Source organism: Ricinus communis, chromosome 10 (assembly GCF_019578655.1).
Source record: "Ricinus communis isolate WT05 ecotype wild-type chromosome 10, ASM1957865v1, whole genome shotgun sequence".
Classification (NCBI taxonomy): domain Eukaryota; kingdom Viridiplantae; phylum Streptophyta; class Magnoliopsida; order Malpighiales; family Euphorbiaceae; genus Ricinus; species Ricinus communis.
In genome coordinates, this window is record NC_063265.1 from 15,546,329 (window position 1) to 15,618,417 (window position 72,089).

The following is a 72,089-nucleotide window of genomic DNA, read 5'->3' on the forward strand; positions in this document are numbered from 1 at the left end:
GTAATGGGTCCACGAAGCGAATGAGAGGGAAGAGCAAGTGAAACAACACGGCCTGAAGCAGAGCATTTGACACCTGCCCAGGTGGCGCCACCTGGAGAACAGGCGGACGTGCCAGTCCAGTTGGTAAGAAGAGTGCCGTGAGCGTCAGTTTGGAGGCGGAAGAGAGTGAGGGAATGCGTGTCGTTTGGAGATGAAGAGGAGAAAGAGAAAGGAAGAAGAAGAAGAAGAAACGAGAAGAGAAGAGAAAGTTCTCCTTTCATGGTAGTTTGACAGTATTGGGCGGGAAGAAACTAGAGAGATGGCATAAGAACGAGTTTTCAAAAATGAAGAAATATAGACAGAAATGAAAGTTTGTTTTATTTTGATTCTTGTTTTCTTCTTACACTTCTATTCTGTCCTTGTTTCACTTCCATGTCTAGACTCAGACAGAGAGAGACATTAAAGAAAAAAGATGGCCAGAAAAGTTTAAATACAGAGAGAGGGAGAGGGAATTCTTGAATTTGTTTTCTCATATGGTATTAAATTATTAAAATTTTAATGGTAATGATGGGGTATGATTAAAGGGGAGATTTAATTATAGCAACTTTAACAAGGTAAGAGAGGTGGGGATATGATTAAAGGTAATGTGGTTGCTTGAAATGATGGCTGTTTTCCACTCCTCCCACATGGAATGAGTGAAACCCTTTACCTTTTCTATTTTTCTTTTTTGAACTTCTACATTTTCTTTACCTGTTATGGCTAACCTAATATTGGTTTTCTTAACAATTCTTTTTAATTGGAGCTCTATAAAGAATCATAGCTGGTAAAACAGCAGTGACCAGCTTTAAATTATTCCCAATTTTCATGAATAATAAAATAAGTTAGACAACTCTCTCTAATTACTTGACAATAATTGCAAAATAAATTAATAATTTTCTAGAGCTTCTAAACTAATAATTACATGCTTCGGCTTCTTTTCCTTTTTTTCTTTAACACCTCTTCATTTTTATCAATTCATATATTTATAACTAATTTTATTAATTTAGTGCAATGCTGAATAAAGTTTTTAAAAATACTTTAGTTTTGAATCTGGAATATATTAGAAAAGACGAGTTAATTATGTAATATGAACAAAATCTCCATACTCTTTTGTAGTATTATCATAAATAAAAAATGGATACTTTCTGCCACTTGCTATACAACGATTGGACAATTAAGGTCTTTGGAGGCATTCAATTTTGAATTGGGTGGCCAAAACTATACATCTAACCCATCAAAATTTCTTGAGACCTAAACCCCTCTTACCTAAAACCCAACAAATAATTCAAAAATATTTGACATGGGTTTTAGTACAACCAAGATTTCTTTTGTTGTTTTCACTATTTTGACCACATTTTCCAAGAATGTAACAGACCAGCAGCACTACACAGTGTAGTAATGTATATGAAACTTTGAGCTCTAACCAAAACAATTAACAAAACAAAGTGTGCAGTGAAAGGAGTTTTGCTTTAGAAATGCAGAGATCATTTGTTTCAGATACAATTGTAGACATCTTTTTAGATAGCCCCCACCCAAGATATTTGATTGATTAAACCATATTTCATTGCTTGCATGGACTTTAACTCTCACCCATGTTTTCCAAAGCTCAAATGCCTTGCACTGCCCTTTTTATTTTATTTTATTTTTTCTAATATTTATGAGATAGTTATTAAATTTTATATATCACATTTTCTTATTCAAGTACAAAAAAAGAAAAAACACTGAAAATATGTGTACCAATATAACCATTCCAATATAATACATATAAGATTGACAAATGCTTTTAAAAATTCTTTAGCTATAAAAATAGTTATTGTTACATGATAAAAAAAAATAAAAGATATTTTTTAACTATTTTTAGTCTACGGGACTCGTGAAATGAATAATATATATAAAATAGTTAAAATATTATAAATATGTGTCAATTTTTTTAATATTTAAGTATAAAAATTCAAAATATATATTATTTATTTAACAGTTTAGATACAATATATTATATTAAAAATAGTCAAATGTGTATATATATTACCGGAAATTAGCAATGCTTGTTGATTTTTTCCCAACATTAATCAAATTATTATATATGACTATTATCAATTATATCAAAAAAATGCAAATAAATCATCATATTTTGGTCATCATCTCTTTTTTTTTCTTTTTCAGATTACAAAATAAGAAGAAATAATGGGCTACATCTCTCTTATGGTGGCAGGTGAGAAATCCATGCATTGACTGATTGACTACAAAAAAAATAAAATCTCCTTGTTATTCTAAGGGCAACTTTATGAAGCTTTTTTCATGAAAAGATATAGAAGGTGTGGCCTGTTGGGGGGGCAAAAACATATAATTAGATTGGCCTGCTGGTCCCTTTCTTTTACATAATTAGAAGGAAAAAGCTTGCAACTTTAAGTCATGAGGAAGCAAAGTTGTTGTAACATAGCTAAAAAGAGAAAAAAGAAGAAGATGGACAATGAATACCTTAATAATGTAAGCAAACATGGCTCCAACTCACTTGTCCCCACTTCAGATTTGCATGTTCATCTTGCATTGACCATCTGCATGTTCATGTGCTTGGACAGAAATGTTAATTAACAATTTGATGATTTATTACTGGTTGTTAAGATAATCAATATGATTAAGGCCAATTGCTTAATAAAACTCGGGGCAAAGGATCCTTTGTTTTATTTTTATTTCTTGGGGTTGTTAATTTTATATATTACAATTTAGTTGAGAAAATTTAACGTGAGAGTCCATTGAACTTGAACTGTGAAACCTTCTTGATCTTGTGCTCGCATATTTAATTAATAATACGGAAATGGCTAATGATGGAACTCTAGACTTTTCGACCATAAAACTTTTGAATCATTCTGTTGAAGAAACCAGAATAGGGTCAGGGGACATGGACATGGTCTCAAAGTAGCGTTTGCTTGGCTGGCAGTCATCACGACTAAAGTGAAAGGCAACCTTTCGCAAGAAAGGTCACCTTACTCTATATCCTAGAATGTATACTAGCATCATTGTATATATACTCATCTCACTTGTAAAATGAACTCAGAATTCTTAGTCTTTTGTAATAACCATCATAGTTCAACAATCCAAAAATTCTACATGGTATCAGAGCTGGTATAACCAGTCATCACCTACCAAAATCAAAATTCACAATTCAGCCTTCAAAAACAATGGCTCACAACGAAACCACCAAAATCACCAATATTGTGCTGCAAGGCAGTCACAATTATTTTAAGTGATCAAAATCAATTTTCATTGCCCTCAGTGCTAGAAAAAAAATTGGATTCATCACGGGCAGTAAACAAAAACCAAAACAAGTAATTCCAGAAGCACCAACAAAGGAAGAACTAGAGAAAATAGAAGAGTGGCAATCCTCTGACCATTTGGTCATGTTCATGCTCACCAACGCCATGGAAAGCAAAATTGCTCGACTGTGCATCCTTATGGAGATATCGAAAGCAATATGGGAAAAAATAAAGAACCTCTACGGCCATCAAAATAACTTCGAACACATTTTCAAGCGCAGAGCTCTCAAATCGTTCAAGCGGACCAAAAGTTCCAATATACTAACGGCAAATATACTAACCCGGTGGGAAGAGTTACAAAACTACCTCCCACCATCAAATGATCCAAGGAAAAATTACAAAGAAAGCATTTACACTTGCGATCGCTCACGGGCGATATCACAGGATCCTTCCAACTCAGCCCTCAATCGAGGTGTGAGGCAACAATTCAACGTGAGGAAACAAGAAGGAACTCAGTGAACAATATTCCAGAGAGTATCGATAACCACCTACCGACCACCGACCAAGATCGGGACAATGGGGAGGAGAGAACGCCAGCATAAGTAGCTATAACCAGCGTCACCATCGTGATGATCCGCGACCCTCACTCTCTTACCCAGACCGCGAAGGTGGACTGAGCACCGGAAGAAAGGAGGAAGAAGGATCGATGAAAAGAGGGAAGAAAACCCTAGGAGAAGGGAGTGTGTGTTGTGGTGCTCATATACGAAAAATTATATGATGCCCACGCAAAAACCATTCAACCAACGCATTCATCTTCATCCCAGGCAGTGTTGTTGGCCATATAAATGCGGCATGGCCGTGTTTGCTCAGTGCCCGTCCGTCTCTTTTCACACCAACTTTATAGGCCCATCAGGCAAGGCCAATGAGAGGTAAAAGTATTGTGTGGCCCGGCTCCAAGCCAGTGACACACGTTTAATTTACATTCTCAACCCGATAAGGTTCTACTCAATTTAATTTTCAATCGCTTAAAAATACTATTAGATCTAATCAAAATGCTCGGATTATTGACTTAAAGTACTCACGATCATGACCGGACCACAGAAAAATTATAAATTTTTTGCCATATCAGAGATTCTCAAAGATTAAACGGTATCAAGTTAAAATTCAGGTTATGACACCTCAAATTTATTTAATTTCCCTCCTTAGAATATTTTACTTTTGCACGAATTTAAATCTAATCTTTTATCCGTTGGTAAGATCACCGTGATTTAAATTGTAATGTTATTTTTCTCACCATCCCTAGGTCATTTTTGGATCGAACTTAGGAGGGAAGCGAAGGCGAGAAGGATACCTAGAAAATGGACTATACTATCTTCCGATCCTCCCAAAATGCTTAGTATCCATCAAATCCTCCCAAGACATGCCGTACCTGGAGACTTAGGCATCCCTCGACCATGTTCTCGATAAATTATACTGTTTCAACTTGATTCTAGCCATGTGATGTGCAAATTTTCTTTTCCTTGTGTCCGTGTTGAGAATTAATACATGTGCTGGGGAGGACCTACGTTACTCCTCAAAATAATATTTTGATATTTTGTTATCTTTATTGATGATTATTCTTCTTTCTCTATTTTAAAAAGGAAAAAATGAAGTTTTTAAGCTATTCGATTTTACTATTTTATCAAAATAATGCCCATTTAAAATTTTTTCGACAATAATCCGAGAATGGTATAAGGAAAAATTTAAATATAATGTCAATCAAATATCATCCTCATGCCATCATGCTCTCTATCAATTACATGCCTCATGCCTATTTTTTGATCACGTACCCACCCGACAAAATGAGCATTTACAGCGGACAGTTCACTGAGCCCCTAGAAGTACGAGCCTTTAAGGTTAGGGCTTTAGAAGTGCGACTTGACTTGCTTAAGGTCACCTCTGGTCCTTGGTCGGCTTGCACTGCAACCCATCAACCTAGAAAAACCCTATATTCAAGTTAATGATATTCCGCGGTATGAATTTTCTGTATTCCTCCACCCAAAGGATTTCATAAGTGTATGATCACCTCAGCCTAAAACCTTGCTCTGGGATTCACCTTTAGTGAGCTTCCACATCGGATCACAGTCCTTCACCGGTTCCCTTTTCGCTGATAGATATTTCGCTCTACGCTGCTTTCCCGATTGCTCCCGATCCGTGATGTCACCTTTAAAGAGTGAGCCACCTCCAGCCAGCTCAGGCTAACTCTAATCCTGAGGGACTAACCTACAAGCCATCATAATTCCTCGAACCACATCCTAAGGACTCAGATCGACGTGGAAGAGGGGCAAGACCTTTGTCTCATGATCGGCTACCAAGAATTTTAGAGACCTCTGTCCACATTGACTGAACCTATCCTCGGCTAAGCGCCTATAGATAATGATGAAGGCAACTTATGTCATCTCAAAATATATCTCAAAATACTGGGTGGATCAAAATACAAATCTCGAACCTGTCGGAACTGGCCATAAGGAAACCACCGGTGTGTAAGGGCCAAAAAAGACAGAATGACTGGAGCATGTACAGATAAAAACTAAGTTGGGATGTAAGGGATATACTCTACTCATCAGAAAAAAAGTACAATAGTGATGGAACGTGTTGTCTCAAGATTGACATAGAACTTGGAACTCAAACGGATCCAAGGCGGACTTTATCGAAGACTACTTGGCAACTAATAGGAGTAGGTGACTACGGAACAGTGAGCTCAAGGACTAGATACTGATTAGCGGTCAATCACTCGTATCGGAACTCTCAATAGCGATACGGAATTATTCGTTATCGAGATGCTGGTAAGATGAATACAGTTAGAGAGATCTAAGATCTTGGATGTCATGAACTGGAACTATTCCAAGAACTTAGCGGACCTTCTTCAAACTTAGTTTACGAAGAAGTTTAAGAAGTGACTGACTTCTCCTATTCTCCTATATAAGTCAAACTCGGACACCTCCTCCCCGGTATGTAAGCTCAAGAAGGCAATCATGGCTGGCAATGGCATGGTATGCTAAACTCATTAAGCACATTAATTTTATAAATGTGATTGATTCATCTATTCGTCGATTAGACACAAAAACCATTACTTCTTTTAGTATATGTTGGTGACATCAACAATAATCAACAATAATAAGAAGATAGAGATGTCAAACAAAGTCTAAAAGGAATTTGACATTAAAGACTAGGCAATTGTCATACTTCCTGCAGCATAGAAATGGCAAAATCCGTGAAAGGTTTATTCCTATCTCAAATATTTGGGCGAAAATAGGAGCTAAACATGCCATCACTCCAATGGAAACCAAAGTTAAACTCAATTTGAAGACGGAGAACCTCCGATCAACATAGGACATTATCAGTTTGGTAGGTAAATTGATTTATTTACTTGTCCCCACTAGGCACGACATTTCTGTTTAGCGTAAGTCATATGCCGCCCGTGCACCACCCATCTGTCATGATCGGATCCTCGATATCTTAAGGGAACACACGGGACAAGGAATCGAGAGAGAAATAACTATACTAACGTTTCCGACGCCGACGACGTCAAAAGGATTACTAGATGTATTTGTCGGAGAACTTGGTGACATGGAAAAGTAAGAGAGGTTGGTTCAGCCGGATATGTGGTCAATTGAACTCATTCGGATCAAGCAAGTTTTCAAGGACATAAAAGTTGAAACCAAAGAACCTATGAAGATGTAAATAATAATTCTGCGCTCGGTGTTTCATGAAAAATAAGCACATTGAAGATGTCATTTCATCGAGAGAAAAAGTTCAAAAAAAAAATTGAGCGCTTTATATCAAGAGTCAAGATCAATTAGCATATTTACAAAACAATTCCAATTATTAATTTCAAGATGGGTTCAATAAACCTATGAACCAGGGGAGAGTGTGGAATTGAAGAAACCCAATAGGTCGGTGGACGGACATGGTTCAGGGCCGACAAGCATGTTGTGCTGGCTTGCAGGGCATCCACCTCACTAGGGTGAAAGCAACCTATGGCCAAGGGAAAGGTCACTTCTACCTTACCCATCTCAGAAAGTATCCGTTAGAATGTATACCAGCATCATTGTATATATACTCATCTCACTTGTAAAATGAACTCAGAATTCTTAGTCTTTTGTAATAACCATCATAGTTCAACAATCCAAAAATTCTACACATTTCACTCAAAAACTTAAACAATTATATGGAGCTCTAAGATTAGATTTTATATCTCTAACAATTCCATTACAAATATTAAGAACAAGAAGATTAAATCTGGATGAAAGTTAAATGTTTTATTGGTGGTGAAATGAGAGGCAAAAGTGACCAGTCAAATAGAATCTTTTTTCACCATTTCTCCTTCTATATGTCATGATAGAGAGTTCTGTAAATTAATGTTCAATTCAAGTTCTACTTCCTTTCCATAACTCCCTTTACAAAAGTGAACAATGTTCCTAAGTAATCACAACATTTTCATTGGTTGAAAGGATTAAAAAGAAAAGAAAGACTAACTTAAAAAGAGTTTGAAACAACTAATTTGATAGTAAAATGAATAAAAGAAAAAGAAAAAGAAAGAAACACTATATCTATAAATGTAGATGTTATGTTGTATAAATATATAACGAATTACTAAATTAATAGTTTAATAATAGAGTGTTTGTATATTATGTAAATTTTCAAAGATTTAAATCTTAAGGAACCCTTATTTTTTCTCTTTAAAAATTTTGTGTACGCCAAGAAAAGAAAAGAAAAGAAAAATGTGGGGGAGCATCAAGTGAATGGAACATGTTTGAAATTCGGAGCCTGATTTTGTCGTTCAAAGTGAAGGAAATGCCACAGCTTTACAATTCAATTGAAAAGAAAAAAAAGAAAAAAGCAAAAGAGAGATTGGTGGCGGGATTGGCGTTCTAAATTCTAAATTCTAAATTCTATATATATATATATATATATAAGCTAATTTATGGAAAAGTAAATAGTTTTAATTCTTCAGTAAAACTCTGGGGTCACTGGAAAACTAAATGAAGCAAAGTTGAGGATTACTAAGAAGTTTCTCTAATGAAAACAAAAATGCACATAAAAAACCCAAGCTTCAATTTTGTGCCCTTTTCCCTTTTGGCTGATCAGCCAAATAACAAGAGCAATTGAAAGTGAGATGGTGGTTGTTGCGATTATAGTTATTCAATATTATTTAAGTAATAAGACACTTATAGTTAAATGTAATCATAAATTAGCATAGTAAAACAAAAATATTTAAATATTTAAATTAAATACCAATTAAATCTTGATTTTTTATATTTTTAATAAATTTAAATAATTATAATTTTTATTTTTAAATATATTATTTGGTGAAAAATATGATAACTTTATTAACGTGGCACGAAAGACTATTGAAATAAAAGATAAGAAACATGTATTATAATAATCATATCCACCATCAAGTTATTGAAAAATTAACTATTCTTAGATTAAATTGATTTTTTTTTTTTTTACAATAACACTAATATTGAAAAACACTGCCATTTATAATAATCTGTTTTTTTATTATTATTGATTTGGACGTGCATCTACTTAAGTTAGTGCCTATGGCTTGTTACTAATAAATATCATTAATGAAGATGATCATTGTAAGCCACCATAGAGAATATGTTACTAAGGGTTAAAAACAGAGAAAAAGGGGGAAGAAACATTCAACGGCAGTGCAGTTTTTGTCATGAAGTGCAGTTCTATATATGAACTTTACAGGAATTAAAGTTTATTTACTCTTATCTATCTGTCTTTGATGCTCCAAGAGAAAATTGAAACTGGAGAATTTGCTGAATAAGTTCATAAGAATGTAAAAAGAAGGAATAAAGTGGCTGACTGGATAGTTAAAGTTCCTCATTTCAAATTACTCGGTGGTAACTATGCCTTGTATTCTTTTCTTTTAATCATGGAGAGGGAGAGTTGGAGGTTAGAACTTGAGATCTCCATCCGAGCTCTTTGTATTCTTTTGATCCTATTGAGAAATGATTATTGATGCAATCTCTTAATGGTTTGAAAAAAAAGAAAGAACAAAAAAGTTTCATGGGGAGGTTAGTAGGTAGATCTTGACTTCAGCTTATAACTTTCAAAAGCTTAGCCAAGGAAGAAACAGGAGTAGCATGGTAAAAACTGTCGCGGGAACTGACCCACTATTATAAGAAACGCCATTAAAACAAAGAATTTTAGCAAAAGTCGGCATCCACAGATTCCTTTAAATAAGCTCACTTACTGTCTAATGACAAATTCAAGCACCCTTTTCTCCCTTTTGAAATGCTTAAATTACTAATTGATTACATCACAAACTGAACGAGTTTACTTGTCCAAATAGGTTAAGAATATAATGATCAATCTTCTTCTCCTTTAAAAATAATTATAAATCCACCTTGCGATTTGAACTTTTCACCTCAGATCGGTCGAAAATTACTAAATTTATTGAGTTCAACAGAGGTTAGCTTCATGGTGATGCTGTGAATGCTCTTTGCAATGAAGTATGGAGGTACATTATCGTATTTGGACGCACTTGAGCTGACTTCAGGTTATTTGGACGTAATCATGCCGTAATGCTTTTGCCTGCGACATTATCTTCTAACACTGTTCTTTTTGGCACATTGACATTTATCTGAAAAAGAAAAGGCCATCAAAAGAACTTCCATGTAGTCCCTCTCCATTAATATCTCGCCCTTTAATTCTTGAAAAGAAACAAAGGAAAATCATTGATTCAAAAACTAACATTTCCAGGCATCCACCATTTACCATTCTTCACGGACCAAAAAAAAAAACAGGAGAATGTATCATGCTTTGACAAGAGAGGAAGATCATAATCCTTCTTGTTTCCGAAGGCAAATAAGTTCTATCACTTTTCATCTTAAACATCCAATAATTCCCAAGTTTAAATAATGTGCATGGAACAAACCCTTCTGTTGCAGATACGAATACTGAAACATATCATGTTGAAAAATTATGAACAGATCAGATCTTTCCCATGTCAACTAGCTCAAGCTTATGATGGGCTGCTTTCAACTAATAAGACACAGGAAACCTGAACAAGAAGGGATACCAACCTACGTGTTTATCATCTGTAAAGATAAAACAGCAAGCAAAAGTCAGGCAAATAGTTCAAGGAGAAAAATTGGCAGTGCCGATGGAATTGTAAGCAAAGAATTAATGAACATCCAAGAGACACAAGTGATAAGGAATAATTACAGATAATCACAAATACCGCACGAGGTTTGCTTATTTTATACTTATCTTGCACCTTGTTTTCCCTATATTCTTAAATTTGTACTTTTCTTCTCTTGATTATATACCATTTCATAAAATAGTCATTCCGTGAATTATTATTTACTCAAGATATTCAATATTAGTTAACATACTGAGGTATCATTTCTATGAGGGCAATATTTCACAATACAAATCTTAAAGAATAACTTATTATATAAATTAAAATATTAAAAATCTAACTGTAACATAGTATATAATACTATAATATTAAAATTTAAGTCTTTTCCATCACTTCACACTCCACTAGTAAACATATCAACAACCTACAATAGTTTAGGTACAAAAGTGCAAATATTAGGTAAAGAATAATAGGAAATTAATCATCCCTAATTAGCATCATGTACAATTTTCTGGTTAACTTGATCACAAATGTTACTGCACCACTTTGACTTTTCCAACTCTTTCGGTATTTAGGCCATTGTTGTTCAATCTCTTTACAGAAAGGGGAAGGAGGGGCAAGGCCATGTGCCTAATCTCACATCAAAAGTGATGACACATTTAAGAAAGCCCTCCACCTAAAAGAATGATACTCTAAGCTAGCAGGCTGATGCACCAAAGCTGTGAAAGACACGACAGGTTCAATAACAATGCCCTTATGCCGTATTGAAATTAATTTACCACAGGATATTACAACACAATGGTATAAACAGGCCTAGTCTAATGCATACTGCATAAAATAATCGGAAACTTTTTAGAAATATTTTAAAATTAATAAAAAATATTATTTTTGCTTTGTAAATTATTATTTTCAAATATTATTTATTCTTATTTTTTTTTTAAAATACGGTATGATTATTTTTTGATTGTTTTTTAATTATTTTTTTAATTGTTCTACCAAAAAGAAACCAAAAAAAAAAAAATAAAACCAAAATTGTAATTTAAATAAGAAAAAAATTAAAACCATATTTTTAATACAGTTAAAAAAATTTAAAACTTTAAGAAACAAAAAAATATATGAGTATTTTTATTATTTTTCCAAATTTATTCTCACAGGTCAGGAAACGGAGATAATAGACCCTGCTTACATGGAGAATCCGTTCCACGCCCTGAACCTGATGGAGAATCCCCATAAGGATAGTCTCAAGCTATCTTTCCCTCGACCTTTTTTGAAAAAGAAATTGCATTTTGAATAGTAAAGTATGTGGAATCTTGTCCATTATTAAAAGTATGTCATTTGTAGTCCATTCTATTCCGATGACTATGAATGGCTTCATAAAGTGCAGGCCACCTAACATGGCCATAATTCTAGGCAGTTTACAAGGATTTCCATGTCAGTGAAGTTCATGAACAAACATGTGGGCCGAGGAACTTAGGCTGCAATTAAGTTAATTTGTTCATTATATTCAAGGACAGAGCTTTACTACTTCAAAGAAGAAACCAAGACATGGGAAAGGTAAACAATTGGGCAGAAGACTCTTATGTTTCACAAACCTTGATAGCAATCAGGAAATTCATGTTCGTTATCTGAAAAGGTTGGAACTTACTATTTCACATGGGTGACTCTTACAACTAAAATCATTAATTGTGGAGGACATAACTGGAGAAGATCTCAGGTCCACAAGTACACCCTCATCTTTCTCTTAAGCCATTAACAGCCAACTCCTTGAGAATATCCTCTGGAGCATCACTTCATGATAGCACCTTAAAATCTGCAACATTGTGAAGCTGAATGCGGTGAAAGTTAGCTGGAGGATTTGAGAAGAAACTGCCATAGGATGTCCCTCGTGGTCATATAGCAGGCATAGTAGGTGAAGCCGGCAAAAGATTTGTCATTAGAGCAGATTATTTGAACAATCCAATTCTCAGATTTGTCATTACAGCCACAACAGAAATGGTCTTCTGGCTATACCGTGTCATGAGCTTCTCTTTCAAGACATAATCCATTTGATCAGAGGTGATGCAGATGTATGCCACTTCTCTTGCTCTGAGGAGGATTCATCACCACTTTTTCAAGAGTTTGCAGTGATTTACATGCTAGAGCAACAGCTGGAGTAGTTCTGGTAGAAGTGGCATCAGGAATTGCAATTATCCTTCTCTTTGAAAGGGCATAACAACTTAGCATCAGGCAGTATAGAGGCAGTCGTTTTTCCCGCTGCAACAGTGCAGATGAAAAAAGCATCACTTGCAGCTTCAGCATTTGCTTAGCTATTACTTTAGGCACCAAAGATCTGTTGGTTCAGCTAAATGAAATGCAACAGACACTAAGTGCACATAGCACAAAAGCAAATCACTGCACAGCTCCCTCGACGTAAACAGTCTCATAAGGAAACATTCACTTGTATCTCCAATTAGATCTCTTAAGCAAGAAGCTTAATGTCCTCATGAAATTCATGTAACACTAAAGATGAATTTAGCACCAAATGCATTTTTTATCTATTAATCTGCTATTCAGATATATATAAAATTTAGGATGTAGACTTTTTATGATTTCCACAACCTTGTCAAGTGTCAACTAGCAGCAGAATAAAAAAAAAAGTACATATGACCATACCGAGAGTTGGATGTATCATCTTTAGCTCTTCTGCAATCTCTTTCAAATAACAAGATGTGTTCTTCGAGTTCCAAATCTAAAATTTTTGCAGAACAGTTAAAGAAAGATAGAATCAGGCTCTAGGTATTGGTATAGAATTAGGCTCTAGGTATTGGGGTAGCACCATGCATTCTAAATGGAAAATTTCGTTGCTTGCTAAAGGATTCTATACATGTAACAGCACCCTAAAAATATGTTACAAACTATTGGAGAGAGCCAGAAATAGAGAGAAAAACCAATGCCAGCAAACAATCATTTGAAATATCATCTTCAAAATAGGCAGACAAGCACTGCATTACAAGGTTTTCTGATAAACAGAAAAATAAAGCAACACGCAATATTTAATGAGTAAGCAATAGTTCGTTTGATGAAAGGCAGGATTTATGTAAGATGCTATCCTGCAGAATTTCTGGCAAAAGTGGATTCAATAACTGTATACGCGGGGGAAAGATGCTAAAAGAATAGGATTGTGCTAAAGCTGGCATGACTTAAAACAAGTAACTTGAGCGGCTACATGCATGCATGAAAATGAAATGTGTCACTAACTGGTTCCAGGTAACCCCCGCGCTACTCTTTGAAAAAAGATATCAGGCAGGAACAAACACAAACCTAGTGTCAGAATTCAATTTACTCTGTGCCACTCTTCATCTACTTTCTCGCGACAGTCTCAAGAATATAAAAGTTTAGGTGGTTCCAGACATTGGAAATGATATCAGTGGACAAAGCACAAAATGCTTGCTTTGCAGCCATGCGCCTTGCTTCTAGAACTTTGGGATCACCAAATAGTTTCATAATAGCTCCTTGAAGTTCTAAGGTCCCAGATACCTGCATGAGCAGTGACAATTGAGGATTTAAATCAATCCCTCTCCCCTGCATTATTCAACTATAAACAAAATGCTAATACCACAACATATAAGAAAACAATTTTTTTTTTTGCCTGAGAAAAAGGCATCTTGACACAACTAAAAGCTTAACAAAGCTACACAGTGTTCTATCCATCTTCTATCATTCATAATCGTATATTTTAAATACCATAAACTTTTATCCTTTGGCAAATGCATTTACAAAAGGAGCCTTATTTCTAATGAATATGCCTCATCTGGAAAGTAACAACAAAACAAATATGAAGGGGTTCTTCATACCTGCATAACTGATAAAGGATTTAATGCCTGCATTTCCTTTACCATGTGCAAGAAATGACCGACGTGATAACCTGAAAGTAACCAAATAGTAAGCTCTGATACTACAATGTTGTGAAGCAAATAAGACCTGATAGTAAACATTCACCGGTAAGAACTGCACAGCCAGCTGCTGCAGCTTCTGATATGTTATGACCAGCTAAACCAGGCAAGAAGGAACCTCCAATTACAGCAATCGGGGATAGCCCATACAGATGTCTCAGTTCACCTACAAATGAGTTGAGAAAGATACGATGATACAAATACTCTATATGTGAAAGACAATTAATGAAAAAAGAAAAATAATTTTAGAACTCATACCTATTGTGTCCACCACATAAAACTGTGTTCCTGGCACAATCCTTTGACGCTGAGACCTCAAAGCTACAATATTCCCTTCCTTCTGCAATTCCTGCAATGTTTTTAGGGGTATAATATAAGCCAGTTACAAAGGTATGCAATAGATAATCACAGTATTCTTGACCATCAAGAAAACAAGCTCTTTTATTTTGCTTGAGAATATTCAATCCACCCAAATGGTCATCAATTCCTTATCTGAATACATATAATGCTAATATTGGATGAAACAGAATTGATTTCTCATGAAGCAGTTTATTATGTGAAATTATGGAAGTGACAACCATGATGCTTTCTCCAATAAAAATCTTTTAATACACATTGGGTGTCTTCTTGTGTTTTCGCCTCTTTCACAATAATTTTAATACAAATAGCCAATCTTAAATTATTCCATACAACTGAATATGCATTCACTGAAATCATCACCAAGGACATTGCTTGACCATAAACCATAAATTAGCTAAGTTGCACATCAAACCATTCCTATAAGCTCTATTCTGGATGTTTCCCAGTTCAACAGATATTTGGCTCTAAACACTGCTCAAGGCATGAAGCCTAATCACTGCCAGCAATCTCAACTTCTTGGCTAGACCAAATGCTACCTTTCTGTACATGGCATGGGTAGTGTATTGTAAGCACAGTCACAAGTGAAGAAAAAAGCAAGGACAGCAGTGATGATGCAAATAACTGGATACTAACTACAATAATATATTTTTCCAAAACAAGAATACTACTCAAGCACAAATCTATAGCAATTCTATTAATGGAAAGAAACTGCAACCATATAAAATATCATACTTGAGCAATGTCCTGCCCATGTTGACCATATCGAGGTACAATTATAGTGACCAGATCCGGGTATTTTTGTATGAGTGCTTCATGAGCTTCCAGAACAACTGCAGATAGTATTTGACTATTTGTAAGCACTTCAATCCAATACAAATTGCAGAAAGAATTGCTCATCAGTGCACCAATGAATGGAAAGTGAAAATGTGATATCCAAAGGCTCAGCATGTAGAAAAAGATTCGATTGGGCCAAGAAAAGAAGAGAGAATTTAGGTAACCATGACCAACTAAGCCTCAATTGCATCAAACTAAAAGAGACATGCCAATTCTAGTTTTAATATCATAATAATAAAGCCATAGACTTTAGAAATCACCAAACATTCAAAAATTGATATAACGGCAATGTGATCTAACAAGCTAAGACATTGACATTAAGCTATGATGCATGAGCGACAAGGGAAAAATTGAATTACAACATGTACCGAAGGAAGAAAGAAGTAACAAACCTTGTTCTTCACCTCTATGTATTGAAGCAGCCATCCAAACCTGCCTGTGAGTAAGCTCTCCCTTCAGATCATCTATGCTTCCTGTCTCTCCATTAGAAGCATCATATTCTACAGCTGAAATTAAACAATTTCTAACTTTAGATTGAGGAAAACGGTTATCTCCTTCAATAATTAGCAGATGTACTTCAAGAAATATTAGGTACACGCAATACGGAACTTAATTGGTAGAAATTGACATTTGAAAGCAATCAGGGAAGGCCACAACACTACTAAATGTACAAAGTGTGGGCAGATTATAGATATTTGCCCATCATACACCAATTCTAGTTCAGTGGATCAACATTTTGCTTCAAAAGCTCAACACATGAAGAAATTGTGAGAATTTCTCAAATATAGATAGCATACCATATTTCAGATCTCCAGAAAAATTAATGATAGCAGGTGGGGCCTGCAGAATCTGGAAGTGAATTGCCTGCAACGTACTCTATGGCAGATACAAGATCAGTGCCAATGCAACAGAATGCATAAGCAAGATACAGACATGGTATACATACCAGAGGAATAATCAAGGAAAATTTAGAAAGCATCAGTGAAATCAGTGGAAGGAGGACTGGTTGTGACCATAATCTGAAGGATTTCATAGATACTCGAGCATTTAACAATGCCAGCAAAATCTGTAGAGCATGAACAGAAACAAATTTGATTGTATATTCAAAGTATTCAGTCATATAGGCAAACACAATAGAGTTTATGCATCAAGAAGCATAATGAAAGACATCAAATGCAAAATAAATGCCCACTTGAGGAAGTATTGGCATACACAGCATTCAGATCTTATAAACCAGTAAACAAAATCTTACCTTTTCTAAATTAATCTTCTATCTTGAAAGATAAGTACAATGAACAATGTATCCAACAATCAAAAACAGTATAATCTTTTGATAAGAGAAGTAAATGCAGAATTATCATTGTTACTATTATTTTTCTGCATGAGAATGCCCTAAAATTGTGAAAAGCATATGAAGTGGTTACTCACACCCTTTCTTGATGAACCCATTATAAGATTTGGCCATAGTTCGCTCTCCAGTATCACAATTGCATTTGGCTTCCAGTAGTCAAGGAAATTGTCCACAGCAGCAGGTGTATCAAGAGGGGAAAACTGGTTTGGTTTTAAAATTAAAATACAGCAGAACATAACTAAAAGAAATTTTCAGGTAAATAAACATAACAAAATAGACATGTTTTAGAAGTCAAATGTCAAAGAAATAGATGCCATTTCAATTGATAATAACTTTAGCAGCTGCTCATTATATTAGAGTGGATATATGGAGGCATTTGGTTGGCGGAATGCTCAGAAGTCTAACTTTCTAGTGATTTTTTTTTTTTTAACAAAAATTGAATTCTCAAGAAAGTTGAGTTCCTGAACTTATAGGCTCCACCTCTAGTTCCCCATGAAAATTTACTTCCAATGGGAATGTAACACTAAGAGATATCATATCAACTAAAATAACCCTCTAACTATTATTACTTACAAAATAAAAAATTACATTTTGTGGATTTTTTATTAATTTCTTTTTATTCCAAATTTTCTGTTTCAAATATTAGATAATTAAAATATTTTATTGAACGATATTTATGTTGCTTCAGTACATAATTGTTATATACTTATAATATACTTCTTATGAAAATTTAGCTGAAGTTTAAACTTTTCTAATTGTTAAATGTTCAAAAATATTTATTGTATAAAAGGTAATATGGTCATCTTTTAACTTTAATTGAACATAATAATCAAGATTTGGATAAAAAATTTATGTTTAACCAAACAGGGTAATGCTGATCCCTGGAATTACTTGTATGAGGTTCAACTTTCCTGGTATAGTGATTGTGGATCGGAAAGTTGAATTCCAGCAACCAAACAGCCCCGAAAATCCAAAATTACTAATGTATTACAAATTTCAAATCCAGTTAAAATGAGAAAAGATATTACTACTAGAAAATGAAAGTTAAATGTCAAGGAAGACCAAATACCAACAAACCTCTAGATAAGTACCTGATATAAGACACCATTTGGAAGCTGATTCTTTATAACTTCACTGCACAAATATGAAACAATACATCAAAGTAGAAAACCAAGAAAAGAAAACCCTCAAAGAAAGGCTCAAATCAAACCGTTATTAGATGAAATCATTTTCAGAACCTGATTATATAATAATTAGAAAACAGAGAAGGAACTTTTCTTTACTTTATTTCTTAAAAAGGGTTAGAATATTCAAAAAATAGAAGCATGGTCTGCTTCAGTTTGGTTATTCTTACATCATAAGATTGATCATTACTCTAATTACTTAATGCTATCAGTGTTACTAAACACAATGCGTTAAACTTAAAACATTGAACAATAAGAAGTAGAAAAAAAGAAAATCCAATTTACTTTCCAAAAATAATAAGAATAAGGAATGCTATCTTACAATGCAGACAAAGTCGTAGTTGTCATCAGTATACTTAAGTCAGGCCTGCATTCAACGCACCGTTTAATCACAGGAATGGCCGCCATTCCTTCACCTAATCAAAACATGAATTTAATTTGTTTTGAAACATCAATTTAATTTAATTTTATATTAACCAAAACATATATTTAATTATTTTTTCAAACAAAATAAAAGAGAAATCTATGGAAAATCAGATATCTGAAAGTATAAAACCTAAAGAGACGGCGTGGAACCACAGAAGACGACCGGAAGGCCTAGGGACGGAGGGCCATCCAAAACGCTCCGGCCAACGGTTAGGATGTTCAAGGCCAAGGAGCCGGCGCCATTGCATGTGAAGGCGCACTAGTGGTGTTACAGCATAGGTGAACGCTCTGTATATTTTGTAAAGTAGCATTCCTCTGTTTCTAGCAGCAGTAGCATCCATTTCTCTTCGTCTTTTTCCGCCCTCGCTGGTCGCTTTTGATTTCTAACTAATTTTCGGCTTATCGCCTCCGTAGACGGCAGCGATGAATTTTTGACAATTAGACTATAACTGAATTTTAGGCCCATAAAGCCCAATTTTTAATCAAATTGGACCAAAGTCCACAATGAGTCATTATTTTTTCACAAGGAAAAAAAAATTAATAGTTTAGAAAAATAATGTGAATTTCTTATATAAAAGAAATTGTTAAAAATGAAATCAACTATTTATTCTGTTAATAATATGAATAAAAATAATATAAATTTGAGCTCCAAACCCACCTATGAATTTAGTCAAAATTTAAATCCTCTTGTTTTCTCTTGTTTTTTTTATTGTGTTTGGCTAAAATGAATTTCATTAAATTTTATGAAATTTATTTAAAAATGTAAGAATTACATATTCAGTTGAAAAATATAATTAAATTTTTGAATTAGTTACAACTTAATTAAATTTGAATAAAATAAAAACTAATTCCAAATTAATAAATCAGCTTTAACATTTTTTTCTTATATTTTCTCTCTATACTTTTATAATCTATTTGTAATATAATATTCATTTCATTTTTGAAATAAATTCTGTAGTTATTGTTATATATGAGTAGAAATTTATTTATAAATTAAAATTCCATACAAATTTTCAATGAAAACAATCTTAAAAGAATTCACAATTTTAGATTTTATATTTCAAATATATATCCGAATTAATGTATCCAGACACCCTTAGATTATGGATTAACTTCATAGTACGACATCTAATTTAATTCTGGTTGGTGTTTGGGAAGACAAGAGACTGATACATATGCTTTTTGATATCATATTATCAAATTATAATTTTCTTGTTAATTATAATATACTACTATATAAAAAAAGTATATATTTTGGACGTGCAAATTTGTTGAAGAGTCCTTGCTAATTGTTTGTGTGTAAGAAAATGGATAAACAATGAATCAATTTGGACATAACTAACTATAACCATAATTGATTCAATGTCTTAGACTAATGGCTAATGGTAAGATGAAACTATTTTAGGACAGGGGGTCCATTCCAGATCTCATCAGACTTAAAAAAAAAAAAATTGCAATTATAATGGAATTTATTAAATTTTTTGTATCAATTAAGAACAAAAGATTACTGTTTGATTGAAAAATTTAATTGAGTGAAATCTATTAGAATTAAGAAAAAAAATAGTAAAAGTTAATATCTATCAATTAGTAATCATAATAAATTTAAGCTGCCAGTAACAAATTTGATATATATTCTCTTTATCAAAATAGTAAAAGTTTATCATTTCTTATCATTGTATAAAGAAATATATATATATGAATATATATATATATAACCATCCCCATGGGGGGTAAAGAGAGGGCCCCAATTGGTAGAAAAAAACCTGCAATATCCTCGTCTAATTCTGGTCATTGAAACCTTTCTCTGAATTTTTACTCATTATATTTATTCACATGCTCGTCGACTTCGGAAAGAAAGGAACTTAGCGGTGCCAGCTCCCGTTCGGATCCAAACTTCTTTGTTCTCTCTAAGTCTTTATTTGTATTTTGCATTTTCGGAACTTAAGCTGAACTAATCGAAGACTAAAACCTTTTAAAGAAAATAAAGTTCGCTCCGAGGGTTAGGTTCAAGGGTTGGTAGAGTATATATATATATATAAAGAGAGCCTGCATTGAAGGCTGGACTATTTGTTGAAAATAAAAATACATTGAACCCATATAAAGTTTTACTCTGAGCAAATTGTATCTATTGAGCAAATATATGTTTGATCAAGATTTATTTTTTCAGAGTACCAAAAACAAGTATGACGTCATTATGAACATAAAGTCCCAAAATATGAAATCCCAAAAAGAGGCTGGTCCAACTTAAATGGAATTAATATTATAATATTAAATTATATTAAAATAAAATATTTAATTATATAATTATAATTATTTTTTAAAATTATTTAATTTAATAAACTAGAATTTTTTTTAAAATTATTTACACTGATATTTTTAAAAGGACTGAAATTATCTATCAATTGACTTAGCCTACAGCTGTATCTTAATTCCACGTTGGATAAGATCGAATTGAACTGCCATTCAAAGACCTGAAGTCTTTGGTATTCCATTTGATCTTAGAGAAGGCAGGGACATATCGACCGAAGGGCGTTAATCGTTGACGAGCCGCAATAAACTCTAATTCGAACATCAAAAGAAGGTGCTAGCTCAATTGCTTGTAACATTGAGCATTGAGGGCCTTTATATATATATATATATTTCAATAAGAAGGCATGTCCTTCTGTAAACCCTAAATTTCTTATTCTATATGCTCTCATTCATTTACTTTGACAAACCATTCAACTCTTTCTAACCATTTTTTCTCCGGTCTTTCAAATTCAGCCAAACATTAACCATTATGAAATGATAATCTTGTCAGGGTAGATGTTTTGGAATGATTTTCAATTTTAGGAAAAAAAGTAAAAAAACACATAAAAAGGTTCTCTTTTGTTTGGCAAACAAAAAGGAAAAATAATATACGGGAAAACGGAAGCTTTAAATTATCGACATCGTAAGCTTTATATATATATATTTTAAGAATTAAAAATTAAAAGTACTTGACATAAAATATAACTTCCTAAAAAATAAAAATTTTATTATTTTATCGTATATTTTAAAAGATAATAATATTCATAATAAAATTAGTCTCAACTTTTTTTAAATATTTAAATGAGGTGCATTGATCAATTGAGTTCTATTTAACTAGGAAAGTTCTAATTACCTCCTCCGTATAAAGAAAGTTGAGTTGTCTATTTTTCATCTTTTGATCATATAATTTAAACACACCTAAAAGGTCTATTTTCTAAGAAATATGACTTCCTCTTCTTATTTATTGTATACCAAACGACTCCTTAATATTTTAATATGCTTTAGTTGATTATCTTAAAGAAATTCTTCTTTTTTCTTTATTGGGAGTCCAAATTTAGCTTTTCTTTGTTCAAATCAATTTTATTAGGACTAGACCAATAATTATAACCCTTTCTTTTTTGGGTTGTGTTTGGAGGAGCAGCTTGCTTCCGTCCCTGATAGGTGTATGGTTGTCAATAGTTTTATTTAATTGACAAGTCTATAAATATGAAGAATTAATCTCTAAAGAAACTTAATACTAACATTAAAATATTGAGTAAGTCTTAATTTAGTTGATAGTCATTTTTTGTTTAGTACTAATTTCTTAGAAGAATTTTTAATTTGTACTATAAATACAACAAAAGTATATTACATATTTAAAAGAAATTAGAATTGAAAGAATTCGTATTTTTGGCTCACACAAATCATAAAATACATGCAATGTACACTTTTAAATGTTAGCTTTCTTTTCTTTATTTTACTATATTGGAGATATATGTTTTCTATTAACATTTTTGGTCTATATAAGGACAAAACTCATTTGCACCAACAAATTCAATAACTTTTATAACTAATTTTTTTCATATACTTACAAAATTTGATATCTATTGTAATGGCTATAACAAATTTAAAGTCATTATTTTGGTACAAGCTCATAAATAATAATGAAAGTGAAAATGAGAATATAAATTTTTATATTTTATATTTAATTTATTATACAAGGATATATAAATATAAATAATGAGTTATTATTCACTTTGTTTAGCTATTTATAATTGATTTGATTTTACTATCTTGAGAATAAAAATATTCTCTTTTTAAAGAGAGAGAGGAATGAGTAATTCTTATTGAATAAGGAAATCATATTATAATTAAAAGTGATTTAATAATGGAAATTATACGTTCCCATTCCGATTTCTATCATATTTTTTCACCAATGAAATGACCCATGGATATATTAATATGTTTAGGTTAATGCTAAATCCAACCAAATTAAGAACTCTACAATCTAAATTATAATACGAAATGAAAATAAAATTATAGTTATACATTTATAAAAATAAGTAAGATATGTAAAATTCAATATATATTGAGATTCGATAATTAAATATAAAATTGATAATCAAAAAATTAAATTTGTTTAAAAGAAATCATTGGAGAGACCAATTATACTTTATACAAACTGTTGAAATCACTCTAAACTCTTTCAATATAAATTATGTCAACTGGTTAAATTATTGAACTTTTTCCGGATGGATCAATTGGGTCAGTTGTCCAGCCAGTTCATATGATTTACAATCAATTTTTTTTTAATTAAAAGAAGTTTAAATCTCAGCTCGAATTAAACCACATTAGTCTGATTCTTGGGTTTTTAAATCGAATCGAACAGTCCAATTTGGGTTTGAAAATTATTATAGCTGAAACTAATGTTTCAATTTTGATTCAATTATAGAATGAAATGAACAATAAATTAAAAATTTAAAAATGATATATATATATAAATCGATTATATATTAAAAATGGAATAGGAAAGCAATTGAATTATTACAAAAAAAAAAAAAATCATTGGCAGGGGACCAAATTATAGTTAATACAAACTGTTGAAGTCACCTCCGGCTAACCAGCGAGTAGGGGACCAGACCAAACCAGGGCCTCTAAATTATTGTATGATCCTATATGATGTAATTGTGTCCAAATCTGATCCTTAAAATCTAATAATGATTTATTAATTATGGATTTACAATCAATTAATTTTAGTAATAATCAAACGATCCAATCACAAACTCAAGAGCACCTCTAATTATTGAGAGTTTAAGATAATATATATTACCCTAAAGGAAGTGCCACCCAGTAATTTTATGATTGTTTTAGGAATTAAAAAAAATTAATAAATATATATCGATCATCTATTTATTTTTTATATATAAATAATAATATATATTTGTACTAGATAAGATTTTTTTAATTAATTAATAAATTACTTCAAGCCATTTATAAACTAATAATCATCGATTACAGAATTAATTAAGTTTTTTAATTAATTAATAAACCACATTAAGCCATTTATAAACTAATCATCATCGATTATAAAACTAATTAAGTGGGGGCAACATCATGGATCGCATGTTCTGGTCCTTAAAGAAGCTTTTCAATCATCTGTCAAAGCTAAGACAAAAACGATTTCCTAGATATTAACAAAAACTGACTTAACCCTAATTCCATCAACAAATAATTAACAAAGTTTGGCAGTTTATTTGGATGGCCTCAAATAATACCATTAAGAACGGCATAACATCAGTCCAATTTTATTTATAAATTCCAAATTGAATTAATATATTGGAATTGTAATGTATAGTACGGATGATCTTTGCAAGCAATGGGGGACCAATCAATGGCCCATATCATATGATCATAATTTTAGGTGATGTATTAGGAGACGAAAATATAAGATTTTATATTTATATATAAAAATTTAAAATTTAAAATTGAAAGAAATTGAATTTATCATTTTCTTCCATGTAAATCAAAATAAAAATCAAAGATGAATTATAAGTAAAAGCTTTATATCTTCTCCGGGTGACTCTTTGATAATCCAGGGGCTTAGAATTTCATTAGAGATCTAAATTTAATTCAATTCTGTAATTTATTTGATATTTCTATATTAAAAGAAGGTTTCCTTAGGGATATATTAAAAGAAGGGTATTTATATAATATAGATATGTTTCTTTTATTATTCAATAATATACATATGTTTGATTCCCTTCACCACTTCAAAATGGTCCAACAATTTTCGTACTACAAAGCATATATAGTATAAATATATTGTAAAACTAAGTTTTTCTTTTCTCGTATATAACAAAACTATTATGACAAATTTCAGCTTCATTTTCTGCTTACGTATAATAAAAACAAGACTAATATTTGTAATTTAATTAATTAGTGCGGTATTTATGGTCCCCCTCCCTCCAAAACTTAGCTTTTGTTAGGTTATACAAAATGATTATCCTATATTATTAAGTATGCTATTTCATTTCAATCCCTTCATCAGAAAAAAAAAAAAAAAAAAAAAGAAACTTCAATCCATGCCAGTTACCTGCCAAGAATTTAGTCTGATTTTCGTGGTAATTTCAATTTTTCTTTTCATAATTTCAATATAACTCTTAGTATGATATGTAAAAAATTGGCTTATGAAATATGAATTAAATAAAAAGGCGAAAAAAAATAGAATGAAAACATTTTCTAAAAAACTCAAAGCTCAAATTTCTTTTATATAAGAATTATTTTTTTGGGTAATTGAAAAACATCCCTAAAATAAAACAAATTTATTTTAGCATTTGCATATAGAGATGTGAATCCAGAGAAAGCGGCCAAGGAAAAAAGAGACATTAATAGTTCAAGAAGAGATGCTTCTTTCTTTCCATACATCATTTTCTATTGATTCTAAAACGATTGTCATTGTTTCTGTTTCATATTTAAACCAAATAAAATTAACAAGTCGCTAAAATTAAAATAAAGAATTCTCGAATTTGAATTAACATGTCTAGCATTTACTGATATTTGTAAGAGTTTTTTTTTTTAAATAAATTTTCATAACAATTTAAAAAAGTATAAAAAATTTCAATTCAGTTTTCATAATTCCTAAAAGTGCTGAAAATATTTTAAAATAAGTAATTACAATTAGTCAAAATAACCTAAATGAAAGAAATATAATGTATCACTTATTATGTCTATTTGGGTTGGTTTGCAATTTGGTATGCTAACTTTGTATGGAATTCGATATGCAATTTTCAGTAATAACAATGGATGTATACTTAGTTTACTTTTTATATGTGTAAATTGATATGTTTTTTTTCTTTACACTTGAGGGCTAACTTATGTGGCAAGAGCAATTGCTCTTGGGAGGTGGAGGTTTTCAGTTCAAGCCTTCACTTCTGCCCTAGCTCAAGTGGGTGGAAGTCTTGAGTTCAAGCCCTCATCTTTGCATTAGGTGAAATTTCATCTTTATGACGAATGTAAAAGGATGGGTACTCTTGTTGTATAGTCTAATTTAAATAAAAAAAGATTGATATTTTTTTATATAAAAATTATATTATTCATGGAGTTATGTCTTTTAATTATTATTTTATTTTGTTAGAATGTTAATTATGAGATGCGGTTACATAGTAATCAATTTGAATAATTATTTTCTTATATTCATTAGATGTAGCCAAGGAATTTGAGCAACTCATGATTAGTTTGAAGGATAAATTATGAACTGGTCCATTCACAGACGATCTTGCTCACAATTAAGAGTGAAATGTTTCTGACTTGGTTCATTATGCTTTATGGATGGTTTGATTTTAATTTAAATTGCATAGAAAATTAACCTTAAATTTCAAAAATATTTTTAGAAAATATTTAAATTTATTATGTTATTTAATTATACAAAAAAATATGAACAAAATTTTTGGGATTGGTTTAAATTCAACAAGAAAATTGAATTTTAATTGAACTTTCTCTCTTACGATTTCATACTAATTCAGAAACTGAAATAGCTGACAGAATCAAAAGTGAATTACTTTTAGATTGATTTTCAAATTAGAGAGCAAGAGTATTGATATAATCAAAATGTAAAGGTCTAAAGTAATTTGCTCTTGAGAGGTGGAGGTTTCAAGTGTTTTATATAAACTATATATATACACACACGATGTGAGTTTATAAAATTTTTATATTCTTACATTTTTATTCATTTTACTTCTAAATTTTTATTTATATTTATATTAATAATATTAATAAATCAATAGAAAAAAATCAATATGAATGAAATACTTCGCAAATGATTTATTCAATTTGTAAACATATTCTATGATACATTGAATTTTCATGTACCGGTCCAAGAACATGCCTACTTTGCATGTGGTGACATTACATGACAATATTTAGGTACCTATAAGATTTGTTCTTTTTGAAAGTGTGTAAATATGTTGATACAATTTTTACTTTCAGTATACTATTTTAAACACTATTAATTTTTTATTATTTTAAATTTCATTCTTTAAATTTTAAAAATTATTAGTAATATGTTGAACTCTCTACAATTTTATAATTATTAAATAATTAATATTTCACAAAAAATGATAATTTATTTTATATCCTTTAAAAGTGTTATTCGTTGCGAAAAAAATAAATGATACTATAAAAAAATAATTTTTTTGCAATTCAATTGTTTCTCCATTTGGAAGTTAACGACAAACAAATTTCTTTAGTTATATGTTTTGGTGAGATTTTATTCGAAACAAAATCTTTGCTTGGAAGAGCACGAATGGAACAGGATGCACAATAAATCTATATGATATGATTAATAGACCAACCGAATGAAAAATAGAGAATAAAAGAAATTTTTTTCAAAAAGTTCAAACCAATCATCTTATCCATTATGTTTATCAATTATTTCATCTTCCAAGAAAACACCAAAAATCAGGGTTTTCTTTTTTCCCTTCTTTTAATAATTAAAATATCTTAGATTCCTCTGGAAAGAAGACGACTCTTCCAATTAGCTAAAAGTTTGCATGGTTTTGTCAAGTAATCACTTTAAACTACTATAAAAGGACCTGCCTCCACCGTGAAGATCCCAACACTGATCCAAATAATGGACATTACAATTCCTGGACTAATTTTAGCCATTCTGATCTGGGTTGCATGGGGAATGATAACCAAAGAACGTCGAAACCATGACATGGAAGAGCAAACCCAGCTACCGCCAGGACCGAGATGGTTGCCAATAGTAGGCAACATGTTCCAACTCGGTTGGTCTCCCCACGAGTCGTTTGCTAAACTGGCTCGCATCCATGGTCCAATCATGACCATATGGCTTGGCTCTATGTGCACTGTTGTCATCTCGTCGGACCGGGCAGCTCATGACATGTTCAAGAACCATGATATGGTGCTAGCCGGAAGAAAAATTTACGAGGCAATGAAAGGAGATATTGGAAATGAAGGGTCTATTATCACGTCCCAATATGGAAGCCATTGGCGTATGCTAAGGCGGCTTTGCAGTACAGAATTCTTCGTTACAAGCCGGCTAGATGCCATGCGAGGAGTTCGAAGTAGATGTATAGATGGCATGGTTCAGTTCATAGAAGAAGCTAGTGGAAATGGCACTCAAGCTATAGATGTTGGAAGATTCTTTTTCTTGATGTCTTTTAATTTAATTGGGAACTTATTGTTTTCTAAAGATTTATTAGACCCAAAATCAGAAAAGGGATCTAAGTTCTTTTACCATGCAGGAAAAGTGATGGAATTGGCAGGAAGACCTAACATAGCAGATTTCTTGCCAATTTTTAGATGGTTTGATCCACAAGGTATAAGAAGAAATACCCAATTACATGTTAGAAAAGCATTTGAGATTGCAGGTGGGTTCATCAAAGAAAGAATAGAGGGTATGGAAAATGGAGGAGATGGCGAAACGAAGAAGAAGAAGAAGGATTTCTTGGATGTGCTTTTGGATTTTCGTGGTGATGATGTAAAAGAAAAGAGTTATAGGTTTTCTTCAACAACTATCAATATTATTGTATTTGTAAGTATGCATATCCTTACCTCGTTTTATTTTTACTTATTTTATATGTTATATTTTTGCTTGAGTACCTCTTAACTGATATCATCAGAATTTAATTATATCATATTAATTAATTTTTAATAATAAATTATTTATTAAGTGATTTACCATACAATTAACTATGATAAAACCATAATAAAAAAATTAATACACATATCTTAATTTTATTAGGAATAAGAATACATAATTCTTATTAATACAAATTTTAAGAAAAAGTAATAAATAATTTTTAAAATAAAATGATATTATTTTTAAGAGTATCAAGTACTTAGTTTGATTGTAGATTACTTAGTATAAAATATTTGCTATTGAAAATAAATTATATTAATGTTATATTATAAAAAGTATAATATCAATTAATTAGTTGGAATTTGGGAGGGTATTAACATTAAAAGCATACTTCAGACTTTAAAAAATAATAAAAGAAATTATTAAATTTTAAGTAAAAAGATGTCTAGCCACAAAGTATTTTTTTTATACTTTTCTCATTTTTATATAATTCTAAAAGATTTATAGGATAAGGGGAGAGAAAAAATATGAGAATCCTATGGTAATTAAGCTTGAGATCTGTATATAGAAATTATATGTATACAATATAAGAAGATTATACTAGTAAAATCAGTATCCAAACTGAAATTTATATGTACCTGTCTATCTTGTTTAAAGCCAACGAATTAATAAAGAAAATTTAACTCCGAATTATTGTTTAAATTTTTTATCAAATTTTAATTGTGAAATTTTTGATTTACTTTAGTCATTGTATAGGTCAAATTCCAATAAAATTCTCAAGCTAAGAATGCTAATATGACACCAAAATTTAATAAAATGATGGCGTAATTGTTGGAAAATTAACGTCATGCCAAAATTTCAGACTTTAAAGAGTTTATGATTCGCAGCGAAGAGGCAGACTGCATAATTTGCAGAAAACATGGAATTATTGGATTGTTCTCAGTTAAAATTAGCTTCAAAAGAAAATTAATCTTTGTTAATTGTTGGGACCTGTCAGGAGATGTTTACGGCAGGAACAGATACAACGACAAGCACATTAGAGTGGGCAATGGCAGAACTTCTCCGTAATCCAAAAGAGCTGAAAAAGGTTCAAGCTGAAATAAGAAGCACTATTGGTTCCAACAAGAAGCTTGAAGAGAAGGACATTGACAATCTTCCATACCTAAAAGCAGTCATAAAAGAAACCCTAAGACTTCACCCACCTCTTCCTTTCTTAGTTCCACACATGGCCATGGAATCCTGCAACATGCTAGGCTACAGAATCCCTAAAGGAACACAGATTCTAGTTAATGTTTGGGCAATTGGAAGGGACCCGAAGATCTGGGACGACCCTTTAATTTTTAGGCCAGAAAGGTTCTTGGAGCCAAAGATGGTGGATTACAAAGGGCATCATTTTGAGTTTATACCCTTTGGTTCTGGGCGTAGAATGTGCCCTGCAGTTCCTCTTGCTTCACGCGTGCTTCCTCTAGCTTTAGGATCGCTTTTGAATTCATTTGATTGGGTCTTGGCTGATGGACTTAGAGCAGAAAATATGGACATGTCTGAAAAAATGGGGATTACGCTTCGAAAATCTGTTCCCTTGAGGGCTATTCCAGTCCCTTACAAGGTAAAAGGTTATGGCAATGATGTTTTTCTGGGTCCGGCATAGCCTAATTGGTCTCTTCAGCGAAGGAATTTACAGTCTGTGTGAAAGACAAAGCTATATAACATGTCTCTATGTAATAAAATGTGATATAACAAATTGATGAGCTTGATGATTAAAAAATAAAAAAAAAATTGACACATGATGGACCAACTTAACTTGATTTGTAAGATAATATGTGACATTTCTAATGTCATATTCTTATACTTGAGAGCAATTGAATCTGCTCTATATATAAGACAACCAAGCCGCTCCAAGAGCTACTTAAGCTTGAAGATGAACTAGTCAAGAATTTTTTACCTAAATTAAGTTGTGATCACTCGAATTCTTATATCTTTTTTAAATTGAGTTGTGACATCTCATGTTCATGAAAATATAAGTAAGGTCATTATCATTCGGTTTATCCAAAACTATGTTATTATTATCAAGAGAAATTTCCAAAACTATGTTATTTTAGTAAAAATTAACTTAAAGGAATTTTAATTTTAAACCACACAATATAAAGCATGATAATCCGAACTTGGATATTCATGTTTTACTCATTTAGACTGTTAAAAGGATAGATTATTTTTTTATTTATCTAACAAAAATTATATTGGTCAAGTGTTTGTTTTATTCTCTTTTAATTTGATATTGACTTGAAGTTATAACTAATATTTAACATAAAAATTTTATGTTAGTTTAATGGTATTTATGATAAATGATTAATGATGATGATCAATTTATTGAATGGTCAGTGATTATTGTGGTATATATGTAATTAATTTCGAAGTATTTGATAACTCAACAGGATATTGAAATAAAATGGCAATTGACAATGAATACCAATAAGAACATATAGCTAGAATGTAATTATTACATGTCGTTGAATTTATTTTATTAAGTATAGATGCACATATGAATATGTACCTAATAAAAAATGAATAAATCTTAATTACAAAATTAAAAAATTAATTATAAGATTAAAAAAATGAAAAAAAATATTATAAAATTAATTATAAAACCTTTAAAATTGGGAGCACTATGATTTTTTATCCTTTTATTTTTTAATGTTTATTGAGAGGTTTGGGACCATTATATCTTCCATACTATTATTTTCCTGACCTACCAAAACATAATAATAACTGAATTATTACAAATTAGAATACGCAACAAAGTGCTTAACCCTTCACAAGCACATTAAATATTATTTAGATTCTCCTACTGTGTTAGGAGGGTGTATGGGAATTGGATGTTCCCCCCCACGGGCAAAGCCATATGTTGGTTTTTTCCTTTGTATTTTTAATAAAATTCTGGGTTTTAAAAAGAAATTAAGCTGTTATCTTTCTGAATGTATTTAGTTTTAGTATTTTAGGTTGTTCAGATTATAATTCCTTGTATATAATTAAGAATGGGGTCTTCTCACTTACAGTTCTTATTAGCTTGGGTAGATTAACTCAAATATAATATTTTCTCTATTTTTAAATTAATAAAAAAATTGACTTATTATAAAAAGAATCAAAATTAAATCTAGAATATCTAAAATCAGCAATGCCTAAATATTTTTGGATGCCATTTGTTTTTTTAATATACTTATAGGAGTAACTAAAGCCTATATTAGCATGGAAAAGGTGAGTCAAACTGGAGGATGAGTTCCCCTGGCCCCCCTTATGTTAGCCACTCCTCAAAGTTACTCAACAATATATATCATCACAGCCTAACTCTTCTTAATTGAAACTTGGTCTTGTGATGTCCTAAGATCTTGACAAATTTAGCAGCTGATTTTGTTGAACATTGTTTTAAGTTAGGTTTAACTTTTAGGGAAAAAAATTTCATTTTTAACAGATTTATATGTGAGTCTCTATTTTATATTTTATATAAAAAAATTTCACGATCTCTGTAATTTAAAAGAATATTATGTATTAGAAATTTAATTATTTTATAATTACTTTGAGGCTTAGTTACATATAAACAGAAAAGAAATTAAATATTTGTTATTTTCAAAAATTTAAAATTTACAAAAATAGTTGCCAATAAAAGGAAAAGCAAGCCAGAAAAACATAGTCACTGAATGATTACAAATTATAATACGCAATTAAGTGCCTAAACCCACCACATGCACATCAACTGGAGATAGATGGAGAAAGAAACTGGGTGTTTATTCACACACTTAGCATGCACATGAGATTATTTATACACCCAAAACCCTAACTACAGCCTTCCCTAAATGTCTATGGGCAAGCCCAGCTACCACCAGGGCCAAGATGGTTGCCGATCGTAGGCAACATGTTCCAACTCGGTTTGTCTCCCCAGCAGTCATTTGCCAAACTGGCTGGCATCCATGGTCCAATCATGACAATATGGCTTGGTTCTATGTGCAGCGTGGTCATCTCATCCAACGAGGTGGCTCGGGACATGTTCAAGAACCATGATGCGGTTCTAGCAGGAAGAAAAATCCTGGAGGCAATGAAAGGAGAGGGCAATAATGAAGGGTCTATGATCACAGCTCAATATGGACAACATTGGCGAATGCTAAGACGACTTTCCACTACAGAGTTCTTTGCTGCAAGCCGGCTAGACTCCTTCCAAGGGGTTCGAAGTAGGTGTATAGATAGAATGGTACAATTCGTAGAAGAAGCTGGTAGAAATGGCACTCAAGCCATAGATGTTGGAAGATTCGTTTTCTTGATGGCTTTTAATCTTCTTGGAAACTTGATGTTCTCTAAAGATTTATTGGACCCAAAATCAGAGAAGGGAGCTAAGTTCTTCTACCATGCAGGGAAGGTGATGGAGTTGACAGGAAGGCCTAACATAGCAGATTTCGTACCAATTTTTAAATGGTTTGATCCGCAAGGTATAAGGAGAAATGCCCAATTCCATGTGGAAAGAGCATTTGAGATTGCAAGTGGCTTCATCAGAGAAAGAATGGAGACTATGGAAAACGGAGGAAGTGATGAAGGGAAGAAGAAGGATTTTCTGGATGTGCTTTTGGAGTTTCGTGGTCATAATGAGGAGACTTATAGGTTTTCTTCAAAAACCATAAATATTATAATCTTTGTGAGTATATATATTCATTTTTATTTTTCTCTTTTTTGGTAAAGGGCACCTAAAATTTTACCGAGTTGGTGTTGAATATTAAAAAAAAAAGGGTTAGATCTTTGGAAAAAATATTAACTTACTATTTTTTTGAAGAACAATTTTCAAATTAAGTAAAATAAAAACTGTGGTTTTCCAACTTCAATGCCAAATGCTAAATTTTAAAATAATACTAACAAGTATAAATTAAATTTTAATAACTAATTTAGTACATTACCTTTGTATTCATGCTATCCTATAAAAAATACTTTAATTATCAATTTAACCGTAATTAGAGAGCTAATGGTTGTTCTATTAAATTAAGAACTAGAGTTTGATTATTCTAATGAAGATTAAACAAACTTAAACAATCACGTGGGTGTAATTTACTTGTTTTGTTTTTTGTTTTTCCTTTTAGCAAACTCATTGTGGTAGTTCTTGTGGTTTGCTAGGAAATGTTTATGGCAGGGACTGATACAACCACAAGCATTTTAGAATGGGCAATGGCAGAACTTTTACACAATCCAAAGGAGCTAGAAAACGTCCAAGCTGAGATTAGAAGCACTATTGAGCCCAACAACAAGCTTGAAGAGAAGGACATTGATAATCTTCCGTACCTAAAAGCAGTCATAAAAGAAGCCCTAAGACTTCACCCACCACTCCCTTTCTTAGTTCCACATATGGCCATGGACTCTTGCAAGATGCAAGGTTATTATATCCCTAAAGAAACACAAATTCTAGTAAACGTGTGGGCAATAGGAAGAGACCCAAAGATTTGGGACAAGCCTTTAAATTTTAAGCCAGAGAGGTTCTTGGGGTCAAAGATGGTGGATTATAAAGGGCACCATTTTGAGTTTATACCCTTTGGTTCTGGACGTAGAATGTGCCCTGCAGTTCCTCTTGCTTCCCGCATTCTTCCATTGGCTTTAGGGTCTCTTTTATATGCATTTGATTGGGTTTTGGCTGATGGACTCAAAGTGTCAGACATGGACATGTCTGAAAAAATAGGGATTACACTTAGAAAATCTATTCCCTTGAGGGCTATTCCTCTGCCTCACAAGTTCAAAGGAGCATCACAGTAATGTTGTTAGATTAAGGACAATTAAATATTTGATTTGGTCTCTCTACTATTTAAGACAAAAAAAAGTTTACCAATTGTCTGCTAAATAGTGCTGATATATTATTTGATAGGCGAAAAATGGGGATGAATGAAAAAAAAGAAAAAGAAAAAAGAAATTGATTACATATTAGGTAATTATTTGACGTGTAATAATAAATTCTTAAAGTAAATAATACTTGTATTGATCAATTGAATAATTATTTATTTAGAGAATTTAGTGTCAATATAGCCGCTTTAATTTTATTATACCAATATCAAATTAGTCATTTACTTATTATACATAGTATTTAGGTACATTAAATCTGATAAACAAACTAGTTATGAATGTCATTACAAATTCGTGCAAGTACAGTTTCTTTTTCACTTCAAAATTAAATGAATGAATGTTGATAAAATTTCCACTGGAGGAAGAGATTATATAGTCCTTCCATGAAAAATGATAAAGGTATTTACATATTTATTTCTTAGTTCAGATTTTTCAAATCAATAATAAAGTAGAATTCTTAATTTTTAATTAATTCAAACATATACAGTAGTGTATTTATATATATTGGTATTCTCTATATGAATTATAACATGTAATATATGGAGTTGTACGTGGATTAACTTCTAAATGAAGTAACTAATAGCAAAATAGTTTCTCAAGGGAAGAGTGAAAGGAAGAAAAAGACATTATCCTAGAACGTGCCAAAAATATCCAAGTGATACCATATTGTTAATACTCAAATTTCATTTTTAATTTCAGGCGAAAGGTATCCAAAGAAGTCCCCTTAGCTGGTAATACATTTGTCATTCTCATGGATATTGAGGTTGATGCCTTTGGATCTGCTTGCAAAATGAAATTCTTTTCATGCCTAAAATTAATTTGAGAAAAAAAATAGAAATTTATCACTAGATTAGAGTGGTATATATTGGATCGCCTCTTTCAAAAACAATGAGACCCATAATAATAATAATAATAATAATAAGATGTAGAAATAATGAAATAGAATTGGTACCAGAATAGATGTCTCTGTCTTGCCTAGAACCATCCTAAATGTTGCGTTAATAAATCCATAGAGAAACCCAAATTCTAATACGTTATTTGGGGTCTTAATAATGGGTTCAAGAACTAGGTGATATCACAAAGCTCAAGCCACAGAAAGATTCTTGGAGCCTCAACATATTTGCCTTGGCATTGGCACCATTTGACATGACATGTTCTTGGCCCGTAAACTATTTTCTTTGTTTGATCTACTTCAATTCTTCATTCGTATGCGATTAATGTTTTCATTTGTAAAAACTGTTGGGTTTAGATTTTTTTAATTCATTAATTATAAAAATTGATAAGAAACCAACATTTTTAAATGTAAAAAGTAGCTACTTCGATTATATAATTTACAACTCTTTAAATTCCTAATAAATCAAAAGAAAGAAAAGTCATAATACGAATAGTTTAAACTTAATTGAGACTTTGAAAGTTAAAATTTTAAACTTAACTAATAAGTACCTCTAACAATAAGAGAATTTCTAACCATGTCTTCAATTTTGTCTCTTTTATATTATAAATAGTACGTTTAGAATTATAAACCCAATAAATTCTCTAATTCTTATTTTTTTGAGATGTTTTATGAGTGTTTTATTTTTTAGGAATTTCATTTTCTCATATTTTTATTAATAAAAATAAAATAAATAATATTGTTATTAAATATACATATTTCGAGATAAACTAAAACAAAAAACAAATATATTTTCATAATTTAACAGAGAACATATAAGTAGCATTTTGTTTGTATTCCTTTTTCTTTTATTAATAAATTATTTTAAAAAAAATGTTTAATAATATCTAGTGCTATGATGATGCAAGCCTAACTGAAATGTTCAGGTGCACCTCTCAAAAAATCCTCTAGCTCTATTAAAGAAAAATATTTTTTTCATTTTATACTCAAAATCTCTTCACATAAAAAAATTTAATTATTTATCAACTTCTATATATTTAATATAATTAAATTTTTTATGTTGTTTTTATAATAAAATAAAAATAATAAATTTTATGATATTTTATTTTTTTAATAACTAAATCTATTAAATATTTTTTTAATCTAAATAAATTACTAAAAAGTTGCGGTTATATGAAATAGAGAGTTTTGTACGTTAATACAAGTTAATACTAAAGATTAAGCATACAGCTTGAGAAAAACTGTGTGGCCATAAACGCGACACATTAATTTTCCACGTGCCCGAAGCTGTGTGAGGGTAAATAATAATATTAGGATAAATCTATCCGGATCAAAATAAATAAAAATAAAAATATCTTAAGTTTTTATAGATTCTTACGAAATAATGTAAATATGCAAAATCTTGACCGCCTTTTATGAAATTTGAGTTTGGAGTTAGGGTTGGTTGTAAAATTTGAAATTTTTTAAAAAAATAATAATATTTGTTTTAGTTAATATAACTGTAAAAACTTAGAATCGCACATTCATTCAATAAATCAAATTCCTCTTTTTCTTGCTCTTTTTTTCTTCTTTTTTCGTCATTCTTTTTTTCTGTCTCTTTTATTTTAAAAACAATGATATCAAACTTAACGAAAAAAAGTAAATCAAAAAAATTTATGTTGTTTTTAAAGGTGTAGCAAATAATTAATTATATCAATATCTTCATAGTTTATAGTTCATAAAGTCATTTAGATCTTCAGTAAAATCATTTTCTATTTCATTTTTTTAAGAATCGGAAACATATGCATCTTTTTTTGCATCATTATTACTTTCATCATTTTTTTCTTTCATTGTATTTGGGTTACCATTGGTTTCCATCACCACCTTCTATCAAACCGTTGTCTTCACTAAATTTAAATATTTTTCAGTAATTGATTTTTATGTCAGTTATTATACAAATTCTCCATTGAAGAAATAATATAAGAAATAGATATACCGAAAAAGAGACTAAAATTCTTTTACAGATTTTAGTTTTGTTTGGCATATCCAAAATTTTTTCACCTTAAACTAGTTTTATAGCAACCCATAAATTAAATTGGACTAATTATTTAGTTTTTAAATTAAATTTCTTTAGTTTTCAATTATATTTTTATTAATTAAACCTAGGTTATTATAAAAAAAAAGAAAGAGATTTTAGTGCTGGTAGTTAGATATTAGAGTGAAAAAAAGAGAGGAGATTTTGACAAGATTTTTGGCAGTAATCTGTGCATCTTTTTTGGTGGTAATGCACTATCTTGTAATAAAGCCAAAAAAATTAAAGGTAATTATAGTGATTTAACCTCTTATTTTGCTAGACTGATTCTTTTACAACATCCATAATATTAATGGAAAAAAATTCATTTAATATTGACCATTTATTCTCCACTTTTTTTTTCCGAATAAAAAAATGATACTCCTTTTATTTCTTTTTATTTAACTGTAAATTTATTAATTATTTTTATTTTTAATAGAAATATTAAAATTTAATTGAAATTATGAAATGACAGATTTCTTAAAAAAAACTCCCACAAAACAAATTATATAAAAAAATAAAAGAAATTAATTTGTTCACAAGCCTTATCAATTTTTTATTTTAATTTATTATTAAAAACAAGGCGACTCTAATGTAAACTTTATTTTAAATTAAAAAAAATATTTTTTAGAGAAAATATATCGATCTAAGAATTAATATTTTTTTACTCATAAAATGTAAAATGACAGGGCTATCTCTATCTTTAGTGATTATAAACATATGATAATTTATTTAGTATAACACAAAACTTAAATTTAAGATTTTTATTTTTAATTTCTTTTATTTGAACTAAGTCTCAAATATTAATTCAAAAACTGAAGGTTATTTTATATTTAACAAATAATATTATTTATTAATAGATTATTGTTAGCATTTAGCTTTTCAATTTAAGGAAATATAATTTAATTTTATTAGAAGATGTGTGAATATGGCTGTCCATCTTATTGCTAAGGCTGCATTGCTTCTTCCTCTCAGTTTGATCTTTAATTTATTTTCTTCCTTTGGATTAAAAAGAAAGTAATATAATATTTAAATTTTTATAGACATATCATCATTCTAATTGCCATTTAAAATAATTGAATACCCTATTTTTATAATATAAAATTAAATGGTTAATAAAATTTAATATTTATTTCAAAGAAGGTTGTGTTTACTTCTAGGAGCCACTGCAGGCCACACGTCTCCTTCTCAGGAAAAGAAAATTCTTTCAGGACCACACGGAATCAAGTTGAAAATTTAACACCCTCTTTCTTTGGAATTTAAGACATTTCTATTTTAACTATTTTTTTATTACTAATTATAATATAATTGATTTTAAAAGTAATAATTAATTAACATCCCTATTTTTTTAAGATATAGAATTATTAGATAAATCATTTATTATTTATGAATAATATCTATTACAATAACTAATTTATCTAAAATATATTATTTTATACTTGTTATGAGATCTATTAAAATAGAAATAAAAGAAGCTCCATCACATAATAACAACTAATTAATATAATACTGAAGTACAATATCAATTCGCTATTTTTAGGATAAAATTTTACTTTTAATTAAAAATAACTCATTTACTATTCAAAATTAAATATATATTGTTTTCAATGTAAGTACCAAAATATTTAATATTAAAGATATAAAAATTACTATTATATAAAATAAATATACAATTTTGCGTAAAATAAGAAAATGACAATCCAATTACATAATTTAATAATTATTTTGTCTTGCCAAGTAGTATAATAAAATAATTTTAATTATCTATACTAGTATAAAAATCATTGTAATAATAATAATATATTATTAATATTATTGATTTATTGACTATCCCTCCACTTCAATCGATCAAGAGAAAAAACAAACTCAAAAGTCAGACTGTATTTCTTTCTTGTTTTGTTGTGAAATTAATTAATTTTATTTAAATTGAAAGTATTGACACAATATGACATCAATTATTTTGAAATAAAGTACAATTTAGGTTACTATTTATGACACTGGTTCAATTTAATCCTTTTCTAAATTTATAAACTTTTTAGCTCAAGTCTTTATATATTTGTTTGAAATTAATTCTATTTTGAAAAAAAAGTCACTCTCTCTTGAAGATAAAAAATAATTAAAAAATTATAATATTATTTAAAAACTATTTTATAATTTAGTACAATTAATGTAATTAAATAATAAGTAGTTATTACCATCATCGTTCTAGCTGAAACTACTCTCATCTCTACTGCTCTCGACATTATTGCTATTATAATTATTTCTTCCACTATCATAATTAAGGAAAAAATAAGAACACTAGCAATATTTTGTGTGTGTGTTGTATTAATATTGATATATATATTTTAATTTATAAAAAATTAATACATTTTTTTTTCATTTTATTCACTCTCTTTCTAAGGAGTGTGTAACTTACTCTCTCATTTTTATAAGAGATAAGACTAATTTGAGCTAAAAATATAAAGATTTGGACTAAAATTTTAAAAAATGGCTAAATTAAACCTGAACAATAAAATTAATGGCCAAATTGGACTTTATTCCAATTATTTATGCGTGTTAGGTTTCAGAAGAGAAAATTTCAAGCCTTACTAATTATTCCAAACAACTGGGGGCAAAAACAAGGACAAATTAGCTGTGTACCCATTTTTAAGTAATAAATTGGTCGGTTATGCCAAAGAACAGCTTAATATAGTATTTGCATTTTGCAATTGTAATAGCTAATTGAAGGGTTAGCTCTGATTATCTAGCTAATTAAGTAGTAATTAACTAAATAGATTCTCATGGCTTCAAAATGAAAAAAAAAAAAAAAACTAAGTAGATTCTCATTGCAGGCTATATAGTGATTCCCATTTGTATGCATCCAATTGTAACATAATGTATAAATTTTAAAAGCACAACGTTAAATTAAAAAGTATTTGTTTCATATGGTTCATTTGGTGTCTTAATAAAATTGTAAGATGAGATTATTTTAACCTAAATTAGAAGAAATCACATTTGTACTTGGCACATTAATTATGATGTAACACTCAACTGTTTTTTCTTTCTTTCTATAAATGGTGGTTACTCCAAGGGAAAGAAATAGAAGCAAGAAAACTTTAACCAAGATAGAGTTAGTGTTAGTAATGGAGCATCCTTCAAATTCTTTTATTTCTCTCATCCTCCTTTCATTATCAATCCTGTTCCTCCTCCACCGCCGCAGAAACTCCGTGTTAAACAGCCGGTTTCCTCCAGGACCACCAGGCTGGCCCATTCTCGGCAACCTATTGGATCTTGGTTCAGTGCCACACAGTACCCTGACCGATCTTAGACAAAAATATGGTGACATTTTAGGTCTAAGGTTAGGTGCCATAAACACCGTGGTCATACTCTCAGCAAAGGCTGCTTCTGAGCTGTTCAAGAATCATGATCTCACATTCGCTGAACGGTTCTTAACTATAACCATGCGTGTCCATGGCTATGACCAAGGGTCCTTGGCTCTTGCTCCTTATGGTTCGTATTGGCGAGTCATGAAACGGCTAGTCACAGTAGACATGTTAGTGAGCAAAAAGATCAATGAAACAGCATTTGTACGTAGAAAATGCATGGACGATATGTTGAGATGGATTGAAGGGGAGTCATATAAGGGCTGTGGATCTCAGGTAGCACGTTTTGTGTTCTTGATGTCAACTAACTTGCTAGGGAATCTCATGCTTTCGTGCAATTTGGTTGATCCTGAATCGAGGGAGGGGACACAATTTTTCAGATCAATAACAGGATTAACCGAAGCATCAGGTTATGCAAATGTTGCAGATTATTTACCATGGTTAAAGTGGCTTGATCCTCAAGGATTGAAGAGCAAGATGGAGAGGGAACTGGGGAAAGCTCTAGAGATTGCTTCTCAGTTTGTGAAGGAAAGAATTGAAGAGAAAAAGTTGGGGGAAGATAAGAGGAAAGATTTTCTTGATGTGCTGCTCGAGCATGAAGGTAATGGTAAGGATGAGCCCGATAAAATTTCAGACCGAGATCTCAACATTTTCATCCTGGTAAGTTCCTAAGCTCAGTAATAACTTTCATTTTTCTATTGCCAGTTAAGCTGTTCTGATATTGGATTTGGATGGAATTTTTGTACCTTTAGATTTTAACTTAATTCATGTCATGAAAATGTCTTGTAAATTGGTTAGTTTTTTAAACTGATGTTTCAGCCGAGTGATAAAATTAGGGAGATGCTTGGAGATAGTTTTTTTGTTTCAAAAACCTCTTTATGCAGGTAGAAGCTAAATCTTGGAAGATATGGGCATTCTTATACATAATGATATACAGGACATGCATTTTCAGGAAAATATTGGCCTTTTACTTTGCTATAGTATGTTTAAGAAAATACTTTTTTAACTCGATATGTTTTAGAGATTTTGTTAGGACCGATAATTTTACTGTTTGATATGGAATCCCAATTTGGTCAGCAATTAAATTCACAAAGGAAAATATTGCCAAAATGGCATTGCACATGCGTATCACCATAGTTATACTTATAGTTAATGATCTGAGTATGAAATGGTTCATGTCTAGATGGTTAATACTAATTTCAAATAATGTTGTCCAGGAAATCTTTATCGCGGGTGCAGAAACCACGAGCAGCAGCATTGAATGGGCAATGACTGAGCTCCTATGCAATCCTGAGCCCATGAGAAAGGCCAAAGCTGAACTTGCTTCAGTAATAGGAGCAAACAGAAAGGTTGAGGAAAGCGATATCGACAATCTTCCGTTCTTGCAAGCTGTGGTAAAGGAAACACTCCGATTACACCCTCCAATTCCGTTCCTAGTTCCAAGAAGAGCAACGCAAGATACTAAATTCATGGGATATCATATCCCAGAAAACACACAAGTCCTTGTAAATGCTTGGGCTATTGGAAGAGATAAAGATGTTTGGAATGACCCTCTGAGTTTCAAGCCTGAAAGGTTTATGGGATCAAATGTTGATTACAAAGGGCAGCACTATGAGTTCATTCCTTTTGGAGCTGGAAGAAGAATGTGTGCAGGAGTATCACTTGCTCATCGAATCCTTCATCTTACTTTAGGATCTTTGCTTCACCATTTTGACTGGGAACTTGAAGCTAATGTCACCCCGGACACTTTGGACATGAGAGACAGGTTAGGCGTTACAATGCGCAAGCTGGAGCCATTACTAGCAGTTCCCAAGAAGTGTGTGTGATATGCAAGAATTGAAAAGTTGAAGTCACGTCATAAAACTAGGCCCCAATTCTTGCCTACTTGTATATCAAATACATATCTATTTATTTATTTTTAATAACCAAATACGGATGAATATTAAAATACAAAATATTTATATAAATATATTATTTCTATTTTTTTTTAGTATATACATCTAGCTTTAAAATATTTTATTATATTTCATTCAATGCATAATTGTATCAAACTATTTTATATATTATCTGAACTTTAATATAAAATCTTACAAAATATATATACATTATAAATTAATTACGTCAAAATAATAGTAATATTAATGTGTCTTTTTTATTCTAATAAAAAATTCTTCATTTATTACATCATCAATAAACTAAATTAATTGTATGGTAATTTTTTTATTAATTAGTGTACTTTTATTTATTTAAATTTTAATGATAAATTATTAATAGTAACAAATAAATTTTAATAATTTCTAATAATACAAATGAGTGCATAATATGTATTCAAATTTCAGCTTGAATATTGAATGCCATTGACTGGGTAGAAAATAAGGATGTCAATTGCCCAAAAAAGTGAATTTCTAATCATGTTTAATTAACTAATTAATTAATTAATTGTTAAACGTAGCCAACGGATGCTTCCATTGATATAACCATCCTAAAAGAAATTGCTGTCGTGGGACTCTGGTGCTGCACAAAGCCCAAAAATTTTGATATCATTTACTGCTTCTTCGAACTTGGAAAGTCTACATTAATATACGTTGAAGGAAGGAAAGGGTCTATAGTTCACCTGTCAAGGTTCATTGTTTAAAATGAATAATATTTTTATTGTCAGCTTCTACATTTTTTTTTGCATGAATATCAAGCCTTAATTATTCTTATTCCTGCTGGCCAGACGTTAAGATTCCCAAGTTTGGAAGGTACTCAAATACTAATACCGGCTGACCAAATAATAAAGTAATTAAGCATTGCATTTCTTTTTTTCTTTTGTGATATGCACTTTGCATTATATATTTTTTCCGATATTTATTGAGTAAGAAAATGTTATTTGTGAACAGTATGTACGTAGGTGCCAATTAATCAGTTTTGCAAGCAAAATAATTTCGAGAACATAAAAGCTAATCCAAATTACATTATGCAGTATAAATATAAATTTCTCCTAGTGTTGGTAAAAATTGAAACCAATTCATTTTACCCCCAATACTTTTTTTTTGTAGTATTTTTATCCAAATCTGTCTCACTATTCGGTCAGATCCAAACTGAGTTTAATAGAATTAATATTCTCATAAAATCTAGTTATCTTCTTTTAAAAAAATATATTTTAATAATAGTCTATTTGATTTGTTCTAGTTCTTTACCATCTCTCAAAAGTATATAATATTTTTATAAAATTATTTTTAATATTTTGAAGTAGAGCTTTTAATTCATAAAATAATTTTATAAAAATATTATATTTCATCTTAGATGGATAAGAATTGTGATAAATTGAGGCGGGATGTTTAGCATTTTTAATAATATAATAAGTTTAAGTGATGTCAGAATTTTTTTTATGAATAATATTTTTTTTTGAATTTTATTCTTGATAATATTTCAGGAGACTTTGACATAATTTTATTTCGAAATTAATTAAAGAAGAAGAAGTAGAAGAAAATAATTTAAAAAAAAAAAGTTATTTTGGTGAAGTTGATACCATAATACCTTTAAATCAGGAGAAATTGTTATTTAGATTAGAATATATCATATGAATTATGGATCACGTGAAAATTATGTAAGATGGTTTATCATAGTAGATGAGTTACATAAGAATTTTCCTTAAATTAGTGTTTGCTATCTGCAATAAGCCTGCGACTTGTCATGCCTGCGACTTGTCATTTAACTTTAATACTAGCTAGGTCATTGACAGGCCGAACAGAACACTTCCCATTTACTTGGTAGATTGATACGGTCTAATTTAGCTATGAAAGAAACGACATGACATAATGAAACGAATTCGAACCGGATACGTTCAAACATCAAGATAATTCGTATCACATCCCTGCAACTCTCCTTCCTGCTTTGGCCTTCCCTGTAATTCCTCATTCCAGCTCTCGGAAACCCCATAAACATGGTGGATTATTCAGTACAAATCCTTTGGTTTCTGGTTGCAGAAGGTCCCCTGCCCTGCCATGCCTCTCGCTTCTCGTTTGCTTCCATTTGCTTCGAGAGCGCTCTTGCACTCTTTTGATTGGGTTTTGGCAGATGGACTTAAAAACCGACATGAGGGGAAAGTTAGGCAAATCTGTCTCTTTGAAAGGAAAGAAACTCGAGATATAACAAAATCTAATCGATGCAATATGGTGTTTGGTATCATCTATTATGCTTCATTTTGTGTATTTCTTTGCTATTAGATGTTTGTGACGGTAATAATAAATCAAGTCCTACAACAAACCTCCCAGAATTACAGTATCAAATGATTTCGAGATTGGCTTCTCATGGAAAGCAGAGTTTACCTTTAGTGATTGGTTATTGTATCAGTCCTCAACTTGCATTTCATTAAGAGCATGTTCCAGAGAACAGAGAAGTGCCATCTTATACTAGCAAGGGTAATCTCTTGCTCCAAGTGAAACATGTATTAAAAAAAGTGGATTATTACATAAATATGTGTATCTGTAAATGCGTGCAGTAACTATGAAGATAATACATTTTTTTACAATTTATTTAGTTTCTAATAAATAGTTATTAAAATTTATTTTAATTTTATTTTGGTTATAAAATTTTAATTTATTTTAAATATTAACTTTAAATTGTATTTCAATTAGTCAATTCGTAAATAAAAAATAAAAAATTAACACGTGATATAAATAATTAATAAAAAAATGATAAAAATATTAATTTTTATTAGTAATATAATTAAAATTATAATAAAAATTAAAAATTGATTAATTGAAACAATAAAATAAAAGTAGATTTATATTTTTATTCATATGTGAATCTCATTTACTTGATTTGTATTTGGCTTTCCTAAGAATATAGTGTTTCTAAGTCTAGATTTTTCATTTCTTTTTATTCATGGAAGGTCCAATAGCCATGAACTATATAATAGAAGTACTCATTCTTTTACACTCGCCATAAAAAGTAAAAATTCATCTAGTGTGGAAATGGGGACTGAAACTTAAAACCTCCAGCTTCTAAAAGCAATGGTTCTTGCTACTTGGACTAAATCTCAAGTATAAGATTTATTATTTTTCTTAGCTGTTTATTCTGAAAAGGAAAAAGTGTTTTAGATTTCTCTCTTTTTAAGTTGACAAAAAAAGAGGGTTTAAAGTGTTTGTATTTATTGTGCTCCATTGGTAATCTAGAGAATTATAATTTTTACTTGTATAACATTAAATATTTTTTATATTGTGCTTGGTTAAAATTTAAAAAATTTATATAATTTATTTGTAAATATAAAGTTTATATGCTTTGAGTGATATGAAAATTAATTTAAAGTTTTATATAATAAATTTGTATGGAATTAATTATAGTTAAATTAAATTCTAACAAAATAGGTAGAATTTTCAACTGAATTCTATGTTAATTTTTCAATGTCTTCCATAATATCAAAATCTCTCTTTTAACTTTATCATTTTTATTTTATTATCCCTCTCATTTTCTTTTCAAATAAAATAAATTCCTTGATAGATTTCAACAAATTATAGCTAAAATATTGTTTGTTGTACCTTTCTTTGAACTGGCAAAGATGTTAAAGGGATCCAATTATGTCCTAAAGCTGCAAAAACTTTGTCACAGCACATGGGGATGCCCATACATAAAAGTGAAGTATTGGAGAGTGCCAACATGTTTTGAAGAGGCCAACAAACAATGTCCATAAACTGGAAAATTCTATGGAAGGGTTATCATATACCATGATTTGAGAGCCATATTTGTTGTTCAAGAAGAAACCACACAAGAACCTGAAGAAATCCTGAGATACTCTTGATGAAAGAGAGTTAAACCCAACGAGGAGTTTTTAGTTGTCGAAGTTTACCAACAAAAGCAAGACCTTGAAGATTTGAAGCTCCGACATGGAAAAAGTTTAAAGTTTCCAGCAAAAAATCCCAAGAACCATTGAAGTCGGTACTTTTGCTGTTACATTAGAAAGATAAATTCGATCTTTTCTTGTTTCGTAAAACAAAAATCTAAATTATACACGTACTTATGGGTTAACAACGTGCAGGATTTCCTGAAATTTACTAGTGTACAGGGGTTGGTGGAGAGTGCATATTTTTATCAATACTGTCATAAAATTAGTAATTTACTAGTGTATCGTGCTGTATTATTTTCTTTTACTTTAAATATCTTTAGTTCTTAAAATCCAAACTAATTTTTTTATTTATTTTAAAAACTATTTATTGTATGTCAATTACCTACTTTATTCTAATTTAGTTGAAAATCTAATTTTTTGATGAATTTGGTTGCATCAAAAGCTTAGGAACTTAAATGAAATTAAAAGTTTTTCAAATTAGCCCACTAATTAGTTAAATTTTCGGCAGAAATAGACGAAAGAAGTATTCAGTGGATGAAATTGGAAATGAAAAGACATAAAAACATAATATTAGAAAAGCAAAGCAAGTACTACTATGATACCAAAATACAGGAGACTGATTGCTCTGTACCGAAAGAGTAACTATTATAAATAGGAGAAACCATTCTGATAAATAATGATCCTTTCACTAGAGAGACCGGGGCATTATAAGTATTTTGGTACTATTCTGCACGTATATATAAATGAATTGTTTGAATTTTTTTGGTTTCATCTTCATAAGAATCAAATTGAATTCGAATTGTAATTTTAAGATTAAAATAACAAATTAAATTAAATATGTAAAAAATTTAATTCGGCTTAATTTAATTCTTGATATAAGTAATAATAAAAAATATCTAACAGTGAATAAATAAGATAATAAGAGTCTTCTATAATAAAATTAAAATTTTGATTTTAAATTTTAAACATACAGTTATATTAAATTTTTAAAATAGTATTTTATTATTCGTAAAGATCATATGTCCAACATGTTTTAGATTAATTATATATATATATAATGGTAACAACAAAGGATTCAAGTTTAGTATACAATTAATGTGTATTCAAGAAATTAAGCACTGGGGCACTAAACAAGTGGAGCATATGTCAAAACATGTTTGCTTGTTTATGTTCACAATGTTAATTATTCTGTTTTTCAAATCTTAGGGATATAATTAAGCTATTTTGAATCTGTATTAAATGCATGTTCTAAATGAATGCACACCCAATTCATAAAGATGGTTGTGCCAGATTTTCGATGAAGTTTCGAAAAAGAGTCCTAATGTTATTAATTAAGTTGTAGAAGAGCCAAGTTTAGGAATTAGTCATAGGATTATTTCCTAAGATTGAATTATTAAGTATTCCTTTTCGTTAGATGCTACAGTAATCCCTCCAGCTGCATCAGCCTTAGAATTGCAGTTGAAGAATTTTGTCAAATTTATAAGTTGATATCATACAAAATCTAAACGTGCTAGTCTTTTTCCCTGCATGATCTCTGGCATAGATATCAACATATAATTATACTTACTTGATTATAATGTTGATATTATTATTGCATCATTATTATTGTTATAGTTTCAATCATCTCTAATGCTATATATATAAATAATAGGTTGAGAATGTAGATGTAAATTTATATTTTTTGCAGCATAGTAGATGATATAAGATATAACTATGCATGTTGAACTTTCGAGACTTTGACTAAAAAATCTCGACAGTAGATAACACGTCATCAAAATAATTGAAACTTAATGAATCGAAAAATCATACTCGAGGCAACATTAGAGGTCAGCTTAAACCCCAAACGACTCGAGAAACTAATAAAATAACGTAAAATCCTATCACGATGTTACAAAGATATAAGACTAGCCATGTGATCCTATCTCATAAGTAGTTATAATAGAATTGTTGAGCTATAAATATTCTTTTTTCTCCTTTTCAAATTATCACATCCGATGGTCGGATATATAAACCTTTTTTTTCATCTACAATAGAGTCGTTCATTATTCTGTTAAAATCACTTTACAATTTTAATTTGACCGTTGGAGAGCCATTCTTGGACATAATGTCCAATGGCATATTAACCCTTTTTGGTGATTGGTAGGGTCTCATTATGTAATCCATCCAGGTTCTAGTCAAATCCATCAGCAGATATTTCACATTTAGAGTATCTTCAGATTGCTATCAATAGTAAATTTTTTTCAATAAATACAATTGCAAAGATATGACTCATAATTTTTGACCAGAGAACATGTTGAATACAAACCGACGTGCCGTTAAACCAACACTGTATTAGTTGCTGCAATTGTATTTTCTTTCACAATACAACGTGTCTAACATTTTTGTACTTTAAAATAGTATATTATATTACCTATTTCTTAAAGTCCTTGTTTGTGTCATGACAGTTAGCTCTTACTATTGAAGCTGTACCAGATTGAATTCAGCACTTTCGCATAAATTAGAACCTGAATTCGGTGAAGAAAGATTGATTAAATTGGAATACAAATTAATGCATATGATAATCTTGAGGCTAAAGCGACAGTGGAACTGTATTTGTTTTGTTAATACTATGAAAAATAAAATCAGATTTCTTATAAAATTAATTTAACTTGTTAAACAGGTAATAAGTTATTAAATTAAAAAAAATTAAATAAAGTAAACTAATAAAAAAATAATTGTCTAAGAAAATATTAAAAAAAGGGTGTTTCTCTTTCCTGTACACTCCTGCTTGCAGTTGCTAGTCCAAGAATTGATGCTACTGTAAATTAATCTTCATTCCATTATGGGCACAGGGCCATTGGCGGTGTTGGTTGTTAAATAATGTAATTCCTTGTATATCGTAAGGGTAGTTTAGTCTTTTATATATTCTTAGTATAGGAGTATATATAGCTCTCTTTTGTATTAGGGTTACATACTTTTCACTTTTCACTTTTTTTCATAATACAATAAATCTTTCTTCAATCCTAATATGGTATCAGAGCCTCTAGCTCTTGGAAAACAAATTGTTCTTTCTTCTTGGTGATCAGTCTTCTTACACATACATGAGATTCGCTATCATAAGTTTCCGTCGGTTAAGTGATCTGTCACGGCTTTCCCGGTCTTCACGGCTTAAGCTCTCTTTTGGCTGTCTCCGTCAGCGTCATTGATCTTGACTAGCTTGCTTACATACGACTCTTTGGTTACGACCACATCGCATCTATTCCGATTGGAGTCATCGCGCCGTCAGAGTTCGTTCGTGTCTTTCCGTCTGTGCTTCTTCTTCTTCTGTGTGCCTCATTGTTTGGGTGATACCTTATTCTGTCATTGTCGTAGAGTGTTGTCATTTCATATGAGCTAAAAGAAGGTATTCAGATTGAAATTGGTTTTGGAAATTGGTTTCGCTTCTGTTTGTTAGTGTTTTAGTGTGTTGTTTAGTTGATTGTTGTTGATTTTCTGTACAAAAGGGGTGGGCATTTTCTCTTTGTGCTAATCACTTTGGCTTGTTGGTACTATCTGCTAAACATTTTTTTTGTAGTAAGTTGACTATTATACTTTGGGTAATTGATTATTGTTAATCTGTTGGCATGATGGCTGAAGTTAGGGATGACTCGCTCCAAGCAATTAGTGTTCAATTAGATGGTAAAAACTATGCCTATTGGAGTTATGTGATGAAATTTTTTTTAAAAGGTAAACAAAAGTGGGAATATATTTCGGGTGCCTCCATTAAGCCCTAAGATAGTGCGGTAAGCGTGGAATATGGTGCACTACTGGATAAATGGGAGGTCGATAATTCAAAAATTATCACCTGGATCAATAATTCCTTAAACATTCCATAGGCATTCAACTAGCAAAAATTCGAGACGACCTATGAGGTTTCGATCATCGCCGCTGTGATACTAATTTTATAAAATAATACCAATTGGAGTCGACATTCGTTGCCTCCAGTCTGCACGAGAAATGAGTATTCGAGTAGATTTTATAAATCTAACAGATTGTGGGATCAATTGCCTCCACATTCTGATGGATTAGCAGGGCTTATGCTGTTGCCTGCCTGAGAGCGCGAGGGTTATTTTTAATGGCCGTAATGAGTTTGAGGGACTTCACGGGTCTATTTTGCATTGTCATCCAGTCTGCTAGTTAGTTGTTAGTGAGTGGTGCAAGAAGATCAAGCAACGCGGTACAAGAAAGTTTCTGACGCCTTCTACTCCATCCGCTTTTTACCATGCCTCCTCGAGCAATCTCACTTCACTTCGGATCATCCGGATCATACGGGATGAATGCGGGTTCGCAAGTAAAAGGTCATTGGAAATCTCTCAATGTCAGAAAATTGAGCAGGGAGGAAAGCAGCGTTCTTATTATCGACCGCGCCTCCATAATGGACCTCCTCTCTACCTATCATCCTCACAATCCAGCTCTCAACCTAGGACTTGATCCAGCGGTGGTTCAGTTCCTTGCTTCTTTGCCATGTTTGCTTTCTCTCAAATAGGTTTGTCATCTAGTTCTTTAGGTATATCCCTTTCCTCCTGGATTTTAGATTATGGTGCTTCAAACCATATGCCATCTAATTTATCATCATTTACTTCTCTAACCCCTAAAGTTTCAGTCCCTATTATGAATGCTAGTGGTACACCTATGCCATTGTAAGGTATTGGTTCAGTTATTATGCCTTCTTTATCCTTATCCAATGTTTATCACATTCCTAGTTTTACTTTGAATCTAGCATTTGTTAGATTTGTCTTTCGATGCCATCTCTCTTTTCTTCCTCTACTTGTTCAATTTAGGATCTACATTCTTAGGAGGTGATTGTGATCGGCCATAGAGAAGGAGGACTTTATGTATTAGATCACCAACTCCGGTGTCAATTTGTCATCCTTTCCTTTAAGTCAGTTGCGCTGGTTTGGTGTTTTTTGTGTAGCATTCTCAAGCCGTATACGTGTCTACTCCGGTGCTCGCTTGGATTTTAGGTCTACAGAGGGCTTTAAGGAAAAATTTGAACGCACTTATTCATTCTCATGTTATTATAGGGGTGATTCGTTGTTGTTGGGTTTATCTTACTGAAACATCGCTTTAAATTTTTTGCATTTATAATGAATTTCGATCTCTCAGGAAACCCAACATTCAAGCTGGCTAGATGTGACTTGGGAGGAGAATATATTTCTCATGCTTTTAAAGACCTACTTACTTTAGATGGTACAATTTACCTGGACTTCTCTGCGATACTCTGAATAAAATGGATTCTTCGAAAAACATAGGCATATTCTCGAGACTACGGTCTCTTTGTTTCTTGCGTTCTCTTTGAATTTTGGGGGAATTCTATACTGTGCTACATTCTTAATTAGCGAGTAAATTCCTATTTCTCATAATTCCGGTTTGTCTCCCTATGAAAGATTGTATGGTTGTCCTCCATATTACTCTTCCCTTCGTGTCTTTGGTTCTACATGCTTTGTCCTTCTTCCCTCATGTTGAACGTAGTAAGTTAACATCTCGCCTTCCATCTTGGTATGTGTTTTTCTTGGTTATGGGCGCGGTGTCAAAAAGATATTGTTTTGATCCGATCGATACGGGTCATAAGTTATATTTTTTTGTTGTCATGTTGTTTTTTCTTGAACATATTCCTTATTTTACCATTCATGATCGTCCTCATAATATATCTATGCCCGATCTTGTCTACATTGATCCTATTTGATATTGAGCTCTCACTCCGGGGCATTCTAACAACTTCTACTGACTCTTCCCCTATATCATCTCCTTAGATTGTAGATACTACTCAACCTCGCTATCCCTGTGCAGAAATCGTAAATCCACTAAACAACCCGATTTTGATTATTCTTGTTATTCGAGTTCATTTGCTTCTTTTCTAGCTTCTAATCATCGCCTTTCCGAGCCTTCATCTTTCAAAGAAGCCATTCTTGTTCCACTGAGAGAGCGCTCGTTCCAAACCCATACTGGATTTAGTGTCCTTCTGCGAGTAACGCTCTCTATTGGCTCTTGAATTTATAAGATTAAAACTAAGTCCGATGGGTATATTGAAAGGTATAAAGCTCGTCTAGTGGCTAAAAGTTATTCTCGTGAATACGGGAGACTTTTGGTCCGTTGAATGACCAGTCGAGCTCGAACTTCGTTGCCGTGATATAACTCAAATGGATGTTAAAAATGCCTTTCCGAATGGCGATCTTCACGAAGAAGTTTATATGATTCCTCCTCCTAGTCTTGATCATCGCCTAGTGAAGTTTGCAAACTCAGAAACGCTTCTATGGTCTCAAACAGCTCCCTCATACCCGGTTTGAAAAGTTTTCACCGTCGTGGATGATACTTCGCATTGGTTTTCATCCTAGCAACCATGACTCGCTCTATTTGTCAAATGTACTTACCGGTCAAATTTTGCTTTCTCTATATGTTGATGATATAATTATTAAGATGATGATAATTATCTATTAAAGTCCGGCTCGAATCTCATCTTTTTCTATGAAGGACTTGGGTTCCCCGTTATTACTGAAGTTGCTTCCTCTCCAAAAGGTATCTTCTTTCTCAATCTAAGTATATTTCGATATTTTTAAGCGTTCGACTTTACCGATAATAAGATTGATACGTCGAGATCGTGAGCCAATGCCTTTCATCTCTCAGTGCATGGATCTTTTGAGTGCCGAGATGTTGTTTGTTGGAAGTCTAGTTTATCTTACTATCACCGTCACGATATGCATATCATATAGTCGGTTATTATTATCTTCCTCCTACACGGTTTATTGAAAGTCATTGGCTGTGTCGCATTTGAGATACCTTCGGCGCTTTCGCAGTCGGCTGGACTTTACTTTCATCTACTTCATCATTGAGTTATGTTACTCGAATCTCCATTGATCGACTGGATTTTGTATTTTCTAGGTGATTCCTTATCTCGAAAAAAAGTGCGCCATTTCGATCCTCAATGGAGTAATATCGTATATTCCTCACTACTTGTGAAATAGTTTGGTCGCGATGGTTGCTTGGCCGATGGGTGTCTGACACAGCCCTTTACATTATAATAATAAGAGTGCTATTCAGATTGCTCACAATTCGGTTATTCAAGAACAGATCAAACATATCGAAATCGATTGTCATACTACCCGTCATCACCTTCAGAATGGCACATTGACATTGCTTTGCTCTTCTCAGCAGGACTTGTTTATAAAATGTTTAACTGTTTTCCATCGATGCATAAACTATCTCATCTCGATGCAACTCTCACGCTTATTACCATCGTGTGGAGGGGATGTTAAATAATGTAATTCCTTGTATATTATAAGGATAATTTAGTCTTTTCTATATTCTCAATATAGGAGTATATATAGCTCTCTTTTGTATTAGGGTTACATACTTTTCACTTTTCACTTTTTTTCATAATACAATAAATCTTTCTTCAAAATATTAAAAAAGGGTGTTTCTCTTTCCTGTACTCTCCTGCTTGCAGTTGCTGGTCCAAGAATTGATGCTACTGTAAATTAATCTTCATTCCATTATGGGCACAGGGCCATTGGCGGTGTTGGTATCATCTATCTGCTGCGATATAAATTTACTTTTAGAGCCATCGATTTCATGATTGAGTGTGTGTCAGAATGATTCTTTAGTGATTATGCTCAAGTTGGTGGTTTTCCTGTCACATTACGAAGATATTTTGTTATTTTCTGGTTTTGCAGAATGAAATATAAATAATGTAATACTGGCCATACTGAGTGGTTAACAAAGTCAGGGATGCCCTGAAATCTTTTATATTTGTTGGAGCAGGTAATGAATTATTTTGTATTATTGTTATTATTCTTTTCTGTTGCAATCTTGGACGCTACATAAGCAACCTTTGTTAATTGAATAAAAATAAAAAATAAAAATGGTTTCCAGCACTCTCCTTTTATTTTCTTTGTTTCTTTCCCAACACCTTTGCTTTTCTCCTTATTTAAATGTGTAAAAACAACAAATATTCTTAATATAAGATGAATCATGAAAATATTTTTCTAGCTTTGTCATTTTGTTCGAGGTGGTAAAATTAAGAAATGTACACCAAACCTTCAAGTGGCCATGGATCGTGGCCACAATAAGTGGTGACCATGAATGGCTTCTTTTTTTTTTCCTTTTTAATATGTATGTTATTTTAAATTGATTAGAATTATTATTATTTTTAGATAATATCTCATTTTAAATATTTTAATATAAAGTTATTTAAGTTTAGGTTCTTTTACTATCAAATTTGTTTTTAATGTAAAATTAATTTTTATAGTTAATAATGAATAGTGCATATAAAGTAAAAAATAAAAACTGCAAATAAAATATATGGCTTTTCTCTGCATACAAACATATATCGAAATATAATTTTGTTAAACCTGAATTGACTAATGACCTATAAAATTATTAAATTGAGATTTAATGGTTCAACTATTGATGTTTTAATAATAATAATAATTATTATTATCAAATAATTCATACTTACAACAAATTATAATAATTTAAAGTTCAAAACCATATATCATGATATATATACAATTTTAGAATTTAAAATGTCTTTATCTTCCAAAATCTTGAATATACTTTACATATTTATATAGATTTTTGGTTAATCTATAAGATACAATTTTTAGAATTAATATTAAATAATTGATATATATTTTATTATTTAAAATTAATAAATATAAATTATTTATTTATTAATTTAATATATATATAAGAATATATACCTAAATTAAATAAAAAACTTTCATTTACTCTTTGCATGAAATATTCTTTTTCATGTTTAAACAAAACCCCGTTTTCTCGTGTGTGTAGCGATCAATTTGCAACCTAATAATTTTGTCGGAACAAGTGCGCATTCTTCCACATTTCCTCCTCTAAGATAGTACTTGACAAGCAGCTCTGTGCTGTTTCAATACATGATTGAGAAGATGATAATAACTATTTTATTTGAAGATCCTTATCTTGCAATCTTTTTTTTCTGCAGTGGTACTTTATTCTTCAAATTAAAAAAAGAAAATCCATTACTGACTGGTAGTGGGTTAATTTTGTCGGTACATCATCACTATACACCTGACAGTAAACGTGTCAATAATTGTATGCCAAAAGATCAGAGATTTGTACATTTAAATTATGTCTACGCCTAAACCTCCATCACTACTCGATATAAGTAAGAAGAGGGGATACAAGTTCAGCATGCAATTGATATATAAACTCAAGAAGCTAAAAAGTTAAGTGGCACTCGGTGCACCAAAGAAATGGACTATGTCACTGGTTTGCTTATTTTGGTAAGTGTTCTCTTATCAGTAGCACTGATTCTACTAAATCTAAATGGCAATCACCGTACCAAGAGTCGACCTCCAGGGCCCCCAGGATGGCCAGTCATCGGCAACATTTTTGATCTTGGAACTATGCCACACCAGACTTTATACAAGCTAAGGTTCAAGTACGGACCTGTGCTTTGGTTAAGACTAGGTTCCAAGAACACTATGGTGATACAATCGGCAGCAGCAGCGGAAGAGCTGTTCAAGAATCACGACTCCAGTTTCTGTGACCGCTCGTCTCTTGATGTCCTTACATCCCATAACTACTGCAAGGGATCACTTGCAATTGGCCGGTATGGTCCATTTTGGCGAGTTCTCAGGCGTATTTGCACCATGGAACTTATGACTAACAAGAGAGTCAATGAAACTGCTCCACTACGGCGAAAATGTATCGACCAAATGATCAAGTATGGTTAAATACCTATCAACTGGTTAGACATATAATTGTTACATGTATATTCATTTTTTCTTGGCAATGTCTTTTCCCAATGGCGAACAGGTATATTGAAGAGAATGTAGCAGCTGCTAGCGCAAGGGAAGAAGCAACAGAGGTAGATTTGGTTCATTTGCTATTCTTGACAGCATTCAATGTAGTTGGTAACCTGACACTCTCGCGAGATCTTTTAGACCCACATTGCAAAGAAGGGCATGACTTCTATAAGGCCATGGACAAGTTCATGGTATGGGTTGGGAGGCCAAATATTGCAGATTTTCTACCATTCTTTAAATGGATAGATCCTCAAGGGCTGAAAAGAAACATGAACAGAGACCTAGGCCAAGCCATCAGAATTATATCAGGGTTTGTGAAAGAAAGGATTGAGGAGAATAAATTAGGGAAAGAAAGAAAGACCAAGGATTTCCTAGATGTGTTGTTGGATTTTAAAGGTGATGGCAAAGAAGCCCCTCAAAAGATCCCATATGACAAGGTCATTATAATCGTATTGGTAAGCACACTATCGAGTCCTGCCAATTTGCAATCATGATTCTTAACACTTTCTTTCTGTAAAGAATCGCTGCAACACACTGGTAATTTCTAATTCTTATGGTACTAAGAAAAATTGTTGACTTAAGAAGTATTAGTGAGTGTCATTGGGTTAGTAGCTTACTGTTCACTCCTAGTGACCTCATTCCCCTCTAAAAATCTTGAGTTCTTAACTTCTTGCTCTCTGTGATGAACACTATTGCTTATTATTATTCGATTGCTGAACTACTTACCCATTTACACGCTGCTAATTATCGAATGTGTTGATGGTGCAGGAAATGTTTTTTGCAGGATCAGAGACTACAAGCACTACAATGGAATGGGCAATGGCAGAACTACTGCGCAGCCCTGACAAAATGAAAAAGCTGAAAGAAGAACTGGATGAAGTTGTTGGAGAAAATAATAAGGTGGAAGAGAGTGACATTGACAAACTTCCATATCTGCAAGCTGTGGTGAAGGAAACACTCAGGTTACATCCTGCAATTCCTTTACTCCTTCCAAGAAATGCCATGCAAGATACAAACTTTATGGGATACCACATACCCAAAAATACACAAGTATTTGTAAATGCGTGGGCAATAGGAAGAGATCCAGATTCTTGGAAGGATCCTTTGACATTCAAGCCTGAAAGATTTCTTGGTTCAAACATTGACTACAAGGGTCAGGATTTTCAGCTGATTCCATTTGGGTCAGGAAGAAGAATTTGTGTGGGCATGTTATTGGGTCAGCGAGTAATTCACCTTGGTTTGGCTTCTCTAATTCACTATTTTGATTGGGAAATGGGCAGCAATTCTAATTCAGAGACCATAGACATGAATGAGAGGACTGGAATAACAGTTCGTAAGCTTGATCCTTTGAAATTAGTACCAAAGAAACGCACGAAGTTAAGAAACTAGAATAACAGCATCAATTGTTATTTGGGTATTATCTACTTATCTTCCATGCTTACAGGACACGAATAAAATGTATGGTTGTAGGAAAAATGTGAATTTAATGGAGTTGAATTATTTACTTCAAATTACTAGAGGCTGCCATAGATAAATAAGTCTACTATGTATAAATTAAGTTGTATGATCTTTTATCATGTTTCAATAATTCTAAGATTGTGACTTTAAAGGAAGTTTAGTGAGACAAAATTTTCAAAAGGAATATGGAAAATCATAGAGAAAACCCTGTAAATAGAGAGGGGTTATGACGAATTACATCAAAGATCATTATTATTTCTAGGATAGAAGTACCGTCTTGAAGTAAGTGAATGTTGTTTTAAAAGGTCTCCAATTCACAACCTAAGACCTTACACATGAAGATAATGGTGGGAATAACTGAGAAAGGATGGTTGTTTTATGCACATTTCATTGTAGACACATTCAAGGAGAAAGGATGGTTGTTTTATGCACATTTCATTGTAGACACATTCAAGGAGCAATTAACATGGAAACGTATCAGATGAGAAGCAATTTTGTCATTCCCAGTCACCAATTATTTTTGCAAACTTGGGAGAATCAATGAAAGATATGATGGTACTTTTAGCATTAATCATGGAAGATAAGAATTAGGTTAGCCACAGGGCATGAGCTCTAGTCCCACGTGTCACGTGAGATTTGTTTTATCCTTAAATTTTTCCCACGTGCGGCCTAGCTTACTTGATTTCCTCCGAAGTCAAGATTGCTTAGTCGCCCTCCTGATGCTAAACCGCAAAAATGGAGCAATTACTAAACGAAGTATACTTAAGAAAGTGGCAGGTTTTGGAAGTGTAAGCTGCTTAGTTCTCCACCTAACTCCTTATGTTGGTGTTATATGTTCTATGTTACAAATGAAGAATGGAGGGATATTTATAGGCATGGATGGCCACCATCCTACCTCCTTAAAAGAATGTTCTAGATGTTATATGTCCTACAAGTCAGAATATTCTAGAATAGCATATATGCCTGAATCTAGAGTATTACATATTATGGTACATACTGAGAGATGTTAAATGAGTGTCTTAAGCATTCTAGCTATATCCTTATGTGTGTGTGAATATTCTATTCTAGTATATACAAGAATTGTCCCTACTGTTTAAGTGTCACATCCTTCTAGCATACCATACTCTGAATCTACATCCTGTACAAGCTGAGAAATTCTCGCATACTCTAGATTTCTTTCTAGCACTCTCAAAATTTTTTTAGATTTGAGCTCCACGATGTGACATTCTCCCCACCTAATTTGGCAATGCCCCCCTGTTGCCTTCTCCTATGACATTTGATTCCTTTAAATTGCCATAAATTGTGAATCAGAACTCAACTTGCCTCACTTTCGGAAGTCCCTTCCACTTCGACAAGAAACCTGGCGGTCATCGGAGGTTGGTTGGATTGTGGCACTACGGTGGGGATAATATATAGTCCACCTCTTTATCATATTGAGCTTGCACATTCAAAGGAGCTCATTTCGACTTATTCTCGTGCCCCTGTCATCAGATCCTCCCTATAAGGCTTTAGCATGCTCACATGAAAGCATGGATGGATCTTGATGCCTTGTGGAAGTTCCACTACTATTTATACTACTTAATGGGAAGGTTATCGACTTCTTCTCGAGTCAAGTGGCTGCGCATGCAAATATAGCTTGACAAGCACCTTGTCCCCCTTAAACTCCAAACTCCATTGGTCTCTTCTTCTTATCCACCCACTTCTTCATTCGGCTTGGACGCCTTTTCCAAGTAGGCTCGAGCAACTGCTCCTCCTTCCATTCCCGCTCATGTTGACTTCTTGACCGAATCCATGGCAAGTTATAAGAGATTTCATTGCCTGTAGACTTATAACTATCTCTCGAATGGACTTACTACCTACACACTGACCTTATTAAAAGAATGATTGGGGCAGAGCCAATCCAGCGTCTGCTGCCCAACTGGTTGCAATCTACTCCGAAGTGTCCTCCGAATATAGTTCAAGAGTATCGCATCCTGATCCTATTGCTTCTTCGTCGGGGTTTGTCAGAGAACATAGTGAAGAATCGGGGTGCTGTGCTGACGAACAACCTTAACTCTATCAAAAATGACGCGCATATCTCGTCTCATTGCACATCTCGTTGATATTTCACCAATGCTTCAGAGGCGGTGGCCTGGCATGCGGGCGACCGAGCGGGATGAAGATGCCATATTTTGAGAATCGATCCACCACCACGAAGATTAATGCATCATCCCGGATAAAAAGGAAGCCCATTAAGATCCATGGAGACACTTTCCATGGTCTCCCGAGGAATAGGAAGTGGCTCTAGCGAACCACTCGGGACTTGTTCCCATCTTGTCTGGCACAAGAGTCCTACATCCTCACATCTTCTATGCGCGGTAGTATTCTCCAGCCGCCCGTGGCGCTAGACGGATGACCTTGGCTCAGTGGCACTCTTTGGATCTCCCAAGTTGTCATGGAGGCGGAAGTCAGCTCCCGGAAGCAAGCAAGTCTCCTTCATAAAATCCAAAATTTGTCTTGCCTTACTCAAACAACAAAAGCAAGGGAAGTTCTGGCCATGGAATCATCCCCCTTTTCCATCTGCTGCACCAAAGTTGCATTGATGGGGGACACTCATTAGTCATTGGCATTGGTAAATTACCAGAGAGTCACCTGCTTAGCATGCGGTGTTGTGAATTTCGTGGTCAATTTCCTGTCTTACCACACCTTAGCTTGGCATGTTTTGTTTTTTTGATTTATTGGCAACTAGTGGCCTTGACTTAATAAACTTACTCCCAAGTAAGTAGTTCCTCCACGGGCCTATTGCGAACATGATACTTTTCGGTGTTATTCAGCTTCCTACTTTTGAATGCCATTGGATGCCCTTCTTGTATAAGTACTCCCATGAATAACAAAGTGAGCGACATCGTCGTGATTTAATGCCTTTGTATGGTTGGGAAGTGCTAAGACCGGCTCCTCCATGATGGTCTTCTTTAGCCCTTCAAAGGCTTGTTGGCACTTTGTAGACCAATCCCAAGCACGACCTTTCTTTAAAAGATCCGTCAAAGGAGTGGTAATGGAAGAATAGCCCTTTTGAACCTCCGATAATAGTTCACCAAACCAAGGAAAGATCTCAACTCGGTCACCTTGGTTGGCGGCTCCTAATCTTGGATGGCCTTCACCTTTGAACCATCCATCCTTAAATTTCCATCGCCAACAATATGCCCAAAGAATGCCACCTCTCGTTGGACAAATGAGCATTTCTCCTTTTTGACGTAGAGCTCATTATCCCGCAAGGCTTTGAATACTAGCTTTAGATGCTCTACGTGCTCCTCGCTACCATGGCGCTGCACAATCATCATCGAGATAAACAACAACAAACTGATCGCAGCAAGCAAGTACTTGTTCATAAAGAGTATAGAGTATAGTGTAGGTGCTTGCATTGTTTGTAAGTAAGCCAAAGGGCATGACAAGGAACTCGTATGATCCATATCTCATCACACTATTGGCTCGTCCCTCGAAATCGCTCCAATTGAATGCCTAGCACCGATATACCCGGACCGCAAATCCAACTTGAAAGCAGCTTAGCACTTACAAGAGTTGATTAAAGATGTCGGCAATGTGAGGAATGGGGTACTTATTCTTGACTGTGATCTTGTTTGCGCGATGATCATGCATAGCGAGAGAACCATCATGCTTCTTTTGAAACAAGATCGGTAGCACCATATGGGTTTTAGATGGCCTTAAGTAGAGCACGTTAGATGCAGTTTCTTTCCCGGGCTCCTAGAGCTGTGGAGGTGCCATTCCTCACAGCTAGGGGTGCAAAGAAGGATGCAAAGTTTGGCTCTCGGTTCTGTCAGTTCGATGTGGTCCAGGAAGCTTTATTTGGACCTGAGCAACCGCGCCTTGGATGGCTCGGGTGGCACCCAATGGGGGGACCTTTTTCCACCTTGAGGTTGCTAGGAGGAAGGTTGGCTTCTTCCTTTTCACCCCTTTGGAGGGATAGCCAATACCATCTATCTTGGCTTAGCTCCTTCTTTACTCGGCACCTACAAGGTTGGCCATTCTCCATTATGCACATGGTGTTGGCGTAGGGAACTAACGCTTCCCATATCGAGGAAGAATCCATGCCAATAGAATCATTGATCATCAATAGGAGCAATGGTGATATCGACCTTACCTTACCATTGGCTTATACATCGGATGTTGGTCCCTCTTGCTATGCCAATGATGGGTAGCCTCTTAGCATTCACACCCTTTGCGGTGAAGCCTTTTTCCCTTTTTGTAAAGGCAGGCTTACTGGGCGGCTACTCCTCCTTAGCCATGTACCTGCTTCATTCGTAGGTCCATGGCATTGGATGCTTTGCCTCCGATGTTAGTCTCCGTACGATGGCCAAGGCCACTTTAGCTTGATTGGGAAGAGGAAGCAATTATTCGTTCTTCTTCTTACTTTTCTCCTGGATCTCTGGAGCTTTTGACTGTACCCGATGGCGGCATGGATGGACTTTTTTGGAAGAACTACGCTTGTTCCTTCTTCCTCTGCCCTGCTCCTTATGTATGAAGCTTGCCATCCTTGGTAGAAGATTTTCCTCTATCTCCTCCACGCTGTCACTTCACTTCCTTAACACTTTGGCTTAAATAAGTCCTTCCTCGGACTTCTGAACCCACGTGAGCCCATCGAGACAAACCATTGATGAAGGCATGTAATGCTTCTTTTTCTCTCAAGTCGTGAATTCGACACATCAATTGGAGGAATTCTTCACATATTCCGAATGTAGCCATCTCTATGTTGGAGTCGCCGAAGCTTTAACCTTGCCTCTCTTCATCGTGTCGGATAGAATTCCTTCTTAAGCTCCACACAATCATCCATGTGTTAATTGTGCAAATGTCCTTTTCCTCACTCATTTCACACCCGCCTGGCTCCATGTACAATATCACAAGCAAGTAGATACTTGACTTTACCTTACCCAACTCGGTCGCCCACCCACTTGTGTGAGATCTCTCTAGTTCCACGTTGTCGATCTCCGCACTCACCCTAGACCTTCTTACTAGTAAGTAGTAAGCTTTGGTTTAGGAGCATTGACTTTGTGCACCGTTGTTGCACTCCCCACTGTTTCCAGCCTTGGCCTGCGCGTAAGCTCCACCGAGCTTATCGACCTTCTCCAAGCATTGCGCACAACCTTAGAGCCTCATTGTCCCTTGATAAATTATCCGAAGACATTTAAGGGATCCGCCGGCTCCTATAAATCCCTTCGACTCTTTCTCGGCGAGGTCCATGTTCTTGATTTTATCACATGCGAATCGGACATGACTCTAATTTGACTTGACGGACCTTTCTCCATCGCGCCGATTGGGACTTATCCTTCCGGCTCTTTCTCCTCCTCCTCGAGTAGAAAGGGGATTGCTCACCATTTTAATCCATAATCTCGTGCAAGATTTCCCGAAGAACTCAACGCATTGCCAAGCCGCTTTGATACATGCGTGAGTTTTATTTTATCCCCGAACTTTGCCCACGCACTGCCTAACTTACTGATTTCAAGTCAAGATTACTAGTCGACCTTCCCTCGAATGCCAAACTCGGCAAAATGGCAGGCGAATAAGGCGGAGTATACTTAAAAAGTGGCCGCAAGCACAACCTGCAAGAGTTTGGAAGTGTAAGCTTGTATTGCTTAGTTCTCCACCTAACTCCTTATGTTGGTGTTATATGTTCTATGTTACAAATGAAGAATGGAGGGGATATTTATAGGCATGGATGACCACCATCCCACCTCCTTAAAAGAATGTTCTAGATGCTGCTTATGTCCATACAAGTCTAGAATATTCTAAAATAGCCTATATGTGTCTAGAATATTCTAGAGTATTCTAGTATATACAAGAATTGTCCCCACCCTTCTAGAATGTTCTAGAAGTATTTATATCCTTCTAGATTGTTCTAGAAAGTTCTAGACTATTCTAGAGTGTTTTAGAAGGTTCTACATCCTTCTAGAGTATTCTAGAGAATTCTACACTAATCAAGAGTGTTAGAATTCCTTTTTCCACACTCCGGAATTTTTGGATTTGAGCTCGTGACATTCTCCCCACACCTAATTTGCGCGCCGTTGCTGTTCCTTCCATCATGCTTTGATTTGCTCTTTGGAACCTGATTGCGCGAATCAGCAACTGCCTTCCCTGCGGGAAGTCCTTGACAACAGCCTTCGGTTGGTCATTGGAGGTTGGTTCTGGAGAATTCCGTATTACTCTAGCACTCTCGGCAGAATTTTTTAGATTTGAGCTCCACGGTATGACACACGCCACAGCCCATTCCACCTCATAACTTCTATATTTTTCACAACGGAGAAGGTACCTTTTTGCTCCTCATGTCTATAGGAAGGAGCAAGATTTTCCGTTCAACTATCTTTTTCACTGTCATCCAAGCCCTGCATGTGTCAATTTCTTTTGGCTTTTTTAGAAAATAATGTCACATCAGCACTATAAATCATCAGCAGAGTAGATAAATATCTCACTAAGTCCTGTAAACAAGTAAATCAATGGAACATCAAACATTGATGTTTAACTAATTGCAGGCCAAAACTCCTTTATATAATACTAAATTGGTCGTCATTTGTATGAGAATAGGGCTCATCTCCTATCATGTAAAGAATTAGTTTGAGTTCTACTGCTTATTCTAGTTACATTTAATCTCTGCAATATTGGGATATTCAGAATTCTTTTACTGGTCAGAATTTCTAATTATTCATGACTCGGATGCTCACATATGTCATTGCTCCGCTATTTTCAGATTATGCCAAGTTATCAAGCACCATGTACTTCTTCTTTCTTTCTTTCTTTTTTTCTTTTGCAATACGAACACCAAACAAGTGAAGCTGCCATTGTTGATAAAGACAAACAATTTTTCTTCAAATTCAAACACAAAAATTCCAAACAAATCCCAATATAAAGACAATTAAAATCGAAAGGAAAAAATGAACAAACAACACCAAAGAATAAAAAGAACAATTTTGTCATGGGTCGAGAAACCTGGTTTGCAGGCTTTGCATCAATTCCTCTTAACAATTAGTAGATTACCGAGGCCGACGGCTTTTACCATCATCCTCTTAACAAATAGTAGATTACCAATATCTCCCTACAACTGCTTCACTTGTTTTCAGATAATTCATTACAAATTCTTCTTTAACAAAGATAGGATTAAGTAGTGATAGGGATAATTATATAAATTATTATTAAATTTTATATTTAATTTTATTTTAATCACAAAATTTTAATTTATTTAATTTTAATTATTTAATTTAATTTTAATTATATTTTAGTTACTTTACTAATAGAAAATTAACATATCACATTTTCTAATTACAATTTCTTTATTGATTGTATTTTGTCACGTGTCAATTTTTTATTTGTGAAATAATTAATTTAAAATAAAATTAAAATTGAATAACTGAAACGAAACAAATTAAAATTTTACAATTAATGAGACTAAATATAAAGTTAGTAACCATTCAGCAGAAAAAATAAAGATTTCATTCATAAAACAATCTAGAAAATCTAGAAAAGAGCCAAAGTAATAAACAAAGAGCCAAACTCACATATTATTTAAGAAAAATTTCATTAAACTATCATGTGATTTAATATATTTTTATTTTAAGGTTTCTAATTTATTTTTTTACTTTAATATCTTGTGAATATGACTATTAGCAAATAATGATTAAATTACACAATACCATTAAAAGATTATGACATGGCATGCAATAGCTACTGCTCTTTCAACTTGCCATGTTAGCACTTGCTAACGGTGTTATAAAAATTTGATCATTTTTTAAATAACGATCGTATTCATAAAATATTAAAGTATAAAATAATAAATTTTAAATTTTAAAATAAAAATACGTTAAACGATTGAGTAATTTACTGAAGTTTCACCAGTAAATTATATATGTCAGGGGATTATAATTATAGTTCAGTAATCAACAAAAATGAGTGGGCATCAAACAAAACCCCGAGATCAAGAACATTAGATAAAACCCGTTACAAAGAAAGAAAGAAAATATATTGACATCATCAAAAGGTTCCATCAAAATAATAACATAGAATTAAAAAAAGGATTAAAAGAAAAAGGGAAAGGAACAATATATACCTTTGGGTTATTATGGAACTATGGGTCTAAAAGCCATTATCATGATTTACGGAAAATGATTTAAATTCGCCTAATGTGATAATCTTTTCATAATTACTAACTGCAAAGGTGATTTACGTCACCTATAATTTTGTTAATACGAATAATCTTTTCCTGTTTATTTAGTACTACTTGCCTGTTTTTTATATAATTATTTATTGCATGTTTGATATCCAAAACATTAACTTTGTTCCAAATTGCATATTAAGAGGTCATCTACAGTTCAATTAACTTAAAAAAACAATTAAAATAATAAGTGACATAAGATTAGGTGATAATTATTTATTGCATGTTTGCCACCTAAATCTCTTTCTAATTAAAGTGACATAAAATTAGGTGGTAGTTTACGTGTGAATTTCGAGCACCACCTAATCACAAAATCACCAAAATTTAATAAGTGACATCTCGGTGAAACTAAAATTAGAGTCTTAGCACATAAAGAAAATACAAATGGAAGTTTGATAATCGATTTGAAATAATTGCAAAGTTGGGTACCATCTAAGCAATTAACCTAAAAGTATATCTTTTATGACCCTGAAAGAAATATAACAACGTCATTAACAAAGGCACATTATTCGTTATAATGGTCAAGGGAACCTGATGAAAATCTCAAACATTGAAGAAATTGGGTGGACTAATTATCATTCTTTAGTTGTTTGGCCGACTGCTTTTTTCATTGATGACTATAATTCTGCTGCTGAAGTTGATACAATCAAGACTCAGTAGCAGCAAAAGACGACCATCAGTCACTATAAGATGGTTAGTTTTTATAAAAATAACCATTCTATCCAAAAGTTTAAATTGTTAGAGAGATTTTAAAATTAGTTTTATATCTCAACAGGCAGTATGGTCAATCTTGATCATACTACCTAACTTTTTTAAACTTACCAGAGAATCGAAAGATGTTATTATAGCTCACTACTTATTTATTATGATATCAACTTCATTGACAATGTGATACTCTCCCACGATCTTTTGAATTCTAATTAGGAAGATGAGCTTAGTTCTATGATGCAATGATTATAGTCATTAAATGGGGTGCGAAGCCAAATATGGCTGATTTCTTTCTGTTTTTGAGATGGATGGATCCTCAAAAAAATTTAAGAAAACTGTGGCGCAAGTACTGAGGTGGGCCACTAAAATGACAAACCGATTTGTGGAGAGATGGATGAAGAGCATAAATTAGTTAAAAGAAAGGGAGAACAAGGATTTCTTGGATGTTCCTTTGGAGTATGAATGTGATGATGAAGATGATCCTGATAAAATCTCATCTCAGGATAGACTCATAATCGTACTAGTAAACATTGAGCAACCCATTAACTATTCAAGATCATCTGTAACTCCAGCATAATAACTAAATTTAATTAATAATCTAATAGTCGAGTGCATATATTCTAGTGTGGGTAAGAAGTTCAACTCTTTGTAGCTTCCTTCTAGATCCTTTAAAAATATCCATAGTACTGGAAGATGGTAACTAAATTGACACATTAACTTCAGTAATCACCAATGAAATTAAGTTAAAAATTATTATTGATATGCAGGAAGTATTTCTTGCTGGGACAGGATATTCAAGCATCACTGTTGAATGAGCGATGACAGAGGTACTTCGTCACCTAATTCCATGAAAAAGGTTAAAGAAGTCGGAACAAGTAGGAAGCCTGAAGCGAATGACATGGATGAACTTTCTATATCTCCAAGCAGTGACTATAGAAGAAACAGTAAGATTACACCCTGTAAGTACACTGCTATTTCCAAGAAATACGTTACAGGATACAAATTTCATGGGATATTGCATAACAAAACATACACAAGCTTTTGTAAACGTAAGGGACACAACTATCAGGTTAATAAATACCATTTGGAGCAGGAAGAAGAATGGGTCCAGGAGTTCTATTGGCTCTTTGCTTAATTCAGTTTGGTCTAGCCTCTTCGCTTTACTGTTTTTAGAGGAAAATTCGCAGCATTTCTACTCCCGACATCATCAATATCACACACACACACACACACACACACATATATATATATATATATATATATAAAAGGAGGCTAAATTTTCTTATAAAATTTTATTTCATAATATTCTTTAAATTCACATCATATAAAATTTTAATAAAAAAATATACGGCTTATACAATAATTTATTAAGATAATAAAAAATAATAAATATATTATGATACTAATAAATATTTAATAATTTGATCGGAATATTATTAAATATTTATTAAAATAAAATAATAGTTAAATATAAACAAAATAATGCACTAACTTAGTATATCAGCTTTTAGGTTTTTGCAACTTATTGTACTGTTAAAGATTCTATACAATCTTCTTCTATATAAATATAAAACAAAATCTTATAAAATCTTACTGAGGTGACAATTGGAATTGATTGACCTAATGCAGATAGACACTAATTTTATTTAATTAAAAAAGATTTTACAGACTTTAACGATTTCTGCAATTTGAGTTATAATATTAAATCTCTTCTATTAAGATTAAACTATTAATTCATACATATTAGAGTAAAATCTGACTAACTAGTTATGATTAATAGTTGTATAAATATTGATATGAAGATTCTAACTTTAACTTTTCTCTTTATCACATATTTTACATGCATTGCTACTATTAAATTGCTTCATTTTATTTGGTTTATCTTGAATAATATATGACTCTTTATATGATAAGACAGATAACTATTCACGTTTTTGATTCACTACTCAGTAAGATGATGCAAAGATCAACCTATATATTTATGTTTTTTCTTTTTCTGAACAAAATCCAGAATTATTTCGACTAAAAAAAAGAGTATATCGAGCAAATTGGAGAAGATCAATTAAAGATACCTTCAGCATTATGAGAAGGCATCAATGATTGTTTCACATCTCGGAATACCGATGGATTGGAGGAGCTATAGTAATTTGCTTGCCTGGCTTTCTCTCGCCTTTTCAGCAAGTGCTCTTCTTCTTCTGCTGAAATGTAGACAGTCGAGGCATCATCATAACCATAGCCCGCCAGGTCCTCCAGCTTGGCCTATCTTTGGTAACATCTTCGATCTGGGAACCATTCCTCACCGCAATTTATACAAGTTCAGGTACAAGTATGGTCCCGTACTTTGGCTGAGACTTGGGTTTACTAACACCTTAGTCATACAGTCCGCCAGGGCAGCTGAAGAGCTTTTCAAGAATCATGACATTAGTTTCTGTGACAGGAAAGTTCCTGATTGTTGCACAGCTCATAACTACGATCAGGGAGCGGTTTCTCTGGGCCGGTATGGTTCTATCTGGAGGTTTCACCGCCGACTTATCACACTAGATCTCATGACAAACAAGCGAATCAAAGAGTCTGCTTTCCTTCGGATAAAGTGTATAAATAGTATGATACAATACATTGAGGAAGATACTGCAGCGGCTCGAGCAAGAGGAGAATTAGGGGAAGTGGTGATAGCTCACTACCTCTTTGTCATGACATTCAACCTGATAGGCAACCTTGTGCTTTCACAGGATCTTGCGAACTCTCAGTCTAATGAGGGGTTAGAATTCTCTCATGCCATGGACAAGATTACGGTGTTGTCTGGAAAGCCCAACGCTACGGACTTATGGCCCTTCTTGAAAATGTTCGATCCCCAAAGGATCAAGAGGGACATGGAAAGAGAAATGGGCAAAGCCTTAAGAGTAGTGGAGGGGTTTGTGAGGGAAAGGATTGAGGAGAGGAAATTAGAAAAAGAAAGGAGTAAAAAGGACTTCCTGGATGCACTGTTGGAGTTTGAAAGTGATGAGGAAGCAGGACCTGATAAGATCTCAATTCAAACTATGTTCATAATAATACTGGTAGACAATATCTCTCACTATATAAATGTAAATCAAGTATTTAAACTTAAACAAAATCCAGTTATAGCACTCTAGCTAGTAATTAAATATGTTATAATACTCTGCAGGAGATTTTTTTTGCTGGAACAGAAACTACAAGCAGCACCATGGAATGGGCTATGACAGAGCTTTTACGCTGCCCAGAATCAATTAAAAGAGTTAAAGAAGAACTTAAACGAGTTGTCGGGCAAAAAAGGAAAGTTGAAGAGAGTGACATTGATCAATTGCCATACTTGCAAGCAGTTCTTAAAGAAACAATGAGATTACATCCTACACTGCCATTACTAATTCCTAGAAATTCTTTAGAAGACACAAACTTCATGGGCTACTTGATTCCGAAGGATACACAAGTTTTTGTAAATGTATGGGCTATAGGAAGAGACCCAGAATCTTGGCAAGATCCTAACTCTTTCAAGCCTGAAAGGTTTCTTGAATCCGATATTGATTATAGAGGGAAAAACTTTGAGTATTTACCATTTGGTTCCGGAAGAAGAATTTGTGCAGGCATCTTGTTGGCTCAACGTGTGCTTCACCTTGGTTTAGCCTCTTTGCTTCACTGTTTTGACTGGGAGCTTAGCAGCAACTATACTCCAGATAGCATAGACATGAAAGAAAAAATGGGAATGGCAGTTCGAAAGCTTGTACCCCTTAAAGCAATACCCAAGAAGAGAATGAGAGAATGATCACCATCAGTAGAGATTAAAGTCTGAAATAGTTAAATGTTATTCTGTTGTTAAGAGCCCAGGTTCTTTGTTTCTCTGTCTTTTTCCTTCTTCCTTGGCAGGTTATTTTTCGGTATATATATTTAATATATTTAAAGTTCAAATTCGAAATTTTAATTTAATTAAAAGAGACTTCTACTATTTTATATAAACGTTATTGAATAATTGTTTGAATTGAAAGTTTTATAATTATAGGTGGATGATGAACAAGTTAGATATCTAGTAGTACTCCACCAAGAGGAAAACTAATATGCAAGAAAAGAAAACCATTGATTGTCCACATAAAAGCTGCTCAAATCTGAAAATTGTATTTCTTTGAAATCTGAGTGATGATGCATGACTCCATCTCCCATCTTCAACCACATAATTTTCTTATTTGTGCTTTTAAATTTTATACAATCTTTTCATTGATGAGTGAGACAAAAGTATTATATCCCATTATCTGGAATATTTAATTTTTCTATTCACCGGCTCCTCGGCATGATCTCTTGTATCGAGCATTTGCTTTTCAACATTAAGCCACCTCTGTTTATTATAATTCCTTTTCCTTCTATCTTTTTAACTATTTAGTCAAAATTGAATTCTAAGTAGCTGTGCTCTAGAGCTGAAGTCGAAAGATGTGTCCTCTATCTATCAAAAATTTAGTTTAGTTTGATTTAAAAACGCATAAAGGAGATAGTAAAATTTTTTTCTAGTTTAATTAAGGTTTTGAGTTCGAATCTTAAATATGCAGCTGTGTTAAATACTCTTAAAGGAGTGCTTTGTCACCCGTAAGAATCCTATATAGCATACTCTCCGTACAAAAATTCTATGCGGCAATATTCTATATTAACTCTAAATATATTTATATTAATAAATTTAATTTGGTTTAACAAATAATTAATTAATTATGATTTAATCAGCCAATATGAAGATGAAAAGTAAAAATACCAATGTTTTTTAGAAAAAAGAAACATTCCAACTTAGTATATGGAGATAAACAACATTTAATTCCTTGTTTTAATAGATTATAAGTCTAGAGCATGGTTATTTTGGAAAATAAGAACAGAAGGAATGAGCTTCATTTTTTTAAGAAGAATTTTCACGGTGCATTGTGTTTTGGAAAAAAAAAAAACATTTACAGTAAAAAAAAGTTTTTATGTTTTTTTTTTTTAATTTCATAAAAGAAATCAAAAGTATATCTGCAAAATATTCAAAAAATATTGTTACTTCAGTTTTTATTTTATATATCTTTTTTTTTCCAGAATTTCGTCAGAGAAAAAATACTAAAAGTATTACCTATAAGATATCAAAATGATATTATTTTTAATTTGTATTATTGTGAATCCAATTTTTATTTTATATCATTTTATTTTTCACAATTTCATTTAAAAAGTTACTAAGTATACGTACAAAATGCCGAATTTTTATTTATTTATTTTAGCTTGTATTATTATGAATTTACTTTTTAAAATTTTTTCCAAAAAAATGCTAAAAGTATTCTTACAGAATACCAATATGATATTACTTTAACTTATATTACAACTTATATTACTGTGAATCAGTCAAATAAGGTATATTTATCATTTTTATTTTATATCTTTATATTTGGTATTTTTAAATTGAATGATATTATTTTTTTTTATAGCAACTAGTATGTTTTGATGACAAAAATATATGTGTTTCAAAAAATATACTATAATATATTTAAAATATACGAAATTGAGTTTAAAATACATAAAGATATCATCAAAATA

At 32.4% G+C, this 72,089-nt stretch overlaps 7 protein-coding genes across 13 annotated transcripts in view; 5 read left to right on the plus strand and 2 right to left on the minus strand.

Annotated features, from left to right (window-relative positions):
* Positions 1-463, minus strand: part of LOC8274885 (leucine-rich repeat receptor-like protein kinase PXC1) — a 2,615-nt gene extending 2,152 nt beyond the window's left edge. The window contains exon 1 of the mRNA XM_002528595.4: positions 1-463. This exon is cut by the window's left edge and continues 1,091 nt beyond it. Coding sequence (XP_002528641.2) covers positions 1-260 — 260 coding nt within the window. The 5' untranslated portion in view covers positions 261-463.
* An 11,415-nt stretch (positions 464-11,878) lies between these two features.
* Positions 11,879-18,944, minus strand: LOC8274886 (probable 3-deoxy-D-manno-octulosonic acid transferase, mitochondrial). 7 transcript variants are annotated; one of them, XR_007214418.1, is made up of 14 exons: positions 18,637-18,944; positions 18,403-18,496; positions 17,988-18,030; positions 16,974-17,042; positions 16,492-16,611; positions 16,343-16,421; positions 15,938-16,051; positions 15,444-15,541; positions 14,610-14,700; positions 14,398-14,517; positions 14,253-14,323; positions 13,720-13,935; positions 13,072-13,147; positions 11,879-12,672 (listed from the first exon to the last, which is right to left on the minus strand). XR_007214418.1 is itself a non-coding variant. In XM_015725031.3 (13 exons), the coding sequence occupies exons 1-12, from the start codon at positions 18,845-18,847 to the stop codon at positions 13,759-13,761; spliced, it is 1,341 nt and encodes a 446-aa protein (XP_015580517.1). In that variant the 5' UTR covers positions 18,848-18,944; the 3' UTR covers positions 11,879-12,672; positions 13,720-13,758. The 7 variants fall into 7 exon arrangements, 2 of the variants coding, with proteins under 2 accessions (XP_015580517.1, XP_048226014.1); XR_007214417.1 differs by having other exon boundaries at positions 16,343-16,409; positions 16,974-17,096; XR_001535930.3 differs by having other exon boundaries at positions 15,950-16,051; positions 16,974-17,096.
* Positions 18,945-27,367: 8,423 nt separating this feature from the next.
* Positions 27,368-30,324, plus strand: LOC8274887 (cytochrome P450 76A1). Its single transcript, XM_002528597.3, has 2 exons — positions 27,368-28,329; positions 29,375-30,324. The coding sequence occupies exons 1-2, from the start codon at positions 27,403-27,405 to the stop codon at positions 30,023-30,025; spliced, it is 1,578 nt and encodes a 525-aa protein (XP_002528643.1). The 5' UTR covers positions 27,368-27,402; the 3' UTR covers positions 30,026-30,324.
* A 1,296-nt stretch (positions 30,325-31,620) lies between these two features.
* On the plus strand, positions 31,621-34,382 carry LOC8274888 (iridoid oxidase). The gene is made up of 3 exons (XM_002528598.4): positions 31,621-31,629; positions 32,216-33,055; positions 33,526-34,382. Exons 1-3 carry the CDS (start codon positions 31,621-31,623, stop codon positions 34,153-34,155), a joined length of 1,479 nt encoding a protein of 492 aa, XP_002528644.2. The 3' UTR covers positions 34,156-34,382.
* Positions 34,383-40,229: 5,847 nt separating this feature from the next.
* On the plus strand, positions 40,230-42,526 carry LOC8274889 (cytochrome P450 76A2). Its single transcript, XM_002528599.4, has 2 exons — positions 40,230-41,203; positions 41,761-42,526. The coding sequence occupies exons 1-2, from the start codon at positions 40,235-40,237 to the stop codon at positions 42,367-42,369; spliced, it is 1,578 nt and encodes a 525-aa protein (XP_002528645.2). The 5' UTR covers positions 40,230-40,234; the 3' UTR covers positions 42,370-42,526.
* A 12,974-nt stretch (positions 42,527-55,500) lies between these two features.
* Positions 55,501-57,789, plus strand: LOC8274891 (iridoid oxidase). The gene is made up of 3 exons (XM_002528601.4): positions 55,501-56,094; positions 56,187-56,631; positions 56,945-57,789. The coding sequence occupies exons 1-3, from the start codon at positions 55,622-55,624 to the stop codon at positions 57,563-57,565; spliced, it is 1,539 nt and encodes a 512-aa protein (XP_002528647.1). The 5' UTR covers positions 55,501-55,621; the 3' UTR covers positions 57,566-57,789.
* Positions 57,790-68,396: 10,607 nt separating this feature from the next.
* LOC8274893 (iridoid oxidase) lies at positions 68,397-70,367 on the plus strand. The gene is made up of 2 exons (XM_002528603.4): positions 68,397-69,592; positions 69,700-70,367. Exons 1-2 carry the CDS (start codon positions 68,633-68,635, stop codon positions 70,312-70,314), a joined length of 1,575 nt encoding a protein of 524 aa, XP_002528649.3. The 5' UTR covers positions 68,397-68,632; the 3' UTR covers positions 70,315-70,367.
* The last annotated feature ends 1,722 nt before the right edge of the window (positions 70,368-72,089 follow it).

Bases quoted from the DNA above. Each gene is read 5' to 3' on its own strand.
- LOC8274889 (XM_002528599.4), top strand. From the start codon at position 40,235: ATGGTGGTTACTCCAAGGGAAAGAAATAGAAGCAAGAAAACTTTAACC. The intron at 41,204-41,760 runs GTAAGTTCCTAA...AATGTTGTCCAG, and splicing joins ATCTCAACATTTTCATCCTG to GAAATCTTTATCGCGGGTGC.
- LOC8274893 (XM_002528603.4), top strand. From the start codon at position 68,633: ATGATTGTTTCACATCTCGGAATACCGATGGATTGGAGGAGCTATAGT. The intron at 69,593-69,699 runs GTAGACAATATC...AATACTCTGCAG, and splicing joins CTATGTTCATAATAATACTG to GAGATTTTTTTTGCTGGAAC.
- LOC8274887 (XM_002528597.3), top strand. From the start codon at position 27,403: ATGGACATTACAATTCCTGGACTAATTTTAGCCATTCTGATCTGGGTT. The intron at 28,330-29,374 runs GTAAGTATGCAT...GGGACCTGTCAG, and splicing joins CTATCAATATTATTGTATTT to GAGATGTTTACGGCAGGAAC.
- LOC8274886 (XM_015725031.3), bottom strand. From the start codon at position 18,847: ATGGATGCTACTGCTGCTAGAAACAGAGGAATGCTACTTTACAAAATA. The intron at 17,097-17,987 runs GTACTTATCTAG...AAACCAAACCAG, and splicing joins CAAATGGTGTCTTATATCAG to TTTTCCCCTCTTGATACACC. The intron at 13,936-14,252 runs GTATGAAGAACC...CTGCTCATGCAG, and splicing joins ATCCTTTATCAGTTATGCAG to GTATCTGGGACCTTAGAACT.
- LOC8274891 (XM_002528601.4), top strand. From the start codon at position 55,622: ATGGACTATGTCACTGGTTTGCTTATTTTGGTAAGTGTTCTCTTATCA. The intron at 56,095-56,186 runs GTATGGTTAAAT...AATGGCGAACAG, and splicing joins TGTATCGACCAAATGATCAA to GTATATTGAAGAGAATGTAG. The intron at 56,632-56,944 runs GTAAGCACACTA...TTGATGGTGCAG, and splicing joins AGGTCATTATAATCGTATTG to GAAATGTTTTTTGCAGGATC.
- LOC8274888 (XM_002528598.4), top strand. The intron at 33,056-33,525 runs GTGAGTATATAT...GTGGTTTGCTAG, and splicing joins CCATAAATATTATAATCTTT to GAAATGTTTATGGCAGGGAC.